Below are 72,089 nucleotides of genomic sequence, written 5' to 3'. Positions count from 1 at the left end.
AGACTAGAGGCCCAGGGTTGGGGAGGTCTGGTGGGGGGGGGTGGAGGTATCCTTGTGGAGACATGGGTTGGGGGGCAAGGAGGTATGGGATGTAAAACTGTTCAGAGTGTGTACCAGGAAGAGGATAAAATCTGGAGAGAAGAAAAATTAAATAAAATAAAAAGATTTCTAATAAAAATAGACTGAAATAATTTATCTAGAATGAAAATAATGATACTGTCTTATCCTTGAAAATATACATTTTTGTGATGCTTCAACGATACTGAGAGAGTATTGTTATATAATATATAAGTCATAGTAGATTAATATTCAGAGTGAATAGCTTTAAATTATTTAGTATAATTAGGTTTAAGAAAGATCTGTATGACAAGAACGTTAAGTCTTTGAAGAAAGAAACCAAAGAAGATCTCAGAAAATGGAAAGATCTCTCATGCTCATGAGATTGGTAGGATTAACATAGTAAAAATAGCCATCTTGCTGAAAGCAATCCCCATCAAAATTCCAACTCAATTCCTTGTAGAATTCGAATGAGAAATTTGCAAATTTGTTTGGAATAACCCAAATGCAGGATAGCAAAAACTATTCTCAACAATACAAGAAATTCTGGGGGAACCATTATTCCTGACCTCAAGCTATATCATAGAGCAATTTTGGAAAAACAAAACAAAACAAAACAAAACAAAACAAAACAAAAAACTGCATGGTTTTGGTACAGAGACAGGCAGGTAGATCAATGGAATAAAATGGAAGACCCAGAAATGAACATATCTATGGCCACTTGATCTTTGAAAAAGGAGCTAAAACCATCCAGTGGATAAAAGACAGCATTTTCAACAAAGGGTGCTTTTTCAACTGGTGATCAGCATGTAGAAGAATGCACATTAATCCATTCTTATCTTCTGTAAAAAGTTGAAGTCCAAGTGGATAAAGGACCTCTACATAAAACCAGATACACTGAATCTAATACAAGAATAAGTGAGGAAGAACCTTGAACACATGAACACAGGGGAAATTTTCCTAAATAGAACACCAATGGCTTATGCTCTAAGATCAACAATTGACAAATGGGACCTCATAAAATTGCAAAACCTCTGTAAAGCAAAGGGGATTTTCAATAGGACTAAACAGCAACCAACTTATTGGGAAAAGATCTTCACCAATTCTTCATATGATAGAGGGCTAATATCCAATGCATACAAAGAACTCAAGAAATTATACTACAAAGAAACAAGTAACCCTATTAAAACTGAGGTACAGAGCTAAACAAAGAATTCTCAACTAAGGAATAATGACTGGGCAAGAAGCACATAAAAAAATGTTCAACATCCTTAGTCATCAGGAAAATGCACATCAAAACAACCCTGAGATTTCACCTCACACCAGTAAAAATGCCTAAAATCAAAAACTCAGATGATAGCAGATGCTGGTGAAGATGTGAAGAAAGAACACTCTCCTATTTCTGATGGATTGTAAGCTAATGCAATCACTCTGGAAATCAATCTGGCAGTTTTTCAGAAAATTGGACATAGTACTGCCTATATGCCCAGCTATACCACTCCTGGGCATATACCAAAAACCTAGTCCAACATAAAACAAGAACACATGCTCCACTATGTTCATAGCAGCCTTATTTATAATAGCCTGAAGCTGGGAAGAACACATATTCCTCAACAGAGGAATGGATATAGAAAATGTAGTACATTTACACAATGGAGTACTACTCAGTTATTAAAAACAATATCTTCATGAAATTCTTAGGCAAATGGATGGAACTAGAAAATACTAGACTGAGTGAGATAACCTACACACAAAAAAACGCACATGCTATGTATCACTGACATGTCGATATTAGGCTAAAAGCTCGGAATACCCATGACACAACACACAGACCATATGAAGCTCAAGAAGAAGGAAGACCAAAGTGTGGATTCTTCAGTCCTTCTTAGAAGGGGGAACAAAATACTCACAGGAGATAGAGGGTGAAAGGGACTTAGGAGAAGGACAGAAAGGGGAGTGGAAAGGGGGCAGGATCAGGTATGGGAAGAGACTGAGATGACATACAGAGGGTCAGGAATTTGAACAGAGGTGTGTAGCAACAGGAATGGGAACTGGGGTAGCGACCAGAAAGTCCCAGATGCCAGGAAAGTAAGTGGCTCTTGGGATCCAATGTGGATGAAATTAGTTGAAATGCCCAAGAAAGGGAAGGGAGAATCTTTAGAAGCCATATCCAGAAGTTATGGTACATCCATAGTTCCAAAATGGGACCACACACTCATCTCCAAACTTTTATCCTAGAATGGTTCCCATCTAATGGAAATATGGAAATACGGGGACAAAGTGTGGAGCAGATACCTAAAGAAAGGCCATCCAAAGAGTGCCCCACCTGGGGATCCATCCCATATACAGTAACCAAACCCAGACACTATTGTAGATGCCAAGAAGTAATTGCTGACAGAAGCCTGATATAGCTTCTCCTTAGAGGCTCTGCCAGAGCCTGACAAATACAGATGCTCATGCCTGCAGCTAACCATTAGACTGGGCATGGGGATGCCAATGGAGGAGTTTTGGAAACTACTGAAGGAGCTGAAGGGCTTTTCAACCTTGCAGGCTGAACAACAGTATCAACCAACCACACCCCCAAGAGTTCCCAGGGACTAAACCACCAACCAAGGAGTACACATTAAGGGACCTATGGCTTCATTTGCATATGTAGCAGTGTTTGGCCTTATCTGGTATCTATGGGAGAAAAGGCCTTAGGTCCTGTGAAGGCTCAGATGCCCCAGTGTAGGGAAATTCCAGGGTAGTGAGGAAGGAGTGGGTAGGTGGTAGAGGAGCAACCTCATAGAAGCAGGGGGAGGGGAGATGGGATAGGTGGTTTGCATAGGGGATACTGGGTAAGGAAATAACATTTGAAATGTAAATAAATAAAATATCCAATAACAAATAAAAAGTAAAAATAAAATGGTAAAAATAATTAGATTTATTACTCCTAGGTATTTAACTATTTAGAAGTTTCACTCCAGTACAGTAACATGTGTTCCTTGGAAATCACCTAGCAAGAAGAACTTTAATTAATTTATTTTTCAGGTAATATATATATATATATATATATATATATATATATACACACACACACACACACTTTCAAGTAATTGGTTTGAGTATGTGGAAAACGAATAGTTAAGTTCATTAGTATATTTAGTGTTGTGTTTTAGGAATTTAGAGAAGAGGGTTTTTTGTTTTGGTTTGTTTTTGGTTTGTTTTTTTTTTAAATGCCAAAAAATGTTTGCTATGGAAATAAAAATGTAGTTTCCTAAAAATGTTTGACACACATCTAAACCATTAGAGCAATACTATGTTTATAACACTGCTTGATAAGATTTTAGTATCTAAATTATAAAAATGTGTGCTTCACAATTCTAATTAGTGCAAACAATTTATTGCGCTTTCTATGAGTTACAACATTTAATCAATAGAAGGTACATAACCCATTTCGAACCCACTCCTAGCATTTTTTTTCATTTTTCTGAGTCTTTATATGTTTTTATCCTCACAAACTATTTCACTATAAAATATTTTCAGCTTTTACTTATATTCAGATGATAGTGTAGGGCTAAATCAGAATTTGACACTGTGAAAATCATGTTGTTTGTTAGGTATTCTTAGTAACTATCCTATTGTAACACTGTATACTTTCTTTCTGCATGCATGAAGTATGTAGTCCTTAATGTATTTTTTAACAAGTTGAGATACATAGTGTGATTAGAAATCACTGATATTTTGTGGAAACAATTGCTATAATATACTTCAAAACACACAAAAATGTAGTTCTGTATGAGACAGAAAGAGTTCCTAGTCAGGTATGTTGTAATACTCATAGGTGGATGACAAGTTTATTTTTAAACATTTGGATTTGTCACTGTTTCTTCTTCTTCTCTTCTTCTTCTTCTTCTTCTTCTTCTTCTTCTTCTTCTTCTTCTTCTTCTTCTTCTTCTTCTTCTTCTTCTTCTTCTTCTCCTTTCTCTCTCTCTCTCTCTCTCTCTCTCTCTCTCTCTCTCTCTCTCTCTCTCTCTTGTTTTGTCTTTCTGCGGGTGAAGATTGGATATATGCTACATATATATCCCGTATGCCATGGCACAAATAAACAATTACATTCAAAACAGTAAGAAAAGTAGAAGAAGGCTTGGAAATATAAGAATAAAAAGGCTGCAAACTCTGCCAGACAAGTCTTGTAGATGTAAAGTTGAATTAATAGAGTGGTATTTATTAAGGCTTTGATTAACCCTACCTACTTTTTTTTTTTTTTAAGTTGGGAGCCCACAGCATCTTCTCTTAAGGCTGCCCTTATTCAAGTTCATCAGTAAAAACATCAAGTTATCAGCATCTCCATCTCTACAAATCTCCACTATAGGTTAGAATTTACTCTGATGAATATATGAATCTCTATTTCAGATGCTAATTCCAGGGAATATAACATCATCATACACTGCTAGATATACGTGCTCATCTTTAATTTGTTTAGATGCCTCTGTGCCCCCAAAACTATTAAATTCAGCATGATTTCCAAACAAGTAATCACTGAACAACACTAAGTTCTATCACCAGATCATGTAATAACCAGGCTCTTTTGGGACACTACTAGAGTGGCTTCTGAGCGTCCAGATGACTGATCCTGAGAAAATGAATCTTGTAGAAACAACAAGAGATGTCTGAACAAAGCGTGTCTCAGTGCTCTATAACCAAGGGAAAATCTACTAAACTCCCCTATCTATACTGGTAAGCCTATAAAGTCAAACCAATGTCTGACATGCCCTCAACACATCATTTCTATTTCATAGGAACAAACTTTTTCAGCTTCAAACTCAATTTTTTCAATGGTACCACCATCTTCTCCATATGCTACTTTATAGCACTAAATCATACTTTTCTCCTGACAAACTGTACAATTTTAAGTCTTTCTGTCATGATACTGATACCCAACTTTCATTGTGAAACTAAGTCAATGTGCTCTTGTTTGTTCTCCTGACAAACTGTACAATTTTAAGTCTTTCTGTCATGATACTGATACTCAACTTTCTGTGAAACTAAGTCAATGTGCTCTTGCTTGTGCTTTATTGAGGTGCCTGTTCCAGGGAAATATTTGATTATGCATATGGAGTACATGCGTCTCTGTATTTAGTCATGTTTGCTGAGAGATGCGATACCTATACCACTTATCTGTTTTCTTTCATTAGTTTCCATCTTCTCATGTGTATTTCAATTGCTTCCTAACCATTGATACTATTTTTTGTTCCTTTTCCTGATTACAATGGTTACAGAATTAACTCAAGCAAGAAAGCACAGCAAGATTAAAGTATAAGTAACTCACGGTTAGTGAGTGGATATAAATGTTGACTATACCCAGTAAGTCACATGAGGGTACAAAGAAATAAAATATATAAAAGATCATAAGAAATTAAATCAATAAGCATCTTTTAATGCCATGCTATTACAAAAAAAGGACATGTGCATTGTAGTAAATGATGCATTTTGATAATTTTAATTATACTCATTTTTGATTGTTTGTATGTGAAAATATGAAATACCTTATAAATTAGCCGGCCATCATTGTAACAAGAAACATCAATCTTCTCTTTATCATTTCTCCAATTTTTAGATATGTGCTGCTGAAGTAAATGCTGTTATACCTAGTTTTCTAACTTAAAAAACACCAGATTTGACCTGAACAAATTATTAATACAAAAATGTAACAGAAGTATTTCACTTGGTTATGGCTTTGCTTGCTTATCATACAGACAAAGACATAAGGAGAACATGAGGGAAATCCATTTGCAGTATTGTTTGTTTCAATTTAAATAATAGTAATGTTAATGTTTTCAAGTACTTAAGGCATCTTTTACTAAATATGTGTATAATGTTTTAATAGTTGCTTTAATTTTTGCCAATTCATGTTTACTGTATAACTCAAAACATATTGTGTTGATATATCATTGAAGTAACTCTAGATTTAAAGAGAAAATCTAAAGAATTATGTCACTTATTTAGTGGCTTATATTTCCATATATATTTATATTCAGAATCTGGTGTTTTATTTAACTTATATCTATAAGAATTTTATTATTTTGTCATATGGGTAATGCACCATAAGCATGTAATTAAACTGAGTTGTTACAAGCACAAATAAAATTAAATTTTATTTGACTGGGAGAGCTGAGACATTTCTATATTTTATTGAATTTAATCACTAAATAAGATATTATTATCACTATGCTAAATATTATAAAATAAATATATAGTTATTAAATGAGTTTTCTGTACTCAAAGGGTGTTTCTAATATGAATAGTGTATACTGGAAGTAAAATTACAAACATAAGGATTATGGAACCAAATCACTGATCTGTGCCTAATGTCTTTCCTTATTTCTCTGATCTTTTAATTCTCTGCTAACATATTTCTCTTTCAAGGCACTAAAACTTTTTGTAAGAAGGACAAATATAGGAATATCAAGCACAATTTCTCAAGTGGAATGTTTGTTATTAATCAGTTTATTTATTTACATTTCAATTGATATTTCCTTCCTAGTTTACCCTCCACAGAAGATGGTCTTACCTGACATCAATGTGGTAGGGGAAAGCCCGTGGTGAAGTAGAAAATTTTAAGCTATTATAATGTTGGGAGCTGACTCTTAGCAGAAAGCAGCTATCATCTTTGCAACCATCTTGAGCAATATACTCTGACAAGAGACTTTTAAGAAGGGAATGTATTACTATACTGATATAAGACAAATTAGGTTTAAAATCAAAATTAATCAGAATATAATATATCAATGAATATTGAGAATGGGATCAATACATAACAATTATTTGTAATCAAAGCATTTATAACATAAATATGAATTGAGTATTTCACCTCAATTCTAAAAAGTACACACTTTCTCAGCAGCACATTGAATAATTTAATCAATATTTTACAGCAAAAAGCAAGATATAAGAAATTATTTATAATGTTCAAAACAATGACATAAATCTAGAAATGAAGAGCATGGTAAAGTACAGGACATATACAAATTCATGAAAGCAAACAATATATATTAACTGATGAATGAGTCTTTGGGGAAATCACAAGTGAATCTAAAACAGATCCAGAAGCAAATGAAATAATAATACAAGAGCTAGAGCCTGAAAAGAAATACATTAATAAAAAAACAAAATCTAAGAAATAAGATTGAGTTCTTTGAAACAGTGAATAAGAGTGACAAAATTAGCTAAACTTAAAAAATGAAGAAGAGAGCAAAAAACCCATTTAATAAAGTCACTGGAGGATGTTATTATGCACTCACATCAGTCTAAACAGGAGAGGTTGACATGGTCAAGCAGCTCCAGTCTCAATGTTATGTAAAAGTTGTTTTCTGTCATCTCAAGTTAGTTAATAAAGAGCTTATTCAGCCTATGATATGCTGTTTCCTAGCATTAATTTATTGATTAATAAAATGTTTAGGTCTTTGTGTCTTTAATAAGAACAGTTATGGTTACCATTAATAAGTTACAGTTTACAAAAATAGACAGGAAATTAAGATAATACAACAGACATCATTATACTATGATATCATGTTATATTGTGAAACTAAAGTTGAACAAAGAACATAAGATAGCTGAAAAATAATACTAGTATTGACCAATAATAAAAAAACTAACCTTACAACCTAACATGCCACAAATACAATTGTCATAAATTGTTTATAAAACAGTTATAGTTAAAGAATATATTCAGTAAGCATTTAACTACATAAACATAAAATATGTTATAAATCTCTATATTATTAATAAAGAAAGAAAATAAACTTGCTTCCAATCCTATTACAAAGAGTAAAATTCTTAGAAATATGTTTCATTAAAGAGGAGCAAAATTTATATATTGAAATTTCTAAATCATTGATGAAAATGTTTGAAACAAAGGTAAGTCTCAATTCTCAATTTGGCGAATATTGAAAAAATGATTCTTTGTTTTCCAGAATACTTGTTGATATTGTTACCAAATTTTCCATTGCATCTTTCATAGAAATAGGATGATGAAAAATAAAATTGATATAAAGAAAATATGAGGTAAAATAATCACTATTATCAGTTGGAAATTAAAAAGTCGTTCAGCATGGACTGTATATGATGAAGTCAAAAATTGAAGCCTTTAAAAAGACAACAATTATATATGTTATCACTTTTGAACACAGGTTCATAAACATATAAATAAACTTTAAAAGTATTTTTGAAAGATTCATTCATTGTGACTAGGAATAAGATAACTTACATTTATAAGAGACATGAAAAAGACAAAAAGACAACTGTTATTAAGTACATGTATCAGGGATTAATATACAATATTACATTTTTTTTCATTTATAATTGCTCATAGTCAATGACAATACTATTATTGCAGTAAAAAATGAGGTACAGGTTAGTTAAATATATTGCTCATTATCTTTAAATAGTACATTTAATGATGGAGTTTGAATATCTGTACATGTCTTTTTGTTTCTTTTCAGACAGGGACTCATTTGACCAAAGCTAGATGGGATTTGCTGTGAGGTCAAGGTTGTCTTTGAACTCATGTGTCTTCTGCCTCCACTTGTCAAGTTCTAGGATTAGAGAAATTTGCAACAATGGCAGGTTTATGAGTTTCTGCAATGCTGCATAAGAAACACAGGACATCAGCAAATATCTTGTTAACTTATTTAAATCAGTTCAACAATCTAAGTTAAAAATAAGGAATTCATTCATCCACTTAAAAGTAATTTATTTAGGTATGATTAACCCACCACCTACCATCCTGGGTCAAAATGATACTTTCCAATTGATAGTATTTCTTTCAGCAACATATGCTTTTTTTCCCCTACAAAAGCACATTCTTTGTCACATTAGAAATTTGTATATTTTGTTCAAAGAAATAAAACAAGCATTTCTAAAAATGCTTAATGATTAATGAGCATGAAAAATAAAGAGGTCATTGAGACAAGGGTACTCTTGCTTTAATTTATTGTCTGAGTCTCCAAATGAATAACATCCAACTATTTTCTTTTGTAATTGGCACAAATTTTATTTGTATCTCCACTTTAATAAGTGTACTAATGATATAAGAAAGTAAACAAAGCTAATTTTAAATTAATACCAAGTTCAATTAAATAATTAAGCCTGACCAAATATCCCTGTGCAGAGATAATTTTACAATCGTTATTTGTCTATAACACACTCACAAAGTTAATTGTCTCTACCACATTGACCTGTGTGCTGATATTGGTTCAGAAAAATATCATAGGTATTTAAATGGGAGAGACCATAAAAAGAGGGAGAGAAAAGCATTAATAAAAATATTATGGGTATTCCTGGGGAAGGAATTGTGAAATTAGGATTGAGGAGTGGATGCTGAGTATAGGAAAGAATACAGAATAAGATAAATACCTCTAAAATCCTTTTGAAGAAGTTTATGGAAACCTACTTAATAGTGTATAATCAGTGTGTGTGTGTGTGTGTGTGTGTGTGTGTGTGTGTGTGTTCCCTATTGTTAGTTATTCTTCCTCTCAGTTAAAGGGCAACAAAATGAAAATCCCAGTGCCAAGACAAAGGATCTAGTTTTATTTATAGCTTCTAAGTATTTAGTACCTGGATAGTTAAATGGTTAGTTGGAAGACTTTGGTAAAGATATCCTATCAAGTTAAGAGAGTGTTACAATTGACTCTCATTCATTTTCTGGTTAGGAATGAGAGAGAGAAAGAGAGAGAGAGAGAGAGAGAGAGAGAGAGAGAGAGAGAGAGAGAGAGAGAGAGAAATTAAAATTAAATTAGGTCCCACAATTTAACTTCAATTGGCACACAACACACCACTAATCATCTAATTACCTTATAATCATTCCTAACTGCAAATCATGTCTACCACCAAAGGATCCCACCACTCCTACTTAAAGACTGCTTTTGCTAATGCATATTCCACGATGGGTAATTTTTGTTAGAACAACCTATGACTGGCTCAGTCTTGTTTATGAAATAAAAAAGAGGGAGAAGCAGAAAGCTTTTGTGGCTATTTAGAAAGAATCCGACTTTGGCCAAGAACAAGGAAATGAGCTGCTTGGCAGGAATATGACATTGGGCAAGGACAAGAAAGTGTACTTCAGACAGGAATCTGAAGTTAGGCTATAACAAAGAAGTAATTTCAGGCATGAATCTAAATCCTAGGCTAGAACAAAGAAGTAGGCTTCAGACATAAAAATGACTTTGGGCTAGGACAGGGAAGTAAGCTCTGATATTTTGGTCATCCTGATAAGCACTTAGAAACAGCAATCAAGGGAGTGTTCAGGGAACTTTGTTTATTGCCTTGCTTGTTCTTTGACTAGTTGTGTTTATTGTCTTGCTTTTTCCTTGTTTATTTACATCTTTTGTATTGCTAGACCCTCAACCTAGAACTAACCTTAATACTTGCATATGATTAAAGTATAAAAGCAAAAAGGAGGAGAGGAATGTGTTAAGGGGTTGGGGGTGGGGGAGAAAATGGGGAAAAGGGATGACATTTGAAATGTAAATAAGTAAAATATCAAATAAAAAAGACTCAACACAACACAATGAATGATAAAGACCCACATGACATAGGGAGTGAACATCTTCTTTTCCCCTGTACTTTCTCTTTCTCCTCTGCCATTTCTAAGCATCTTTCTTTGTTCTCATGTCTTGGTTGGCTTTCATTTGGAAGTTGTTATATTTATTAATTTTTCTATCTCTAATAATTTGAAGTTCTAGTTATCTGTGCAGTGAGGGAAATAGAGTATATTTCATTAGTGGACTGGGAACGGGAGAGATCAGGTAACATAGAGCAAGTTAAAAATAAGAGTACTGGGAGAGTCAATGAGTTGGACAACATTTCATGGCTGCTGGAGAAATCCAATGTATTGGAAACTACCTAGAATATACAATGACAACCATAGTGAAGCCTTCTAGGAGTAGAGGATACCGAGCCTAAACTAGTTGTCAATCTAACCAGGCAAGGCTTCTAATGGTGGGACTGGGACATCAATTCAACTCCAAAACCTATGACCTAGAATTTGTCCTGCTTGCAATATGTGATGTGGTAATTGAGGGCACAGACTTGTTGGAGTATCAAAGCAATGATTTGTCCAACTTAAGGCCCATGAAACAGAACCCATTTTTGACATTGTCTAGATGGCTGGGAACCAGAGAGTTAGGATAGAACCAAATACTGAAAGGTATGGATGAAAGACATGAAAAAATTTTATAACCCCTAGCAGACTAAGGGGAGCCAACTAGCTAAGCCAGCTGGCACCAGGGCCCCATGTTCCAGGGACTGGCTCACCACAGAACAGATGGTTGTGCAAGATTAGAGTCTTGAGAAAAACTTGTGCAAGCTGCTTCCCCTCTGATCAGTCCTTGAATCCTGTCAAGCAAAGGAAACAAAGGGCTGCTTCCTCCTTCCTGACTTCCTCAAAATTCCTCTGGTTTGTGGTTTTTCCCTTTAAATAACCTGCATTTTTCTTGCTGGGTGTCAAACGCCTCTACCCCTGCATGGGTTATGAGTCTCGGCCCCAGCATTCTGGTCCCAAAATAAACCTCATGCTGCTTGCATCAATGTTGGGGGCCGACTTTTAGCAGAAAGCGGCTATCAGCTTTGCAGCCATCTTGAGCCATATACCCTGACATGAGATTTGGATTACAATAGCCTACAACAGCTGAGCACACTCCGATAATCTTGGTTTAGATACCTTGAGATTGAAGGTGTGTGAGATTAAAGGTGTGTGAGATTAAAGGTGTGTGAGATTAAAGGTGTGTGATTTAAGAGTATGACTTAGAAGTATAGAGATCAGAGTTAGAGATAAAACCTATGGGCATGATTAAAGGTGTAACTTAGAGGCGTGGCTTAGAAGTAAGACATATAAAAGGCAGAGGCAGACAGTAGAGATTCAGACTATAGAGGGAGAATCAGACAGGAGACACTTAGAGGAAGAGAGACTGAAAAATAAACAGGATTGAATCACACCCTGTCTGGTCTCCATTCTTTGAGTCTGCCCTCACCCTCGCTCTTGCTGAACCCTGACCCGCAGACCGGAGCAGCAGCTTGGCCCAGGATACAGTGGCCGCCCAAACGTGGGTCAGCCCGGGCCTCAACATTTTGCCTGGGCTGCAACATTTATTTTGGCCACCCCAATGTAGGGCTAGTGTGGACCCCAACATTATTTTGGCGCCCGAACAGGGACTCGAGCTTGGGACCCAACATTATTTTGGCACCCAACATGGGGCTAGTGTGGACCCCAACACTATTTTGGCGCCCGAACAGGGACCTTGATTGGTCTCTAGTGAGTTATTGGGTGGCCACAATATCCCGAGACTTGAGTGAGGGTCTCCCTCTTCGGGGGTCTTTCAATACAACTGCCAAAACAAACAAATACACACGAACACACACAAATACCAACAGTAATGAAATGATCCTAATGATACTCTGTTATAGTCATTTATCAGTGCCTAGTTCAAAGATCCTCAGAGAGAAATCAGCCAATAATGGGGGCAAATACATAGACCCACAGGAAAACATTAGGTGTAGCTCAGGAGAACCATGAATAAGAAGGGGGGGGAAGCATTTTAAGAGCCAGAGGTGTCAAGGACACCAAAAGAAGATGGCCTATTAAATTGACTAAGCAGTGCTCATAGGGACTCACAGAAACTGAAAGCACAATCAGGGAATCTGCACAGATCTGAGTTAGGCCCTCTGCATATATGTTATGGTTGTATAGCTTGGTGTTCTCATGGTACTTCTAAGAGTGGTAGTGGTGCTTGGCTTTGACTTTGTTGCTTTCTTTTCACACCTTTCTCTTCCTGCATTTTTTCATCCATCCTAGAATCGAGGGTGTGTGCCTAGTCTTTTTATGACTTGTTTTGTCATTGCTCATCAATATCTCTGGAAAGCCCACTATTTTCTGAAGAAAAAGAGAGGAGTGGAACTAGGGGTACATGAAGGTGGAAAAAAGGGGGATGAGAGGTTTGGAGGGAGGGAAAACTGTGGGTAGGATACAATATATAAGAGAAGAATAAATACAAACATAAAACATAAAAAAGGGGGATGAGAGGTTTGGAGGGAGGGAAAACTGTGGGTAGGATACAATATATAAGAGAAGAATAAATAAAAACATATGCCTTTATCTGTTTAATGTGTATAATTTTGGTCTATCTCCCTTTAGAGTATTAAATTTGAAAAGTCTGGGACATTTGAATTTAATTCCACATTGTATCCCTGTGTGTTCTTGCCACAAAGTTTCTGTTAAATGAATAACCAACTATAACCAGGATTTACTGAATTGTTAAAGTTTTCCATATAATCCAGGTGCTTAGATTTCTCACAAGTGTATTAAAGGTATACTTTTACTGAGGTGGTAGGGTAAGACAACTTCTCACTTTTTAAAAAGGGTAATAATTGGTTAACCAGCAGTTAAATGCAGTGTTGAGAATCATTCAAAAGCTCAGGTTTCCATTTGTGATTGTTTGAATTGGTATGGCCACCATAGGTTCCTATGTTTGAATGGTTGGCCCATAAAAAAATGACACTGTTAGAAGTTGTGGCCTTGCCATAGATGTGACCTTGCTGAAAAGTACGGTATTGTGGTGATGAGCTTTGAGTTCTACTGTGCTAAAGCTACATGCATTGTTGCATACAGTCTCCATCTACTTCCTGTGAAACAAATTGTAGAACTCTCAGCTCTTTCTCCAGCACCATGACTGCTTGTACTCTGCCATATGTTCTTTCATGACAACACTGAATTAAACCTCTGAAACTGTAAGCCAATCCTAATTAAATGTTTTCCTCTATGAGAATTGCCATGAATGGTGTCTCTTCACAGCAACAGAACCCAAACTAAGACAGTACCTCACCGCATACATCTCCATTATCATAAAGAAGAACATTACTATTTGCTCCAATAGTAAACAAACTGTCCTATGAGAACACTGGAGTTATAGATGCACATTATCTAAAACAGAAAAGACAGACGGATTTTATGAATATCTCAGACACAGAGTATTTTTTTACAAAATATGTGAAAAAACAAAGTATCTATGAAACCACAAGTGATATATTATTATCTTTTTCATGAATTTCTATCCTATGTGACTGATGCAATGAAGTGAAATGTTTGTTGGTTTTTTATTAATCATTTTATTCATTTACAATTCAAATGATGGCCCCTTCCAGGTTGGCCTTCCAAAACCCCCCATCCCATTTACCCTCTCCCCCTTCACCTTTGCCTCTATTAAGGTGTTCCTCCACCCACTCACCCATTTCTGCCTCACCACTCTAGCATTCCCCTACGATGGGGCATCAAGCCTCCATAATACCAAGGGCCTCCCCTCCCATTGATCTCAATAAGGCCATCCTCTGCTACCTAAATATCTGGAGTCATGGATCCCTTCATGTGTACTTTTTGGTTGGTGGTTTAGTTCCTGGGAGCTCTGGTTGGTCCTGTTACTTGATATTTTTCTTCCTATGGGGTTACAATCCCCTTCAGCTTCTTCAGTCCTTTTCCTTTTGGGGCAGTGGGCTGTGAGAAGCAGCTGGGTGATTGGTCAATCATGAGCTTGCAATCCTGGAACCTTACTGGACAGAAGGAGTTCAGCTCTGCTCCCATGTCCTGGTTCTTTTCATTTAGCTTCAGCCCTCCAACAACCACTCCCAACAGAGAGGACTATGGCCAACAGTCAGGAGGAACAGGCCTCAGGCCCTAGAGAGATTTTCATACTAATGAGGTACAAGAAGGCCAGAAGGTGGAGCCAATAAAGCATTCTTCCCAGGCCCTCCCCCCTCTCTCCCTCCATATTTAACTCAGGTCTGCCCTGGGTTGGAGGGGGGAGGGGGGATGCATCCAGATCCATCTACCATCCGCTATGACATTAAAGCCAGTAAAAGCCCATGGACTTTCTTTTGTCCTTGGGACCACCCTGTGAGAAGCCATGGAGAGACCTTTAGTGAGCCACAGCAGCCATGTCTAACTTCCAGCCTGGAGGAACCCAGAGCGTTCCCAGCCAACTACCCATAGCCTGGTGTGAGAAACCCTGCTTCTCCAGCCACACTTACCTATAGCTGGGGCAACCAACGTGGGACTTGATCACCCATGCAACCAAGAAAGTACAGTAACCTCTCTCCCACAGGGTACTGCCAGGGCCTCTTTCTTCACTCCTCTTCCTCATTTGTCTCTGCTGTGGGCTAGCCAGTCTCACTCCCACATGCCCCCGTTTGGGTCCTTCCTCAACCTCTCTGCAGTCTGAGAGCCTGAGGGCTTGAGACCATTTGGTCCCTGGCTGCCTCTGGGCACAGGGATCCCCAATCCAAGAACTCTGCACCTCCACAGAACCAGACTGAGACTTCCCCATGCCAGGCGTGACCCCACCACGCTTGCCTGGTGCCCTGAGTGTAGTGAACTCAGTCAAGACTCCCATGCTCCAGTCTCTCTGGAGCAGTGAGAATCACAAGAGCTCTCCAAGATTCAAGAAGCCATGCCCACACCCACATGCTAGCAAATCATTCCCCATGGAGTCAACCAAACTAGACGCTCACCCCGTGGGGCCCCACCAGAACTATCCCTCTTGACCCTCTCAGCTGCAGGCTGTTCCATCCTACACGCCCCCAGTCTCAACTCTTCTGCTGCTTTCAGTGATGCCTGGGAGCCCAGGAGTCTGAGACCAATCAATCCCTACAAGCCTTCTTGCCCGGGGGTCTCCATCCAAGAACTCTGAACCCCAGGGAACTTCAGACTGAGTGAAAAATTCCCCATTGGATGGGGAGCTGACTGAGCTGTGGCAGACTCGAGAACCCACAACACAATAGAGACTCACGTCTATGTGTACCCACATGTGAGCTTACATCGTTCCCTACAGGTGGTAGGGGACTCAGGCAGAGCCAGCTACAAGAGTGCCCCCCACTAGTGCCCACAAAAAAAGCCTTTCCACGAAACTCCAGGACAGTGAGTAATCCCCAGCCTAGTTCACAAAACTAGGCAGGCTGCTTTCTGTCTCCCCGTCTCTTTCTCTCCAGGTGTTCCTTTTTCTCCAGGTGTTCCTTGCTAGCGTCTCTCTAACTCGTAGCTATCACTAGCTCCTGCCTAGTTCAAAAGACTAGGTCTCTCTCTTTCTCTCTCCATGTGTTCCTGGCCAACTTTTCTGCTTTAACTTCTCTCTTTCTTTCTCTCTTTCTCTCCCTCTCCTCCATGTACTCTCCATCTCAATGGCAAGATGGAGGACTCCCTAGCCTCCACTTTTACCATTCCCCCCAGCTCCTCAGAGAGGGCTCCTTCACAGCTAACAGCTGTCTTTCAAGCCACAGCACCTGCTGTGACCCTCTTTCTAAGACTCTTTCCCTTAGCCCCTTTTGTTTTGAGCTCTCAGGAACACAGATTTCAGTCTTTGCACACTGCCTGCTAACATAGGTTTCTTTCTCTTTCTCTCTCCCCACGAATTCTTAACTCAACAAGATGGCTGCAACTCCCTAATCTCCACTCTCTGCCCACCCCCCCAGGGGTCAGTCACTGATAACTTCTCAAGATCACTGGCTCCAAACTTTAGTCCCCAGCACCCTGCCAGGCAGCTTTTTCCCCTGCTCCCCATCTATTTGGCTTACCCAGCTTGTCTGAGGCAACAGGGTCGAAACCCTGCTTGCTACCCAGTCCTGTGATCCTTAGACAGTTTCTTTTACATGGCTAGAAACTCCAGGTTGAGCCTGAAAAACTGATTTCTGCCTGTCAGTTTCTCCCAAGAGCTGCTGGCTCAAATCCAGCTTTCACATGACTCTCCCATAGACACAGCCTTTCACTCCTTCTGACTCTTGGTTCTCCTATCAAGCCTCTATGTCTCTTCTTCTAAGGTTTCTTCAAAGTTAGCCTTTTTCTCCTCTTCTTCATTTAAGATTTCTACAAAAAAAAAACAAAAAACAAAAAACAAAACAAAACAAACAAACAAACAAATAAACACCAAAGGGGAATACAGGATCTCTCTGCCAGAGCACCCAGATGCCACATGGCAGGACAAGACCTTCTCCCACTGCTTCTTAACCCACCATTAGTGCTTCTTCTCTCCAAAAGGAAGGCCCACAAGAATGTTCCTGTTTTTCAACCAAAAATTTTAAATGTTTCCTTTTCTCCCTAACAGGAACACCTAAAGTAACAATGTTCGTGCTTCTCAACTCTTCTGCTGCTTTCAGTGATGCCTGGGAGCCCAGGAGTCTGAGACCAGTCAATCCCTACAAGCCTTCTTGCCTGGGGGTCTCCATCCAAGAGTTCTGAACCCCAGGGAACTTCAGACTGAGTGAGAAATTCCCCATTGGATGGGGAGCTGACTGAGCTGTGGCAGACTTCTCAACCAAAAATTTTCTTGTTTTTGTTTGTTTGTTTGTTTGTTTGTTTAAATGTCTACTTTTCTCTATAACACTCATGATATATGTCCAACTTTTTTTTTTAATTTTTAAGATTTCTTTAAGGTTCCAAAGTCATCTAATCTACTTCTACAAGTTAAATCAACATATTGATCAACATTTTCAGCTCTTAATTAACAACTAGTTCCCTTTTACAGACAAACTGTTGCTGCCTACCCCAGATACATAAATAACATAATATTTTTCTTCCTCAGCCATCCAAAGCAGACTCAAAGGTGCCTTCTAGGACAAAATTTCCTCAAACACCTTTGCTTTTCTATGATCTCAATGACAGACCATGACATGCTTGCTCCCAAATAGCCTAATGCTTGCTATACACCCTTTGCAGATATCCCCCTGCTGGGGTGCTGCTTTCCTGTTGTGATTATTCTATAGGTGCTCCCACAAGTCCAGCAGAGACAACTCCATCTCCTGGAACCTGCCTAGGATGCCAATTTGCCTTCTTCCAGTCACTTCGTCTGACTGAAGACCCCAGAGATGTACGCTGAGATCCAGACACACATCCTGAGATCCAGAAATACACGCTGAAGACTCCAGAAACACACTTGTAAAACCCAGAGACACATGCTGAGTCCTACAGAAAACAGATCCAGACCTTCCAGCTACAGATGAACTCTATTGCCAAAGTCAAATAGCTAAAAGTTACCGGTTAGTAAGAAAAACATAATGTCTATCTAGATTAGTCAGATTTTATTACCCTCAACCTGTACCACCTGTGTTTAATTGTTTCAATAATCTCTTGCCTTCCTAACCCCCACCCTAGTTGGCTATGAGTATCTGCATCTGTATAGGTCAGGTGCTAGTAGAACCTCTCAGGGAACAGCCATACCAGGCTCCTGTCAGCAAGCACTTCTTGGCATCAGCAATGGTGTCTGGGTTTGGTGCTTGCAGGTAGGTAGTCTCTGGATGGCCTTTCCTTCAGTCTATGTTCCACTTTTCTGTCCTTGTCTTTCCTTTGGCCAGGAACATTTCTGGGTTAACAATTTTGAGATGGATAGGTGGGCCCATCCCTCCACTGGGGGCCATGCCTGTCTACTGGAGGTGGTCTCTACAGGACCTCTCTTTTGTTGTGTATTTTGGCTAAAGTCATCCCCGTTGGGTCCTGGGAACCTCTTGCTTCCTTGGTGTCTGGGACTTTCTAGGGGCTACCCCCCAGTTCCCTACCTGTTATATTCTTGCTTTTTAATTACTTTCTTAACAGAATTTACAGAGATGAATATTTTCTTCTATATTTTACTTGACTCTTAGCATAAACCTTTATATTATAGTACCACATATATACATATATAATTAATTATATGTATATACATATATATGATTCATGTAGTGCAATTATATACAATATAAAAGTTTTAAAGTGAAATAAAGTTAGTATTAATGGTGTAAGAATATATTTATTGTATTAAATTTAGAACTAAATAGTTTATTGTATAAGAAAAAATTATTTTTATTAAAAAATTACTTCACCAGCATTGAGTTCCAAACCTACGTTAGCTAAAACTAAAAGGGTATATTCTACCATCCATATTCTCTTGTCTTAGAAATTAGCGTGAGGATAAGCAATGCCAAAGTTATGGCATTAGGAAATAAATTTTGTGCAAAATAATCTCCATGATTCCTTTTTCAGAATAACATTAAATTATATATATTACATTATATATATACATATATATAGTATATATATATATATATTACATTTAATATATATATCATTTAATCATAGTGACTTTACTTATAAATTCATTTATCAGAAAAATAATTTTTGAAATTATCTATGGGTATTTATAAATAACCCCTTCTAAAGTTCTTAAATTAATAGCAAGGATAGTCACAAAATTATTCTTATCTGCAAGCAGATCCAAGTCTTCATGTTTTGATTTATTAGATTGACACTGTTTATGCATAATATAATTTTCAAGTCAAAAAAAGAACAGTTCATAACAGCAAAGAATAAAGTGAAAAATAGTGAACTTAGTATCAACGTACTTTAAAAAATATATTTATTTTTATTTATATGTCAGAATACTTGATTGCCACAATGTGCAAGTGGAGGTCAGAAGATAACTTACAAAAGTAAAGATATTCTCCCAATAAGAGTCCTGGGGATGAGGTCAGGTCCCTAGTCTGTATGGTAAATTCTTTTGACTATGAGCCAATTTACCAACTTTCAGTAACAATTATTTTTTCCAATAAGAATGAAGTGATTTATTTATTTATTTTAATTTTTACATTTCAACTATATTTTCTCCTCCTTGTTGCTCAGCTCCTCATGAATCCTCCTCCATCTACTTCCCCCCTCCTTTTATAAATAGGCAGGCCTCCCGTGGATATCAACCAGGTAGAGCATGTCAAGTTGCACTAAGACTAGCCACACCCTCTTCAGTTAACAGAGGCTACTTAAGAATACTGTGAAGAGAGGGCAGAGAGTTGGATTATTTTAGTCAGTGAGTTCAGTTTACTGAATTCAGAGACAGTTTTTCAAAGCACATCAATAAAGTGAAAAGTAGAGAAAAGTCAGTTTTTATCAGTCATCTTGACAAGGAGTTTTGTGTCAGAATAGCTTAGTTTAACTAACCAGCTAGAATTCAGAAAAATCTAGCAAGTGTAAGCTTTTTCAATAGTATGCTTACTAGATGACAATTACATCTGGAGAATAAACGTTACAGTTATATACATTAACATATAAAGAGTAAAGCAGTGGGAAAAGATTTTCCAGGAAAATGGACCAAATAAACCAGCTTGTGCAGCCATTCTAGGATTTTACAAAATAGGCTTCTAAGCAAAATTAGTCAAATGAGTCAAAAATTGATATCTCAATTTTGAGTATCTGTTCCACAATTTAAAGTGCAATCATATTTGTAAAATAAATATTACTAAAGGATAAATGATACATCAAACCCCACACAATAATGGAAGTCTTTAACACTTCATTCTACCTACCTGACAGAATATCAAGAAAAAAAAAAAAAACTAAACAAGAATAAAGAAATTAACAGAAATTGTGAATCACATAGACCCTATAGACATCTAAAGAATATTTCATTCAAACGAAGAATATATCTTCTCAGCATCTCATAGATCCTTCTCCAAAATTGATTATATGTTTAGTCACAAAGATACAACTGATACAAGGAAGGTGAAATAAGGCTTTGTATGTTATCAGAGCACCATTGATTAAAAACTGGAACTAAACAACCGAAACAACAGTAAACTTACACACTCAGAGAAACTGAACAACTCTCTACTCAACCATCTCTGAGTCAGGTAAGAAATAAAGGAAGAAATTAGATTTTCTAGAATTCAAATGAAGGTACAGCTTACCCAAATTCTTGGGACATAATAGGAATATCCATAGCACAAGTGTCTTCATAAAGAAATTTGAATGTTCTCATACCAGCAATTCAAAAGTACACCTAGGAAATCTTGGGAAAAAACAGTAAAAAGACTGAACAAAACTAAGAGCTGGTTCTAAGAGAATAGAAACCAGGTAGACAATTTATTAACCAAACTAATCAAAAGACAGAAATACACTATCCAAATAAACAAAATCAGAAATATAAAGGAATACATATCGGCAGACACTGAGGCAATTCAAGAAATCATTAAGCCTTACCTCAAAAGCCTATATCTATACGATAGGAAAAGCTTAACAAAATGGATGGGTTTCTACACAGATAACACTTACCAAAGATAAATCAAGACCAGTTAACCTATTTAAACAGCCCTATAACCCATAAGGAAATGGAAGCAGTTATTAAAAAATCTCCCAACCAAAAAAAGCTTATAGCCAAATGGTTTTCATGCAGAATTCTAACAGATTTTTCAAAGAAGAGCTAATAACAAGACTCCTCATATTATTCCACAAAACAGAAACAGAATGAAAGCTGCCAAACTTATTTTACGCAGCCACAGTCATCCTGATACCTATGCCTCATAAGATTCAACAAAATATAGAATTTCAGACCTATTTCTTTTATGAACTTTGATGCTAAAGTACTTGATAAAATACTTGCAAACAGGATCTAGGACCACATAAAGACATCAAGATCAAATTTGCTTCATTCATGAGACTGAAGAATAATTTAATACACAGAAATCAACCACCATAATCCACCATATAAACAGACTGAAGAAAAAAAATCACATGATCATCTCATTAGATTCTTAAAAGGTCTTTGAAAAATTTAACAGCCCTTCATGTTAAAAGTATACAAGAGATCAGGGATATAAGGCACATATTTAAACATAAAGCAATATACAAAAAGCCAATATTCGACATCAAGCAAAATGGAAAGAAAATTAGAGAAAAGGTTGCTTACTCTCTCTCTATCTATTCAATGTAGTACTTGACTTTCTAGCCAGAGCAATAAGACAACTAAAAGAGATAAAGTGGGTATAAACTGATAACAAAGAAATCAAATTGCTGATGTTCTTGGATGATATGCTAGTATACATAAGCAACCCTCAAAATTCTACCAGAAAACTCTTAAAACTGATAAATATCTTCAGCAAAGTGGCTATATACAAAATTAACTTTAAAAATAACCCAACAGTCGTCCTTTACACAAATGATAAATGTGGGGCCGTGAAGAGATAGATGGCTTGGTTTCCCAGGTAGAGCATTGGGTTTGAGATAGCTGGAGACCCAACAGGACATGTCCTGTGAGGGATGACATATCTTCCCAAGCTCCTGGATTTCAGACTCCTCCATGCAATCCACATTTCTCATTAACCTGCACCATCAGTTATGTAGGACACAGGTAGAAGGCATGACTAACAGGCCTTTGCCTCAAGATTTCCATATTCATGAGTTATCTAAAGGCTGGGGGCATAGCTCAATTAAGTTCCTTCTTTTACCCCTCCCTATTTAAGCCAGCTCCCCCTGGCTTTTATGCTGAGGGTTGGGGGGGGCATGCACCATCCAGACCCATCCACATTCTCCATGAACAATAAAGCTTTGAACTCTGCGTCTTCTGGGGCCTGCCACCAGGTTTCCAGCCTTTGGAACCTTGGACCGTCTCTCATATCTTTTGGGACCCACCAACTTATGGCCAGCATGGAGGACTTTTTAACCCAGCTGCCACCGAGTTTGTTCCCACAGCTGGAGCAACCAACATGGAACTTGAACACACATGCAACCACAGGAGCTGCCAGAGCCTGATACAGGTGAACATTTCCCACAAGGCATAGGTGCCAGAGCTGTCTGTCTCTAGGCGTATAAGCTCCCAGCTGCGCTTCTGGATCCTCAGCTCTATTTTGCTGTGCCTCCCCTACCCAATGGTGTCTGGGGGCTACAAATAGAGACATCAACCTCAGGGTCCACCTGCAAACTCTGCTGAACAAGACTGAGTGAAAATTTTGACCTGCTGGGCAGGACATCATAGCGCCTGAAGGCCCCCATACTCGGGAGACCCTTCCTCCTCAAGTCTCTGGAAATCATGACCACCCAAAAATTACAAGAAACCATACCTGGATGCAATTAGCAGAGGTTTATTAGGGAAAAAGTTGGCTAGCCAAGGTCAAAAGTGCTTGTTCATGCAGGAACAGAATTTTGACAAAAGGCCAGCAAGCTGAGGGTTTTTTTTTTTTTTTTTTTTAAATAGCATAGGGTAGGGAAAGGGAGGAATTTTTGTGAGGTTACACATGATTGGTTGTGTTTTTGTGCGGTTACAAATGATTGGTTGCTTTACAAATTTTGAACACCAGCAGGCTGTAACACTGGAAAGACCAAGGTGGGGGGTAACCAAGAACAGTGGAATATTTCAGAGGAACTGTATATAATTCAGAGGAACCTGTATATAATTCGTAAAATGGTCTTTATAATTTTTCACTTTATATCAACCCATTTCCTCTAATGAAAGTTTTTTTAATCATAAAAATTTAGACCTCAGTATCATCATAATTATCATTTTTTGACCTAAAGCTCTATATTGATGGCACAACACAAAAAGCTGAACAGCACTTATCCTGCCTCTAACAAAAGTTACTTAAAATGTAAGGACCTATGGTTCATAAGTGGTCCAGCAAGGGAGGATAATAGGGTTGTCAACCAAGGGAACTTATTGAACCAACTCTCGAATCAACTTTGCTGCACCTCTCTATCTTTTTGTCTCTGGTCTAACCTTAACATTTTTCTCTTAGAGCAGCACACAGACCTCCTTCTTTAAGAAGCAGCAAGTCTAGTCCTCTTAGCAGCACCTGTCTCCACACCTGTGGCCACTCCTAGTCTCAATGTAACAGCTAGAGTCAAGGAAACAGGCTTCCTGCTGAAGTATCTAAGGTGTATCTCAAACTCATGTTCAAGAGGACCTGTAGGGTGGTAGTAAACCCAGGGAACTAGCTGGACAAGTATATAATAATCTTTGGCCTCATCTAAGACAGAAGTAGATATATAAAGGGTTAATCTTGAACTGCAAGCTCACCATTTATCAATTTTAGGCACTAAGTATCTGTTAGCAAGGGTCCTCGGGCTCTACTCTATTGGCTAGGGGTCTCTTTTTTAAAACACACTTTTACAGTTGTCCTCTGACTTTTAACATATTTTGTGGCACATAGTTGTTTACATACATATGAAATCACATATATAATAAAGAGAAATTGCAAAAGGAACAAATCTATATAACTCTAGATTCACATTTCAATTTCAATCTTGGAATCACAAGCTGTCATTTAACTTTGGGTGTACACACCTTAAGCCCTACCCTCTAAGGTGGCATTACCCCTGTGACTTTAGGGTGGGATGTCTCAGGAGTCAAGGCCTGCTGTTATTTGGCCTTGTAGAATAGCAGAAGACCTTGAGCTAAACAGCAGCAGGTTGTTCAGGCATCTGGATGTTCTTCAGTTGGCATCAGACACAGGTGGTGTTGGTGAACTTCAAGGAGGTCGGATGGTCACCAGCGCCAGGAACAGTCTCTTAGTAGCCTGAAAAATCATTTCTCACACAGAAGGGATATTCTGGGTGTGGAACAAGGACAAGGGACACTCTAGCCAGCGCCAGTTCCTGAGGGCAATTTAGTTTTAGGGTTCTGTATATTCTCTCTACATGTCCTGAGCTTTGGAGACAGTATAAACAGTGGAGCCTCTAATTAGTCTCTAATATCTCTGACAATTTCTGACTTACCTTAAAAACAAAAGTAATGTTGGGGTCCACACTAGCCCCACATTGGGGCGGCCAAAAAATGTCACAGCCCAGGCAAAATGTTGAGGCCCCGGGCCGACCCACGTTTGGGCGGCCACTGTATCCTGGCCCAAGCTGCCGCTCCGGTCTGTGGGTCGGGGTTCAGGAAGAGAGTGGGTGAGAGCAGACTCGAAGAATGGAGACCGGACAGGGTGTGATTCAATCCCGTTTATTCTTCAGTCTCTCTTCCTCTAAGTGTCTCCTTCTCTGTCTCCTCTGTCTGCTGTGTCTGATTCTGTCTGGAGCCAAGTGTCTTTTACCTAATATCTGATGTGTCTGATTCTCTGATCTCAGTCTGATTCTGATCTGTTCTGTCTCTGCCTTTTATATGTCTCACTTCTAAGCCATGCCTCTAAGTTACACCTTTAATCATGCCCTTAGGTCTTGTCTCTAACTCTGATCTCTATACTTCTAAGTCATACTCTTAAGTCACACACCTTTAATCTCACGCACCTTTAATCTCAAGGTATCTAAACCAAGATTATCGGAGTGTGCTCAGCTGTTGTAGGCTATTGTAATCCAAGTCTCATGTCAGGGTATATGGCTCAAGATGGCTGCAAAGCTGATAGCTGCTTTCTGCTAAAAGTCGGCCCCCAACACAAAAGTAAAACTGCTATCTAATCTAATTACCTAGGACGCTTGAAACCTTGGGAAGGTCCCTATTTTAGGCTGTTTTCTCCTAGGTATTTTCTTATTTACTCTTAAGTCTCATAAGCGTTTGGTTGCTGGCATATCTTACACTGTCTTATCATTTCTCTGGCCCAAAACCTGAGGTCCATTATATGCTTTAAATCTCTTGGCTGCTTGGTTGCACTCATATCTTAAGAGTCCATCTGTGCATTTAGTCTGGTAAGTCTTTTGTTTTCTGGGGAGTATAGTTCTCCCTTCTTGTGTGCACCATTGCCTCTTTTCCTCTAGATAGTACCTGGCAGGATGGCTAGCAATCTGAGTTCTTTCTCTTACTCTGTGTTTTAAGTGAAGCCATCTCTTAGGCCCCAAGCCGGGAAGGGCTCCTATATCAAGCCACTTGATCTGTCCAGTTATTGCCTCAAGCCACTGAGTCTCCTCCCTTCTGGTGTCCTGGGCAATGAATATTTACAGCTGCTGGCTTCATCAGGGTTTTCTCTCTTGGTATATAGCCCTATGGACATGGGCTGTTGCAAAAGCATACCTGTTCGTTGGCCCCAGGTTCCAAGGTTGCTCTCTTCACTGATGATCCCAGGGGTGGGGAGTCAGCCCAGATGACATTTGTGTCCACCACAGTAGCACTGGCTTGTCTCTGACCAGCATGGAGAAAACTGCTCCCGTCTGTAAAGCAGGTTACCTCAGCTCCCGGCTGGAGTCAGTAGGATAAGCCTTTCCTCTACCTGTGAGTTCTTGTCAGTTAGTTGCAGCCCGTCAAGTAGGAAGTATATCTGGACCCCCATCCTGGGGAGTAAGTCTCAACCAGACAGAGGGTAGGAACAGTCTAGGATGATGATAAATGAAAGGGATATCCAGCCCATCTCTTAGTCCACCATTTTCGGGTAGTCCATAAATACATTTTGGCCCATTGGCCTGGAGGAGAACCCTGTGTCTATCAAGAGTTGGGTGGCTCCAAGCCGCCCTATCTATCTCAATAGCTGTCTTCACACAGAGCTAATATCTTTGCTATTTTGGGTGTTTTTCAAGGCCTGGGATTTCCTGGCCCTGGCTTCTATTTGTTGGGGCCCTCTTGGACCCCAAAGCTGGCTCCTTTACTTGCAATGTGCACACTGGTCTTTTTCAAGGAGTTTATCTCCCTTTGATTGGCGTCACTCTTCTCTGCTTTCTGTAAATTCTTTTCCTGTTACCTTTCTTTTTCTTCACCTCTCTCTAGTCTCAGCAACTTACACTAGACCTTTTATCTTACAGTAAACCTTTTATCTTCTCCACTCCTTTTCTCTAGACTTACACTAAACCTTCTAATGACTTACCTTGTGGTCTCTCTAGCCTCCCTGTTTAACCTCATGTACCTTGGTCAAAATTAGTGGGGTCTCATGTTCTTACACAAGATCTATCAACAGGATCTGGCGTAGGACTTTGGGTGTCCCTTACCTTCTGTAACCCGCTGTTGACCATGGCCTGATCAATTGATGGGGTCCTCATGTCTGAGGGAACACTTTTTTCCGGTGTCCTCTCTTGTTCTTCACTCCTGAAGACCAGAACCTACAAGGGTCTTGCGGAAGAAAGGCTTTTATGGGGGGTGAAGGGTATTCTTCTACTAGATTTATCTAGGTGATTATATTGGGCACTAGATTTAGGTGTCTGAGGGATCCTGGCCTATCTATTGCTATGATTACTAACTTACTTTTTACTATAAATTTGTATCTGTACCAAAATGGAGGCCTATTCTTTTGGCTCTCTGACACAGGACAGCCTGTAACTTCTTGTAGTAGGCAACCTGCCTGACCTCTCTGACCTGTCTGCAGACAGGTTTGTTGGTTCAGCATTTCTAAGCTGGAGTCACATCATGTGACTTGTCTCAGCACTACTTATTTACTTTTCCTTTTTTTTAAAAAAAAAAAATCTCAGTGCTATTCACTCATTACTTTTTAATAAAAAATGTAATTACAACTCTCGGGTGAATAATCTTGGTTGTGTTTTTGCAGGGTTACATATGATTGGTTGCTTTACAAATTTTGAACACCAGCAGGCTGTAACACTGGAAAGACCAAGGGGGTGGGGGATTAACCAAGAACATTTCAGAGGAACTGTATATAATTCAGAGGAACCTATATATAATTCATAAAATGGTCTTTATAAATTTTCACTCTACAGCGCCCATCTGGTGGAATGCATGGAAACTGCTTAGCTACACCTCTTTAGCACTTCTGATTCTCCCCAGTGCCTAGAAAGAACAGAAGATGTGAAGACTCACAAATCAACACAACAGAGAACCCCACACCAGCATGCACCCAAGGCACTCGGGCCATCATCATTTTCCCCAGTAGTGGTGGACAAGGCATGCAGAGCCGACTCCAAAAGTGCCCCCTGCTGGCACCTGCAAAAACTGTGAGTAACATCTTTGTCCATCTCTGTCTCTGTCTCTGTCTCTCTGTCTCTCTCTCTTATTTTCCTATTTATTTTCTCTCTTATTTATCTTTTCTCTGATTCTTAGATACAGTCTAACTCCTGCCTAGTTCAAAAAGACTAGGTCTCTCTCACCATGTGTTCTCCAGCAGAAGGGCAAGATGGCAGCGGCTCCCTAGCTCCCCCATTCTTCCCATCACCCCAGCTCCACAGAGGGCTGCTTCACAGCTAACAGCTGTCCTTCAGGCCACAGCACCTGCTGTAACCATCATTCTAAGACTCTTTCCTTTGGTTGAGGTACTCCTTCTCACATCTGAGACTGTGTCTCTCTCTCTCTCTCTGTCTCTCTCTCTCGCTCTCTCTCTCTCTCTCTCTTACTCTCTCTGCCAATGTGTCTTCTATGACTTAGTCTTTTACACAAAATCTCACTGCTTCTGACACTTCTATCAAACACCTATGCTTCTTGCTTTAAGCTTTTCTCCAAGGTTGGCCTTTCCTCTTCTTCTCTACATTTAAAATTTACTGGCTAAGAATAAAAGAATGGGGAACACAGGGGGCCTCTCTGCTGAAACACCCAGCCACCAAGTGGCAGAACAGCAACCTCATGGCCGAGCATGCTCACTGCCCCTCACTGCTCCTAAACCAGCCATTATTGCTTCTTCTCCACAACAGGAAGACCTGCAACAATGTGCCTGTTTTTTTAACCAAAAATTTAAACGTTTCCTTTTCTCCCTAACAGGAAATTCTAAAACAACAATGTTCATAGTTTTCAACCAAAAATGTTTTGCTTTTTGTTTTAATGCTTCCTTTTCTCTCTAACACTGGTGATATATGTCCAACATTGGTTTTTTTCAACTTTTAAGATTTCTTCCAGGTTCAAAAGCCATCTAATTTACTTCCACAGATTAAATCAACATGCTGATCACCATTTCTCAAGTCTTAATTAACAACTAATTTCTTTTCACAGACAAATTGTTGCTGACTAAAATTTCCTCAAACACCTTTGCCTTTCCAGGATCTTAACGACAGACCATGACATGCTTGTTCTTAAGCAATTTAATGCTCAATATCCAGCCTTTGCAGACATCTCCCCACTGGGGATGCTGCTTCCCTGTGATTATACCCACAGATCCAACAGTGTCTATGCCATCTTCTGGAACCTGCCTGAGACACCAAGCTACATCCTCCCAGTCACATCATCTGATGCAAAATGCAGAGACATGCTGAGATCCAGGGACAGCACCACCTCCTGGAACCTGCCAAGCTGTCTTCACCTTGTCTGAATGAAGACCCAGAGACACATGTCCAGAGATGCTTGCTAAGACGCAGAAACACATGCTGAGACAAAAGACAGATTCACACCTTCCAGTTGCAGATGAACTCTTTTGCCAAAGTCACATAGCTGAAGTTACATGTTAGTAAGGAAAATATAATGTCTATTTAGATTAATCAGATGTCATTACCCTCAAACTGTATAACATTTACTTAATTGATTCAATGATTCCCTGCCTTCCAAACCCCACCCTCAATTCCCTTTTACCCCATGGCTTAATTATGCTGCACCCTCCAGCCTGCATAGTGTTTTCTTTTGACTTCCTCATTTAAAATTTTCACTACAGATGACACAGAGATGTTTCCTCCTTTTATGAAAGAAAGGAGGGTGGGATGTGGGGCTGTGAAGAGATGGTTTGGTCTCCCCAGGAGAGCAGTGGGTTTGAGATAGCTGGAGACCCAACAGGACATGGTCTATGAGACATATATTTCCCCATGCCCGTGGATTCCAGACTCCTGTATGCGGTCCACATCTCTCATTATCCTGCACCATCAGTCATGTAGGATACAGGTAGAGGGTATGACTAACAGGCCTCCACCTCAAGATTTCCATATTCATGAGTTATCTGAAGGTGGGGTGTAGCCCAATTAAGTTCCTCCTCTTTCTCCTTCCCTATTGAAGCCAGTTCCCCCTGGCTTTTACAGAGGGCATGCATCATCCGGACCTATCCACATTCACCATGAGTAATAAAACTTTGAACTCTTGGACTCCACGTGACTTCTGGGGCCTGCTGCCAGGTTTCCAGCCTTTGGAACTGGACTTTCTCATGTCTTTTGGGACTCGCCTTTGTGCGGATGGGCGTTGACCAGCATTGAAAATTTCCTGACCCAGCTGCAGGTCCACTGCAGCAACTGTATGTATGTGGGACCCTGCAATGTGGAAAGCCTGACTAGGACTCTGCCTCTGGCTGCTTCACAGTTTGATCCCACAGATAAACAGACAGAAAAGAAATTAAAGAAACACTAGACTTTACAATAGCCACAAATAGTATAAAATATCTTGGTGTAACCCTAGCCAAGCAAGTGAAAGACCTATATGAAAAGAACTTCAAGTCTCTAAAGAAAAAAAATTGAAGAAGGTATTAGAAGATGGAAAGATCTTTTATGCTAATGGATCTGTAATATTGATATAAAGAAAACTGCTCTCTTACCAAAAGCAATTTACAGAGTCAATATAATTCCCATCAAAATTCCAACAAATTTCTTTACAGACAAAATAATTTTAACTTCATGTGGAAAAACAACAACAAATACAAAAAATCCCAGAATAATAAAAACAATCCTAAACAATAAAAGAACTTACAGACGTATCACCATCCCTGACTTCAAGCTATACTAAAGAGCAATAGTAATAAAAACTGCATGATATTGGTAAGAGAACAGGCATGTGTATCAATGAAATTGAATCAAAGATACTGAAATAAACTCATGAACGTATGAACACTTGATTTTGATAAGGAATGAAAAACCATTGGATGGAAAAAAGGAAAGCATCTTAAACAAATGGCCCTATTCTAACTGGATGTATACAGGTAGAAGCATGCAAATAGATCCATATCTATCACCCTAAACAAAACTCAAATCCAAGTGGATCACAGACCTCAATGTAAAACTAGATATATTAAATATAAAGGAACACAAAGTAGGGACGATTCTTGAACCTCTTGTTACAGGAGACAACCTCCTGACAAGAACACCAATGGCTCAAGCTCTAAGATCAACAGTGGATAAAAGGGAATTCATGAAGCTGCAAAGCTTCTGTAAGACAAAGGATATTGTCAATGGAACAAAAAAGTAACCTATAGAATGTGAAAGGATGTTCACTATCCCTACATCTGACAGAAGGTTAATACCCAAAATTTATAAAGAACTCAATAAGTTAGACACCAACAACTCCTCACTAGAGAAATAAAAAATGACAAAGAAGCAGTTAAAGATATTCAAAGTCCTTGGTCTTCAGGGAAATACAAATCAAAACAACTCTGAGACTCTATTTTATACCTGTCAGAATGGCTAAGATAACAAAATAAATAAATAAATAAACTCAAGGAATTGCACATTCTGGTAAGGAAGTGAAGCATAGAGAACACTCCTCCATTGTTGGTCTGAGTGCAAATGTGTACATGAATTCAATTTGGTGGTTTCTCAGAAAACTGGGACTAGTTCTACCTCAAGACACAAATATACCCCTCCTGGGCACACATCCAAATGATGCCCTACTATATCACAGGGACACTTACTCAACTGTGTTCATAGCAGCTTGTAAAAAGAAACTAGATGTCTTTCAACTGAAGAATGAATAAAGAAATGTGAAATATCTACGCAGTGAAATACTAATTAGCTATTAAAAACAAAGACATTATGAATTTTTCAGGTAAATGGATAGAACTTGAGAATATCATCCTGAGTGAAGTGACACAGACTCAAAAGGACATTCATGGTATATAATCATTGTTAAGAGGATATGAGTCATAAAATATATGATACCCATGGCACACTCTACAGACCCATAGAAGCTAAACAAAAAAAAGGTCCAAGCCATGATGTTCAAATCTCAAATAGAAGAGAGAATAATATAGTTCTAGGAGGCTATGGAGTAAAGAACTGACTGGGAGTAGGGAGAGCAAGGAGAATGAATGGGGTTCAGGAAATGTGTGGAGGAACTGGAAAGATGACCAGATGACCAGGAGAATCAATGGAAATCTATAACTAGTAGGGTGTCAGGGATACAGGAACATCTCAAGGATGTTCCAGAGACCTGGGATAGGCTACACATCCAATAATTAATGGGGTGACCTCATCTGAGAGTCACAACACTGGGGATATGAAACCAGAAGAGGTTACCGCCTATGACCAGGAGGGATCCCAGTGGAAGAATAAGGACACCAACTCACCTACGTAATTTTTGATTTTCTCCTGTCTTTGAGAAATGAAGTGATTGGAGATGGAGCAGAGACTGAGGGACTAGAAAGAAATAACTAGCCCAAGTAGAGACCCATCCCATGGGCAAACACCAATCCCTGACATTATCAATGATGCTCTGGTATACTTTACAGGAAAACAAGAGAATCAACTAACCTGGACCCTTGAGGCTCCCAGAGACTAAAGCACCAGCCAAAGGAAATATACAGGCTGGACATAGCCCCCTTGTTCCTGCAGAAATGAAGTGCAGATCTTTATGATGGACACAAACAACTGGAATAAATTCTATCCTAAAAGCTGTTGTCTGACTGTGTCATGTTATATCTGAGCTGCCTTGTCTGGCCTCAGTGGTAAAAGATGTGCCTATCCTTGCAGAGACTTGATATGCCAAGGGGTGCTATACCCCTTGGGCGCAGGGCTCCACTGTATGGGAGGAAGGACTGTGGAAGGGGTTGAAAAGGAGCAGTGGTAGTATGTAAAGAGAATAAATAAATAAATCAAAAACAACAAAAACCAAAAACTAAACCCAACAAGACAACCAACAAGGTATGATCATAAAGAAAATAGAAAAAGAATATTAAAATATATTTAAATTTAAAAATGTTTTAATAATAAAATATGACTAAAATTGATAATAAAGAATGAAGTTCTCTTTGATAAGTAGGAGTAATATAATGTGGGAAAGTTCTGCTTGAACTGGCATAAATTATCAAGAATTTCTCAATGCCATCAGTAGGACCACTTTCTTGTTTTTTTGAAGTAATAAATATTTAATGAGCATCATCTTTGCACTCAACTCTAAGATGTAACAGCAAGCAGTGTGCTATTTCTGTTCACCTGAGTAAAATGGTTACAGTTCTATCTGTGGTAATTCCTAATGATTGTAGTATAATTACTACCATTCCCATTCTATGTTGGGTAGAAAGTAAGATTTCATATCTATGAACAATGTTTATTTAGGGCTTCAGTAAGTTTGATAAACACTAAAATAAATGTATCACTCACTGCTTTGTCTCTTGTTATTTCCTTGGTAAAGAAAGTAATACAATGATTACAACATATAGATATACAGAATACTGAGGAATAATGTGTATTACAACAGATTGCTTTCAGTTTTCAGTTTATTTAATATTTATAGGATTTTTATTTTCTATTAACATTATAATTAGTTCTGATTCAAAAAATAAGGAAGAAATGCTATTGTACAACAGAAAATTTTATAGATAAGCTATATACAAATTCTGGATGTTAAGAAAAACTGATTTACATAGTTCATCCTAATTTCTTTTGTGCTGGAAGGTAAAACTAATATTCTTTGTAAGTTTATCCAAAAACATCAATAAACATTTGCCATGCTTTTCATTTTTTTTTTTACTTTTAGTTAACTCTAGATTGCATGAACTACATCAATCTATTTTTTCCTTATGAATAAATTCATTCCCTATTTTATTGTGCTTCACAGGTTATAGAATAATTCATTTCTAAAGAAAGTTTAGTATCCATAAAAGGAACACAAATGTAGACTTTAATGCTTTCTGATCACTCAAACCACATGGTTAAACAGGAAAATAATCCTAAATAGAGATGGACTGATATTGTATTAGAAGATATTGCCACTGCTAAGTTTAATAAAATGTGATTGACATGCTTAGATTTATCATGGGAAAAATCACATTTTTATAACCATCCAAAATGACATGGAACAAAATTTGATACCAGTGGGTCCAATGAGATACACCGTGTTTTGTGCTCTGTGGCAGGCCTTTAACAACTCCACAGTGTAATAGACAGTATTTTTTTTCAGAGACCTGAATGTCCTTCTTGCTTGTGGTTTCTCATCTTTTTTTCCTGTAATTAAGCAAGTCTTCCACTTGTTTTTGAATTTTGCTTTCTGCTTGGTATTTGAAATATCAATCCATTTACAAGGAAGAAATGTGCTATTTTCTTAACAGCTTGAAAACTCACAATTTGATTTTCATGAGATGGAGAAGATTTGAATTTCCTAAAACCTGAAAATATTGAGTATGAGTTTTTGATGAATAGTAAAGTTTTCAGTCCATTGTATTTGTTTTCCTAAATGTGCGTTGTCTGTCTTTATTCCCCCAAACAAACAGGAATTTGAAAGAAACAACTGAAATGTGTGGGGAGCCAACAGAAGGCGGCTATCATCCTTGCAGCCATCTTGAGCCATATACCCTGACAAGAGACTTGATTACAATAGCCTACAACAGCTGAGCACACTCTGATAACATCTTGTTTTAGATACCCAGGATCTTCTCTTGGGTGTGTGAAACTTAAAGGTTTGTGACTTAAGGGTGTGACTTAGAGATCAGATTTAGAGACAAGCCCTAAGGGCATGACTTAAAGGTGTGACTTAAAGGCGTGGCTTAGAAGTAAGATATATAAAAGGTGAGAAGAAATTATTATTAGGTATTAGGCACTTGGCACTTGGAGGAAGAACTTGGAATTAGACATTAGGCACTTAGCACTTGGAAGAAGTAACCTGGAACTTGGAGGCACTAAGGACAAGGAACTAGGGACTAGGAACTCAAGACTTGTGACTTGAGAGAAGAGAGACTGAAGAATAAAGGAGATTGAATCACACTCTGTCTGGTCTCCATTCTTCACGTCTGTCCTCACACTCTCTCTCTCTTGCTGAACCCCAATTCCTGGCCTGAAGCAGCTTGGGGCAATGCGGGCTCTAACAATTTAGCCCCCAAGGCTTTTGGCAGTGCTGGTTCTAACATTGACAGATCAGTCCGCAACATTTTTGGCCCCCAACGTAGAAACAGAAATGTCCTAACCACACACATATTACATTTCTCACTGATAAAACAGGGAGAAAACATATCCTCCTTTAATACTTGAAATATGAAGATATATTCTCACGTTTGCAGCGGGTGAAACTTCTCCGCCATTCAAGTACAGGGGTTGTAGCCCCTTAAGGACTGCCTGGGCAGTGGTAGGGGAGGAGCGCAGAGAACGAACATCCCAGGGTAATGTAAGCAGAGCCGATGAATGCCTTATGTGGATTGGCAGAACCGAATCTGGGGTTTCGGGATATTGAAGACAATGATAACAGTGGCAAATTCCTCCGGAGATACTTTATCCTGGATACCCAGGCCAGCTGCCTCCTCTGATACATGGACAATCCCCAGAACCTGGCAGTTGGGGCAGGAGCTGTGGGATCTTTGCAGCTGACTTACATCTCGAAGGTGAGCATAGCTACTCCAAAGCAGAAACCAAAAACTCCATTCTGCTTCATCATCAACGCACTGTCTCAGAGATATTTTCTTCAAGCCAATGACCAGAAAGATCTGAAGGACTGGGTAGAAGCCCTGAACCAAGCCAGCAAGATCACTGTACCCAAGGCTGGGACAGTACCCTTGGCCACAGAAGTTCTCAAAAGCCTAACAGCTCCTCCCACCCTAGAAAAGATGCCTCAGGTGGCCTACAAGACTGAGATCATCCAGGCAGTGGTGGTACAAACACCCATCAGCCAGAATGGTGGGGATGGGCAGGAAGGGAGCGAGCCAGGGATTCACACCTTCCTGCGAAGGTCTCAGAGCTACATCCCCAGGTCAGGCTGCCTTCCTACCACCGGGCTTCCCCTCATTAAGAGTGGCTACTGTGTGAAGCAAGGGAACGTGCGGAAGAGTTGGAAACGGCTCTTCTTTGCCCTCGATGACTTTACCATCTTCTACTTCAAGTGTGAGCAGGACAGAGAGCCTCTGCGCACCATACCACTCAAGGATGTTCTCAAGTCTCACGAGTGTCTGGTCAAGTCTGGTGATCTCTTAATGAGGGACAACCTGTTTGAAATCATCACCACCTCCAGGACATTCTACGTGCAGGCGGATAGCCCTGACGACATGAACAACTGGATTGAGGGGATTGGAGCAGCTGTCCAGGCCCTGAAGTGCCACCCTAGGGAAACGTCCTTTGCAAGATCCATTTTTTTGACTCGACCTGGAAGTTCCAGCCTTACAAGCGGGCCTATCTTCTTGTCAAGGAGGCAACCACCAGCGGAAGAAAAGCAAGCTCTCTGTAAGGCCCCCTCCATGGCCTCCTCCTGGCAACCCTGGACACCTGTCCCCCAGGCTGAGGAAAAGCTGTTGTCAGCAGAGAATGCTTCACAGGACTCTTTATTCATGCCTAACCCTGGGGAGAGTACAACAACAGGGCTGCTGGCAAGTTCTCCAGTCAGGCACAGGTCGGAGCCCCAGCACCCCAAGGAGAAGCCATTTGTATTCAACCTTGATGACGAAAACATACGAACCTCTGATGTGTGATATACGGTGCCAGTTGTGTGCAGGAGAGACGGGGGCTGGGACTCATTTCCTCTGCCATGGTAGAGGACAGAGGCTGATGGCACTCACAGTGGAGGAGCTTATCTAGCTGGCTTTGTTTTTGCTATTATTGACAGTTTATTTAATTGGGGGAAAGTCATTAGGTTAGACCCATGGGCGTACTTCATTGCCTCTTGAATGCCCCCTTCTCCAGGTTTCCTAGTGAAGGGTTTGTTTTCATATTTCCTGTCTAGAGGAGGCTAGAGTCCAGTTTCACCCATAAGATTTTCCCTCTTGTATTTCTTTCATATTCTTGGTTTTGCTTCCAGTCTGTGTACAAGATCTCAGGCTAAGAACGGCTTTCATCTTCCCCTGTTTATTGGCTGAAGTCTGGGGATCAGTCAGACAGTTAACAGCCAGACTGAAAGGCATCCAGTGAGACTCGGGTTGCACAGTTCAACTGGGATCCATCTGAGGGCTGTCGATAGAATCTGGGGAGTGAAAGGTGAATTCTGGGATATCTACCCTGGGCAGTTCTTTCAGGACACCTCCCAGGGGAGCAGACAGGACCTCTTGTGAGTCATGAGGGCTAATTAAACTGCTATAGTCACTTGTGGGAATCATGCTGTCCTCTTGATGCTTCATGACCCCAAATGCCATAGACCTGAGTGACAGAGCCACCAGTCTATTTTTTTGTGTGTGTCAGGCCTCTAGGATGGGGTTTTCAGTGGTAAATGTTATGATTGCAGAGACCAGAGACCAGAACAGATGCTTCCCTTGAAACTGAGGGGTGTGTGTGTGTGTGTGTGTGTATGAGAGAGAGAGAGAGAGAGAGAGAGAGAGAGAGAGAGAGAGAGAGAGCACTCATGTTAGAACCATCTCTATCTCAGAGGCTTAGATTAATATAAAGCAGCGACTGAGAAGTGATGGATAGTGGTTTATTGCAGTAAGCATCTTTGATCCATGTTTTCCAGTCAAGAGAATGGCTCTTTGACACAGTGAATCTGGAATGCCTGTCTTACAGTTCTTTTAGACTTTTGTCTAACACTAGGTGCTTGTATATTGTGCAGCCCGCTGACCCACTTGCTCTGTTTTACTGTGTTGCCTGTTAAGTGGAGCCATGCACCCATCCAGCATCTGATAAGAGCCTATGTACTCCCTAGTGAGGAGACTCGAACAGGATTTTTTTTTCCCAATACTTATATTTTCATGGAACAGAAACTGGGAATAAAGAAATTGAATCAGGGGATGAATTGTTGGCTAGGAATTTTCTATGTTCTAGAAGAGTTTAGAAAATTAGATTTCCACTTAAAATTTAGGGTGTGGGTTTTTTCCCCCTGGGCAAGATACTATTTCCAGTGCCTTTGGGGGCATTTCTATCAGCCTTCAATGAACTGTGCTACCAGAAAATTATGGCCATTTCCTACAGGGAGAGAGGACATGGCTCACTCCTATCTGTGTAACTTTTATCTGCTAGGTAAATTAATCCTTTTTTTGTTTGTTTGTTTGTTTTTTTTTGTTTTTTTGTTTTTTTGTTTTTTTTTTTTTTGTTGTTTTTTTTTTGTTTTGTTTTGTTTTGTTTTTCGAGACAGGGTTTCTCTGTATAGCCCTGGCTGTCTGGCTGTCCTGGAACTCACTCTGTAGACCAGGCTGGTCTCGAACTCAGAAATCTGCCTGCCTCTGCCTCCCAAATGTTGGGATTAAAGGCGTGCGCCACCACCGCCCACCCGGCATTAATCCTAGTTTTAATTAGAAATTTGTAGCTCTAAGAAGAGAGTAGGAGGCATTTTTATTTAAGCTAGTTAGCACTCTGTGTCCATAGTTAATGCAAAAGCAAAAACAGGCATAAAGCTCTGCAGGGTGAGAGGAAGCGTGTTCCAGTGTGACTGTGACCCTGAATCTGGTGCCACACTGAAGACTCCTGGGCTCTGTGTGTGGGAGTTGTCTCCCACTTTAAGTCTGGCCTTGTGATCCTGATATATATAAACAAAGCCACTGGGCTTCTTTCTCTTTCTGTTCATGATCTTTTTTGTCTTCCACCCCTAAAAAAACCACTTTTGCATATTTTGATTTTCAGGGTTCGGGATTATTTATTTATGAGTGGGTAAGGTTACAACCTACTTCAAAAGTCAGTGCTCTTTGTCTCTGGTTTCAGCTTAAAATCTCCCCTTAGAAAATTCTTTGGCTGTTCAACAGAATTGCTCAATGTGAGATGAGGAACTAAGGAAATAAATCAGAAACTCCTGAAGGGTCTTGAACATGCCCTGGCTCATGGAAATGATGTCATCTTTTGGCATTTAGATTGCAAAATCTGTCTGTCCCTCTTCTAGAAACTGTTTGCTTGGTTATTACTGCTGTATCAACAGGTTGTTACAGAAAGTCGATAGGTTTCAGTACATATTTTGAGATAGATTTCAGTACATATTTTGAGATCATGTTAGATTAAACACAATGTAGTTTATATAATGTCAACAAAGGGAAAGTGACCCTAGCCAGCCAACACATGAGACTTCCAAGTTAGAACATTGTTAATTTAATATTGGTGCCCAGGAAATATAATTATCTTTGTGAAGCCTCAAAACATTTAAATTCTCAATCTTATTTCAGGATTCCCCTTCTGTCTGTATTTCTGGCCAGTTATACAAATCCCCTGCCCTCATACACCTTTTAAATTTGTTTTTGATAGTCTTGCTATGTAGTCCAGGATGGCTTTGAACTGGTAATCCTCCTGCCTCAGCCTCCCGAGTGCTTGGATTATAAGCATGTGCCACCATATCCAGCCCATGACAGTATTTTAATGTGAGCCAAAGATGGTGCATAACCCTTTAGTTTTCAATGTATCCCATAGACCTCTGTCAGAGGATAAGGTGTAATGCTGTGTGGGTCTGTGGTTAAGCATAGAATGTGGATACATCCAAAGGGATTTCTGGGTTATAAAAGGTACTGCCTTTTCTTTGTGGAATAAAAACAGTCTCTGGAGTTGGGTCCTTCTATAAGGTTTTGTAGGCACTGCTCTCTGTAGCCGAAGTTTGCCCTATCCATTACCATTAAAAGGTTTGATGGACTTGCTTACCCAGGGTCAAGTGATAATCAACAAAGATAGCATGTGTTTTTCATTCTGTAAACCATGCTGAGGATATGGGAGGCAGGGTGACAGTTCTACTTCCAAGTAGAGTGCTAGTCTTCCATGGAAGATTTAAGGTCCATCGTCTTAGTTTACTGGAAACAAACTGGTTTGGTTTGGTTTCTCCTTTTCTACCCATGATCTCCTCAGGACTAAAACGACCAATCTGTGTAAGCAGCTGACCAGTAATTGAATGGTGGCCATGATGCTTGTTTTCGTTGTCAACCAAATAGCCATCTGGTAGCAAGCGGCAGCATTTTTTGAAATTAGGCTTTCCCATGTCACCTGTTTTAACTTTATTTTTTCTACCTCTAAAATCTGTTTTCCAAAATCCCCCGCCTTCTCTCTGTGTGTTATTGCCTGCCAGAGTCAATTATAGTTACTTATACCAGGTAGGTGTTGAATCAAGTGAATATTTGGCAAAAACACACAGTGTGACCACTGGGCCCTCTATTTATGAAGGTGTGGCATGCCCCATTTGAGCCGGTGTTTGAGCTATGAAACACCTCCTGCAAGCACTGAGCTCAGTGCATGGAAACTCCAGCTTACGTTGTATGAGCTCCTAATTGGTATGTAGCAAAACGTCATTTTCTAAAACTGTTTGGTTGCTTGTTTTGTAATAAAAACATATGAAATCGTAAAAAAAAAAATGAACTAAAATATTATATTGTAATTTTATTGTATTAATTTTTATTAATACAAATTATCATAATTATATCAGTAATTAACATAACTATTTTATTATAATTAATCATATTATTAATTAATAATTAATATAATAATTAAATATAATTATAAGGTAATTTATTGTATTGATATTAATTAATATTAATATTGTATTACTATTATTTGAATAACAAAAGATACTAGCTTTCTTAACTTTACAAACATTATAGTACTTTCTGGTAATCAAAACAAAAGAAGTAGTTTTTCATTTGGAAATAGTTCCAAGAATAAAATTTGTACACTGATTGATTTGTTAATATTTGGAAGAGAAGTGGTTCACAGGGTAACCACAGTATTTTGTAATCAGACTTTTGGGTAAAAATTAATTACATATGCCTTATATTAAATTATTATTCGTATTGTGGTGATGTTTTTGCTTCATTTTGTTTTTGTTCTGCTTTTTATTTTGTTTTGTTAAAAATATTTTTGATTGACAACAGATCTAAGTGGATAATCCAAGTGGATAATCCTATAAAGTAGTCAACAAACACATGTCCTATATCATCAAATCATTAAATATAATTTATCTGTGAAGGCAGGCCACTTGAAATCTACTAGTATTGATTTAAGATTTAAGTAGAAAGAGAGAGTAGTTAAGTGATGGTTCAAGTTTATTAAAAGAGTAGTTAAGTGATGGTTCAAGTTATCTAAAATGACAAAAAGCTAACTAGAGTAGAAGATATTAATTGTATCATAGCCTGAGTTGCATAGTAAATTAACTGTCTCAAAAAATTACAAAAACTTAAATAATACAAACCCTGAGTGACAATTCTGAAAATTGAATGAATCCATTAAATCTTGTGACAAACTTAGACATGTAAAAATATGTAGATATTTCCTAAAAGCTTGAGGAGTAACCATGGGTCCCATTTATTATCAGTAAGAAAATTATTTTGTAAGTCTCAAGAAAAACAAAACATTTTTCACCTTTGTGATTTTGCTTTTAAAAGGCATAGTATGGCCCACCAGAAACCCAAACTCTTCCTGGTTTGCACCTGTGCCCAAAGTGGAGTCTAGCCCCTAAGGTTTTCTGGCACATCTAGGATCACAGGATGACAAGATGACAGGATCACAGGAGGGACAGGCTCAAGTCAGAAAGGCTAGTTAGCACCACAGATAACCAGATGGCAAGAAGCAAGACCAAGAACCTATGTAACAGAAACCAATACTTCTTGAAAACATCAGAACCTAGTTCTCCCACCACTGCAATCTCTGGAAAGCCCAACACACCAGAGAAGCAAGATTCTAATTTAAAACACCAAATGCACAGAACAAAGAAAGATATTGAATGCAGTAAGGAAAAATAGTCAAGTAACATATAAAGGCAGACCAAACAGAATTACACCAGACTTTTCAACAGAGACTCCAAAAGCCAGAAGATATTGCAGAGATCTCATACAGACCCTAAGAGACCACAAATGCCAGCCCAGGCTATAATACCCAGCAAAATTTTCAATTGCCTTAGATGGCAAAACTAAGATATTTCAAGACAAATCTAAATTTAGACAATATCTTTCTACTAATCCAGTCCTACAGAGGATAATAGAAAAAAAAGTCTGACACAAGGAAGGCAACTACACCCAAGAAAAAGCAAGAAAATACTATTTTCACAACAAACACAAAAGAAAAGAAACACAGAAACATAAATCCAACTCTAACAACAGAGATAACAGGAAGCAACAATCATTGGTTCCTAATATCTCTCAATATCAATGACCTCAATTCCCCAATAAAAAAAGACTTAGGCTAACACACTGCATATATTAACAGGACCCAGCATTTAGCTGCATACAAGAAACAAATCTCAGTGACAAAGGCAGGTACTACCTCAAAATAAAAGGGTAGAAAACAAATTTCCAAGCAAATGATCCCAAGAAACAAGTGGGAGTAGCATTCTTTTTGTTTGTTTGTTTAGTTTTGTTTTTTGTTTTTGTTTTTTGTTTCTGTTTTTTATTGGATATTTTATTTATTTACATTTCAGATATCATTCCCTTTCCCCATTTCCTTGCCCTAGCACCCCTTATCCTAGCTCCCCTCCTCCTTTTTATTTGTATACCATTTTAATTACGTACATGCATTAATGTCTGTTCCAGCTTGAGGGTCTAGGAATACAATAGATACAAATAATCAAGGAACAAGCAAGACAATAAACACAAATAGTCAAAGAAAAAGCAAGGCATTAAAGCTAATTGATTGAACATTCCCATAATCATTGTTTCTAAGGTCTTATCAGGATGACCAAAATATCTGAGCCTACTTCCCTGTCCTAGCCCAAAGGCATTTTCATGTCTGAAGCCTACTTCCTTGTTCTAACCTGAAATTTAGATTCCTGTTTGTAATTTCTTCTTCTAGCCTAATATTTAGATCCCTGCCTGAAATTACTCCTTTGTTCTAGCCTAAGATTTAGATTACTACATGAAATTACTTCTTTGTTCTAGCCTAATGTCAGTTTCCGGCCTGAAGCCTACTTCCTTGTCTTTGGCCAATGTCATATTCCTGCCAAACAGCCCATTTCATTGTTCTTGGCCCGTGTCAGATTCTTTCCAATCAGTTCCAAAGGCTCTCCTCCTTGACCTAAGACAGGCTCAGTCTTTTTAGTAAAGGGAGTAGCATTCTAATATTGACCAAAACTGACTTTCAATCAAAAGTTATCAAAAAAAAAAATTAGAAAGGACACTACCTACTCATCAAAGAAAAATCCACCCAGATGAACTCTCAATCTTGAACATCTATAACTCAAATGCAAGGCCACTCCACATTTGCAAAAGAAATGTTATTGAAGCTCAAAGCACACATTGAACCTCACACAATAATAGTAGGAGACTTCAATACCCTACTCTCACCAATGAACAGATCATGGAAACAGAAACTAAACAGGGACACAGTGAAACTAACAGAAGTTATGAATGAAATGGATTTAAATGATATCTACAGAACATTTCACCCTAAAACAAAAGAATATACCTTCTATACCTTCTTCTCAGCACCTTAGAGTACCTTCTCAAATATTGACCATATAATCAAAAAAAAAAAAAAAAAAAAACCCTCAACAGTTATAAGAATATGGAATTAATCACATATTTTCTGTCAGACCACCACAGACTGAGGCTGGTCTTCAATAACAGCAAAAACATCAGAAAGTTCACATACAGATAGAAGCTGAACAACTATCTACTCAATGGTAACTTGATCAGGGAAAAAGTAAAGATATTAAAGACTTTTTAAAATTTAAAGAAAATGAAGGCACAATATACCTAAACTTATGGACACAGTGAAAGCAGTAAAAAGAGGAAAATTTATAGCTCTGAGTGACTCCATGAAGAAATTGAAGAGGTCATATACTAGCAGCTTAACAGCACATCTGAAAATTCTAGAAGAAAAAGAAGCAAATACATCCAAGAGGAGTAGAGCAGGGAATAATCACTCAGGGTGAAATCAGCCAAGTAGAAACACAGACAACTATACAAAGAACCAACAAAACGAGAAGCTGATATTTTGAGAAAATCAACAAGATAGATAAACAGTCAAACTAACTAAAGGGCACAGAGTCATCATTCAAATTAGCAAAATCAGGAATGAAAAGGGAGATATAGCACCAGAAACTGAGAAAATCCCCAAAATAATCAGATCTTACTACAAAAGCCTATACTCAACAAAGATGGAAAACATGGATAAAATAGATGGTTTTCTATACAGATATAAAATACCAAAGTTAAATGAAGAGCAGGAAAACCATTTAAACAGTCCCATAACCCTCCAAGGAATTAGAAGCAATCATTAGAGATCTCCCAACCCCCTCCCCCCTCCAAAAAAAAAAAAAAAAGAAATCTCAGGACCAGACGGTTTTAGTGCAGAATTTTATCAGACCTTCAAAAAAGCCCTAACTCTAATACTTCTCAAACTGTTCCACAAAATAGAAACTGAAGGAATACTACTCAGTTTTTTCTATGAAGCCATAATACACTGATATCTAAACCACAGAAAGACCCAACAATGAAATAAAATGTCAGATCAAGTTCCCTTGTGAATTTCAATGTAAAAATACTCAATAAAATTCTCAAAAACTGAATCCAAGAACTCATCAAAACAATCATCCAGCATGATCAAGTAGACTTCATCCCAGAAATGCCTAGAAGAATTAATATATGGATATCCATCCAGGTAATCTACTGTATAAACAAACTAAAAGGAAAAAGAAAAACACACGATCCATCTCATAAAATTTTGAAAAATTCTTTTTAAAAATACAACACCACTTCCTGTTAAAAGTCTTGGAAAAAACAGGCATTCAAGGCCCATTCTGAAACATAATAAAAGCAATATACAGCAATCCAATAGCCAATATCAAACTCAAAGAAAGAAACTCAAAGCAATCCCATTTAAATCAGGGATAAGACAAGGCTGCTCACTCTCTCCCTATCTATTGAATATAGTACTCGAAGTTCTACCCAAAGCATGTAGACAACAAAAGGAGATCAAAGGGATACATATTTGGAAGGAGGAAGGCAAGATATTACTATTTGCAGAAGATATGATAGTAAAACTAAGCAACCCCCAAATTTCTACCAGAAAGATTCTACACCTGAAAACTTTAGCAACGTGGCTGTATATAAAATTAATTCTAACAAATCATTAGTCTTCCTCTACTCAAAGGCTAAATGGGCTTAGAAAGAAATTAGGCAAATAACACCCTACAGAATAGTCACAAATAATATAAAATACCTTGGTATGACTCCAACCAAGCAAGTGAAAAATCTGTATGACCAGAACTTCAAGTTCCTGAAGAAAAATATCAAAGATTTCAGAAAATGGAAAGATCTCCCATGTTCATGGATTGGCAAGATTAATACAGTAAAATTTGTCATTTTAACAAAAGCAATCTACAGATTCAATGCAACCCTATCAAAATTTGATTTCAATTCATTATAGAGTTAGAAAGAGTAATTCTCATATTCATTTGGAATAACAACAACAACAACAAAAAAACCCAGGATAGCACAAACTATTCTCAACAATAAAAGAACACTCAGAGGAATCATCGTACCTCACCTGAAACTATACTATAGAGCAATTGTTATAAACACTGCATGGTATTGGTACAGAGACGAGCAAGTCAAAGACCTAAAAATGAACCCATGCATCTGTAGTCATTGGAACTGACAATGAAGCCAAAAACATCCAGTGGCAAAAAAGACAGTATTTTCTATAAATAGTGCTGGTTTAATAGTGCAGTCAGCATGTAGAAGGATGCACATTGATCTATTCTTATCTTCTTGTACAAAGCTCTACTCCAAATAGATCAAGAACTTGCACCTAAAACCAGATATGATGAATATAATAGAAGAGAAAGTGGAAAGGAACCTCAAACACATTGGCACAGGGGAAATTTTCCTGAACAGAAAAACAATGGCTTATGCACTAAGATCAAGAATTGACAAATGGGACCTCATAAAATTGCAAAGCTTCTGTAAGGCAAAAGACACTGTCAATAGAACAAAACGTCATCCCACAGATTGTGGAAAGATCTTTACCAATCCTACATCCATCAGAGGGCTAACATCCAAAATATACAAAGTATTCAAGAAGTTAGACCCTAGAGAGCCAAATAACCCTATTAAAATTGAGGTACAGAGCTAAACTCAGTATTCTCAACTGAGGAATCTTGAATGGCTGAGAAGCACTTAAATGTTCAACCTCCTTAGTCATCAGGAAAATGCAAATCAAAATGACCCTGAGATTCCACCTCACATCAGTCATAATGGCTAAGATCAAAAATGCAGATGACAACAGGTGTTTGTGAGGATGTGAGCAAGTGGAACACTCCTGCATTGCTGGTGGAACTGTAAGCTGGTAAAATCACTTTAAAAATCAGTCCAGCGGTTCCTCAGAAAATTGGACATAGTATTACCTGATGACCCAGCTATAACACTCCTGGGCATATATCCAAAAGATGTTTTAACATATAACAAGGGTACATTCTACCATGTTCATAACAGCCTTACTTATAATAGCCAGAAGCTGGAAACAATACAGATGTCCCTCAAAAGAGACATGGATACAAAAACTGTGGTACATTTACACAATGGCATACTACTCAGCTATTAAAAAAAAAACAATGAGTTTATGAAATTCACAGGCAAGTGGATGGAACTAGAAAATATCATCCTGAGTGAGTTAACCCAGAAACAAAAGAACATACATGGTTTGTATTCACTGATAAGTGTATATTATCCCAAAAGCTCACAATGCCCATAATAAAACTCACAGACCATATGGAGCTTAGGAGGAAGAAAGACCAGGGTGTAGATGCATCAGCATTGAGGCAGGGAAAGGATGGTCTCAGGAAGTGGAGGGAGGAGGATCTAGGAAAGAAAAGGTTTGGAAAGGAAATAACTGTGGGCAGTTTCAGTTATTGGATGGCATAGGAGAGCGGTTCAGAGGGTCTGTAAATTGAATAAAAATATGTAGCACTGGGGGATAAAAAACTGGGCATAGCCACTAGAGGAGCTCTGATGCGAGGGAAGCGAGAGGATTCTGAGACCCAACTGGGATGACTTTAGCTAAAATGGGCAGTGAATGGGAGATAGAACCAGTAGAGACAACTGAAAGTTGATTGGCATGGCCCCCAGTCCAGGGATGTTACCACCCACCAATCTCAAAATTTTTAACCCAGAAATGTTCCTGTCCAAAGGAAAGACAGGAAGAAAAAATAGAGCAGAGATTGAAGAAAGCTTCATTTGGGGACCACCCTGTGGGGAGCCGACAAAAGGCGGCTACCATCCTTGCAGCCATCTTGAGCCATAAACCCTGACAAGAGACTTGTTTTCAACAGCATACAACAGCTGAGCACACTCTGATAATATCTTGTTTTATATACCCAGGATTTCCCTTAGGTGTGTGAGACTTAAAGGCATGACTTAAGAAGTGAGACTTATAAAAAGAGAGAGGCAGGCAGAAGACGGGATTGAAAAACTTGGAACTTGGAGGCACTAGGGACTAGGAACTTGAGACTTGGGAGCTGGACTAGAAACAAGGGACTTGGAAAGAGAGAACAAGAGAGATGAGAATAAACGGGACTGAATCACACTCTGTCTGGTCTCCATTCTTTGAGTCTGCCCTCACTCTCTCTCTTACTGAACCCTGACCCGCGAACTGGTACAAATGAGACAATTTAGCCCCCAAAGCATGGGGCAGTGAGGGCTCTAACAATTTTGGCCCCCAAGCTTTTGGCAGTGTGGGTTCCAACAATTTTGGCAGAGTGGTCCCCGACACCACCCCACCTTGGGATCCATTCTGGCTGTAGACATCAAACACCAAAATGTTACTGTTGACAAGAGGTTCTTGCTGACATGAACTTGGTGTGGCTCTTCCTAGGGAAGTTCTGCCAGCAACTGGTCAATGAAGATGTTGGTGCTTGGAGTCAACCATCAGACTGAGCCTGGGGACTCTGGTGGGAGTGCTGGCCTAAGGACTGGAGAAGCAGTGGGGGATTGTAACCCAATAGGAAGAACAATGTGGGCTGGTGAGACCACCCAGTTCCCCAGGGAGTAGACCACCAACCAAGGAGTATACAGGAGGTATACATGGCTTCAGATATATATATAGCAGAGGATGCCCTTGTTTGACATGATTGGGAGGGGAGGCTTTTGGTCCTGTGGAGGTTTTATGCACCAGTGGAGGAGGATGGTGGAGAGGTGTGGTGGGAGAGGGTGGGTTGGTCGTTGAGCACCCTTATAGAGGCAAAGCAGGGGCAGGGAGGATATGGGATGAGAGAGGGTTTGCGGAGGGGTAACCTGGAAGGGTGATATCATTTGAGATGTAAGTGAATTGAATGATTAATAAAAATAAAGAGCAAAATCCAATAAAAATAAACAAATAAAACTGATAATTGTGAATAAATCTGATAATGAAATATAATTGAAAAATGCAAATCACAAAAACAAAAGCTGTATCATTACTTTTCCACTATTTTCCTAATTCTTTCCAGCATGCACATAATCTAACATGATGTTCATTAATAGATTTTTGCTGTTAATAGTACTAGACTATCACAAGCAAAAAATTAAACTGAATATTTTGCTGTAACAAACAAATAGAAAAATAACACAGTAAATTTAGTTACACTAATGGGAGAAGAGTGGTGGATGACATAAAATATGTAGAATGCTCTTTGTAGGATGGCCACACTATTAATCTTACCCATGCATGAACATGAGCAGTTTTTTTTTTTTATCTTCTGTTTTCTTCAATTTCTTTCTTCAATACTTTGCAAATTTTTATATACAAGTCTTTCTCTTGCTTTTTCAGGCTATTGCAAGATATTGTGATTCCTTTAAAAGATTTTTTTGAAAGATATAAGGTTTTTTTCCCCAAATTTCTTTCTCATATATTTGAAATTTGCATGTAGGGAAGCTATTGTTTGTGTGTGTGTGTGTATGTGTGTGTGTGTGTGTGTCTGTGTGTGTATGTTTGTATGTGTAAAATTTCTTAGGCTTTGCTTACTTTAAGTGGAATAGTACCTGTTGAGACTGAACATTTTAGTCCCATGGTCATTATAAATTTCATATTAAAATATTTTTCTTTTATCTTTTAATGATTTATTTATTATACATATCACTTTTTCACATTCCTCCCAAGTCCTTCTCCACATGCAATGTACTCCTTTCCTAAACATTGAACATTAAATCTGCAATGTTTATTGTATTTTCATAATCTTTACAATTAAGTAATGATCCATATTATTGTGTATTAATTATTATGAAATTTTGTGACTTTAATTTTTTTCTTTTAAAAGTTGTTCAACCTTTAAATGATATCACGTTTCAAATAAAGAATAGAACTGTATTATTTCCTTTTTAATATGGAAATAAGCTAATTGTTCAAAAATGTGCTTCATTTTTTATATTTTTATCAAAAATAAAAAGTACCACTGTTGGCCTTCATGCAGTCATGTGACAACTGAACCTTGTCAAAGTAGAATATGAAGCAGGGGTCTTGTTTTGTTTGCTGTTTCATAAGATAAATGTTTAGATCTATGTAAACCACAAATCACTCAAATTTATTCTTTACATGGCAGCATACACCAGTGATAAGAGTTGTGTTAATTAGGCTAATCTTGTGTATGAGTAGTTTCTTAGTTTGTGCCTTGCTTTAAATATTCTCAGCTGCATACAGCTATTTAAATGTAGATTTGGATTGTTCTAAATAAGCAAAACTGAAATTCTTATTCTATGTCTCATTAGCTGTTTTTCAACACCAACTGACTGTTCTGAGCACCAATATTAAATATTTCTATCATTTCCCAATATTTTACCCAACAGCATGGATAATTTTTTTATAATCCCCCTTCATTAATGTTTTCTGGATTAGATTTTTTATAAACTCGATGAAATATCTTCCATAATAATATGAACTTACCCGCTTTGGGTAACTTTGTGTAATACCATTAGCAGAAATGAGCTTTAAAGATGATGGAAATTATATTTCTGTTTTACTTTCTTAAAGATGATTAGACATTAATCTACTTAGTGTTATCATCCAGAAGCAGAGACAAAACCAATGAAAAGCACTATTTCAGATTCTGGAAAATATTATACTCTAAAGGTTAAAATGAACAATAGTATAAATAATATTATAATTAATGGAAGGATTAGTAATGATCACAAATGTAATAACAAGAAAAATTAAGAATTAAAGTGCAAATTAGTTCCCCAAGTGATTTGCATATGTTACCATATTCTCAAAATTCCTGTAAGTCTAGGATATCTGTTACTTCAATTTCAAAGGTAGAAAAATATCACAAGTAATTTAATCAGTACAATTCACAAGTTGTAAGAGATGTGCCAAGGCTTTTATTTATTTGTATTTTGAGGTCTTCAGAATTAACATTGGTCTTATACTTAAGAAACAGGTGGGTAATATTCCATGCAAGTTACAACTGACAAAATTGTATTATGAGGGAAAAAAGTGCAGCACATAGGCCCATAAGCTAAATTTGATCATGAAAGAAACTTAGAACAAATTACAAACTGCATTTGATTTGAAATTTTTACTTTCCACCTTCATGAATTTATTGAGGGGGTAAACATGCATTAGGAAGTTAAATCTGCATATCTTGATCACTAACTGACATTCTTACATGTTTACCTTAAAATTCCTAAGAACTACTTTATGATATTTCCAACTGTTTTCTGCCTTAAATAAACTAAGGTAAATAGGTACTTAGTTCATTGTAATCAGCTACAGTCTGTAGACAGTGGCACAAGTCTAGCTAGAGAGCAATGCTTCACAAGTTTTATATTTTCTTTTCATTTAGAACACTGTTCAACTACTGTAATTGCTGCAAAATTGTGGGGTGCTGAGTATTCTATTCTATGAGTCTAGTGATCACTATTCATTTTTATTTTTTGACATCAAGATAAACCATAGTTGAATAACAAATTAATTTTATCATCAACCAAAACAATTCATTGTTGAGACTCAGCTAGCATCCATACCCAGGAAAAAAACAAGTTCTACATAGAACTCATTCATTTGTGCATGCCATTTTACACAACATGTTTATAAAACAACAGAACTAATCAATATGTTTATATTTTAATAGGTAAGAAATGCTTAGAAGTTTTAGTTGTCTTCAACTGTATTATACAGAGAAACCTGAATAAATATGATTATAAACTTGGCAGCTTAGTATCATTTAGTGCTTTAGACTTAATTTTTTCTGGTTAAAATTAAAGCATTGAGATCATAAATCTTCTAGTTCTTGGATGAATAGGTGACAGATAGATGGATGGATGGGTGGAAGGATGGTTAGATGGCTATATAGGCAGAAGAAGAGAAAGACAGCAAAATATTCTTACTCAAACTTCTTTATTTCTCTATTCAAATCCAAAAAAATTAGCCCTGCCACCCATCCTGAACTTTGTTTATTGACATAGTGAAGAACCATGGAAGAAGAGTAGAATTCTGAGTGAGTATTATTTTGCTGGTGAATGGTTTAAAAATAATTGTTTCCTTATCTGTAGTGTAGGGTTATTGATGCCATACTTGAAATTTTTGATTTTAATCAGGAAAATATGAAGTCATATCAAATAATGTGAAAGAGCTCTAAATATGAAACAGGTTTTGATTATCGGACTCATTCATAAATAGTATTTTTAACAGGCAGAATGGAAACAATGTCATAATTGAGTCACTTTTGAGAAAAGCATTCAGCAGAATGGAAACCCTCCCTCAAGGAGGGGGTGGGAAGGTGCTGAGACTCAGGAGGTAAACCAAATATTGCAGGTCTCAGAACAGAAGCAGATTAGTCTAGAAGAGGCTGTATACTCTGGACAGGAGTAACAAATACAATGAAAAGATGGTGGAAGGTAAGGTGAATTGCCAAACTGCCCAGAGGAGAGATTCTCCAGCTGTAGACCTGCCTTTAAACTGTGTTAAGAGCCCCAGGGTTACAACTTTTACAAGTCTCCACCCATGTTAAGTGTAATCTTTTTTAAAATTAATTTTTATTGGATATTTTATTTATATTTCAGATGTTATTCCCTTTCCCCACTTCTGTCCCACCCAGAAACCCCCTATCCCATCCCCCTCATCCTGTTCCAACAAGCATGTATCCCCAACAACCCACTCACTCTTACTTCTCTGCTCTCGAATTCCCCAACACTGGGACATCCAGCCTTCATGGGATCAAGGACCTCCTCTGCCACATATGCCTAACAAGGCCATCCTCCCCTACATATAAAGCTGGAGCCACAGGTCTCTCCCTATGTGCTCCCAAGCTGGGAGTTTAGACCCTGGGACTTCTGGAGCTGTGAAACCCTTCATCTCCTTCAGTCTTCTCTTTGACTCCTCCATTGGGAACCCCTGATCAGTTCAATGGTTAGCTGTAAACATCAGCCTCTGTATATGTCAGGCTCTGTCAGGGCCTCTAAAGAGACAGCTATATCAGGCTCCGTTCAGCATGCAATTCTTGGCATCTACTTCAGTGTCTTCCTTTGGTGACTGCACATGGGATGGATACCCAGGTGGAACAGTCTCTAGACAACTCCTCTTTCAGTTTTTGTCCCACAATTTGTCTCCATATTTGCTCTCATTAATATTTTGTTACTCCTTCTTTTTTTATATTATTTTATTTTTTTAATTTTATTTTTTATTTTTTTATTAGATCTTTCATTTACACTTCAGATACCATCCCATTTCCCCATTTCCCCCCCCCCTTAGAAAACCCCTATCCCATGCCCCCTTTTCCTTTTTGCATTTATACATTTTTTTAAGAAATGTTAATCATAGGCTTTATAAGTTTGGTATTGTTCAATCAGAGGTGTAACCCACTACCTAACCTAGATATATCAACTATCTTTGACTGGTGGAGATACATGAACATCTGCTTCCCTGTCTCCCCCCTCTATCTCTCTTTCATCACCTAGCTTCTCCTCTCCTTCTTCTTCTCCTCTTCTTACTCCTTTTCTTCCTCTCAGTACTCCTCCCACCTTAGCTCCTCCTACACATCACCCTTCCTGTTAAAAGGAAACTTTTCTCTCAAAATACAATTAGAGCATAATTATGCCTATTTGTACCAGTGAGGTACAAGATAGTCCTAATACCCAGTCCATCCTTTTGTTGACTAACCAGCACCTCTGTCATCTATCCTAACTAAAACACTTAGTTCTGAACCTGGCTTTTTCCTTGGCTTTAGGATGAATGTCAGCTGATGACCATACACTCAGATCTTTTCTCTCAAAGTAAATAGCTATAAGTTTTCAACCCCATCAGAAATCCAGAATGACTGAGTTGACTATAATTGTGGGAAGCACAAAGCATAGCTTCTAAAACTTAGCCAATTTATAGAGACCTCTGAACACCTGGACATTTGCTCTACTTCAAAACATTGGAGCATCTGTTCTTCTGCCTTCTGGCCCAGGATCATCTGACAGACCTTAGTGCTGCAGAATTATTAAGGGCTGATTACTCTGTCTAGGCAGATATAATCAGTCGACTATTCTGCAAGTGTGTCCTTTTCTGGACAGTAATTTGTCTGTAGAAGGAAAGTGGCAATTCTTGCCTAGTGGCTGTCTCACCACAACTGGAGTAACTCCAAGGATGCTCAATTTCTTCTTAGAGTTTAACATAGGAAGCTGTCCGGAGCAGACAGGTCTCTAATGAAAATGAACATTAATACTGAAATGTTTGTCATGTCAATTCTAAGGATTTCTGATGTTTTGAAAACCAGCTATCCATGTAAGGTGATCTGGACTGTTGCCTGTTAACTCCACTCAGCTATTTCTAAATAAAACATAGAGAACACCCTTATAATAAACTCCAAGTCATGAATTTGCTATAGTCCCTTAACTCACAGGCTGACCATCTCAAATCAGTTAAAAAAGTTAAAGAAGGACTGGGTCTAAGCTTTGTATTCCTAAGTGTGTTATACTGGTACAGTGCCTATGAGAGTAACAATATTCATCTCACTCTTATATCACTAAAAAGCTCATGCCAATGAAAACCTTAAAATTTGTAAACAAAGTAAATTGGTGCCATTTAAGAATTTATATCTTCATCTTGATATTAATTATACAGATTTCTATTAATAGGTTATGGCTATGCAATAAACCCTAGCTAATCCTCTCTATTCCGACAAAACCACTACTTTTCCCTAGGGAGACAGCCCAACATTTACCACCTTAGTCCCCATGCCCAGGGAATAGGGGCGCTGACTCATCATTAGCTTCTTCAAGCTGATTATGGGCGTTGAGATATTAGAAGAGGAGTGGGGGGGAGAGCAAGTTGACAATCCTCTGATGCTGTGTCTTCGCTGCCTCCAGATGGAATTCACGGACCTCAGAGGTTTGAGCAGGTCTGCCCAGCTTGCTTGTTGAGTAGATACACCAAGGTTGATCATTCTGCAATATACAATTCTCAAAACAAATTTTAGTATCAAGATAGTTTTTTTTTTTTTAAAGAGGGCTGACATTTTATTAAGAATGTTGGTTCTAACCGCTTTTCTATTTTTCCCCTCTTTTATTGGATATAATATTTACATTTCAAATTTTATCCCCTTACCATATTTCCCCACCACCCAGGAACCCCTTATCCCATCCTCCCTCCTCCTGCCTCTATGAAGGTGTTTACCCACCTACCCCCAGCCTCCCTCCCCACCCTCAGATTCCCCCCCCTCAGTGCTCAGCCTTCAGGGTACCAATGATCTTGTCTCCCACCTATGCCCAACAGGGCCATCCTCCCCTACATATACAGCTGGAGTCATGTGTCTCTCCCTATGTGCTCCTGGGCTGGTGGTTTAGACCCTGGGGAGCTCTGGCTGGTTGGTATTCTTGCTCTCCTCACAGGGCCACCAGCCCTTATGGTTCACGGTTCCTTCAATTTACTCTCTAACTCCTCCATTGGGAACTTTGATCAGATTAATGGATAGCTGTGGGTATCTGTCTCTGGGTATGTCCAACTCTGAGAGACCTCTAAGGAGACAGCCTTATCAGGCTGCTGTCAGCTTTCCCATCCTGACATCCCTATCAGCGTCTATTTTTGGTGACTGCCTATGGAATGAATACCCAGACACAATGGTCTCCCTACAACCCCCCCTTCAGATTCTGACCCACACTTTGTAAAAATATGGAACGCTTCACGAATTTGCGTGTCATCCTTGCGCAGGGGCCATGCTAATCTTCTCTGTATCGTTCCAATTTTAGTATATGTGCTGCCGAAGCGAGCACTTGTTACTCCTTCTTAAAAAAGGACCAAAGCACCCACACTTTGGTCTTTCTTCTTCATGAGCTTCATGTAGTCTGTGTGTTGTATCTTGGGTATTGCAAGCTTTTGGGCTAATATCCACTTACCAGTGAGTGCATACCATGTGTGCTCTTTTGTGATTGGGTTACCTCACTCAGGATCATATTTTCTAGTTCCATCCATTTGCCTAAGAATTTCATGAAGTCATTGTTTTCAATAGCTAAGCAATATTCCATTGAGTAAATGTACCACATTTTCTCCATCCATTCCTCTGTTGAAGGATATCTGGGTTCTTTCCAGCTTCTGGCTATTATAAATAAGGCTGTTATGAACATAGTGGAGCATGTTTCCTTGTTGTATATTGGAGCATCTTCTGGGTATATGCCCAGGAGTGGTATAGCTGGGTCCTCAGGTAATGCTATGTTCAATTTTCTGAGGAACTGCCAGACTGATTTCCAGAGTGGTTGTACCAGCTTGCAATCCTACCAACAATGGAGGAGTGTTCCTCTTTCTCCACTTTCTCGCCAGCATCTGCTATTACCTGAGTTTTGATATTAGCCATAGTGACTGGTGTGGGATGGACTCTCAGGGTTGTTTTGATTTGCATTTCCCTGATGACTATGGATGTTGAACATTTCTTTAGGAGTTTCTTGGCCATTTGAGTTTCCTCCATTGAAAATTCATTGTTTAGCTCTGTTCCCCATTTTAAAGTAGGGTTATACAGTTGTCTGGAGTCTAGTTCTTTAGATCTTTGTATATATTGGATGTTTTCCCAATATGTTGGTTGGCATTTTGTCTTATTATCAGTGTCCTTTGTGTTACAGAAGCTTTGCAATTTTATGAAGTTCCATTTGTTAGTTCTTGATCTTAAAGCATAAGCTATTGGTGTTCTGTTCAGGAACTTTTCCCTTATGCCCAAGTATTTGAGGCTCTTTCTTACCTTCTCTTATATTTCAGTGTACCTGCTTTTATGTGAAGGTCCTTTATCCACATGGCCTTGAGCTTTGTTCAAGGAGATAAGAATGCATCAATTTGCATTCTACATGCTGACCTCCAGTTGAACCAGCACCATTTGTTGAATATGCTGTCCTTTATCCACTGGACAGTTTTAGCATCTGTGTTAAAAATCAAATGACCATATGTATGAGGTTTCATTTCTGGGTTTTCAATTCTATTCCATTGATCATCCTGCCTGTCTCTGTACCAATTCCATGCAGATTTTGTTACTATTGCCCTGTAGTACAGCTTTAGGTCAGGAATGGTCATTTCCCCAGAAGTTGTTTTATTGTTGAGAATAGTTTTTTACACTATCTGGGGTATATTTTAATTTCAAATAAATTTGCAAATTGTTCTTTCTATCTTGGTGAAGAATTGAGTTGGCATATTTGATGGGGATTGCATTGAATCTGTAGACAGCCTTTGGCAAGATGGCCATTTTTACTATATTAATTCTGCCAGTCCATGAGCATGAGAGATCTTTCCATTTTCTGAGATCTTCTTCAATTTCTTTCTTCAGAGACTTCAAGTTCTTGTCATGCAGGTTTTTTACTTGCTTGCTTAGATTCAGACCAAGATATTTTATATTATTTGTGACTATTGTGAAGGGTGTCATTTCCATAATTTCTTTCTCAGCCTGTTTTATCCTTTGAGTAGAAGAAGGTTACTGATTTCTTTGAGTTGATTTGCCAATTTGCTGAATTTGTTTATCAGGGTTAAGAGTTCTCTGGTTGAAGTTTTGGGATCACTTAAGTATACTATCATATCATCTGCAAATAGTAATAATTTGACTTTTTTCTTTCTTATTTGTATCCCTTTGACTTCCTTTGGTTTTCTAATTGCTCTGGCTAGGACATCCAGTACTACATTGAATAGGTAGGGAGACAGTGGGCAGCCTGATCTAGTCCCCGATTTGAGTGGGATTGCTTCAAGTTTCTCTCCACTTAGTTTGATGTTGACTACTGACTTGCTGTATATTGCTTTTTCTACGTTTAAGTATGGGCCTTGAATTCCTGATCTTTCTAGGACTTTTACTATGAAGGGATGTAGAATTTTGTCAAATGCTTTCTCAGCATCTAGTGAGATGATCATGTGTGTTTTTTCATTGAGTTTGTTTATATAGTGGATTACATTGATGAATTTCCATATATTGAACTATCCCTGAATTCCTGGGATAAAGCCTACTTGATCATGATCGTTGATTGTTTTGATGTGTTCTTGAATTTGGTTTGTTAGAATTTTATTGAGTATTTTTACACCTATATTCACAAGGGAGATTGATCTGAAATTCTCTTTGTTGGGTCTTTGTGTGGTTTAGGTATGAACGTAATTGTGGCTTCAAAGAATGAACTGGTTAGTATTCCTTCTGTTTCTATTTTGTGGAATAGTTTAAAGAGAATTGGTATTATATCTTTTTGGAAGGTCTGACAGAATTCTGCACTAAAACAAGGCATGGGATTTTTTTGGTTGGTGTAATTTAATGACTGCTGCTATTTCTTTAGGGGTTATTGGATTGTTTAGGTGGTTTATCTGATCTTGATTTATCTTTAGTACCTGATATCTATCTAGAAAATGTCTATTTCATCCAGATTTTCCAGTTTTATTGAGTACAGGCTTTTATAGTAGGATACAATGAATTTTTTTGAATTTCCTCAGTTTCTGTTGTTATGTCTCCTGTTTCAGTTCTGATTTTATTAATTTGCATACTGTCTCTGGTATGTCTCTGTGTCCTCTGGTTAGTCTAGCTAAGGGTTTATTTATCTTTTTGATTTTCTCGAAGAGCCAGTTCTTGGTTTTGTTGATACTTTGTATAGTTCCTTTTGTTTCTATGTGGTTGATTTCAGGAGTGAGTTTGATTATTTCCTGCCTTCTACTCCTTTTGAGTGTATTTGCTTTTGTTCTAGAGTTTTCAGGTGTGGAGCTAAGTTGCTAGTGTATGCTCTCTCTAGCTTCTTTTTGAAAGCACTTAGAGCTATGAGTTTTCCTCTTAGCACTGTTTTCATTGTGTCCCATAAGTTTTGGTATGACAAGCCTTCGTTTTCATTAAATTCTAAAAAGTGTTTAATTTCTTTCTTAACTTCTTCCTTGACCAAGTTATCACTGAGTAGAGCATTGTTCAGTTTATACATGTAAGTTGGCTTTCTATTGGTTTTGTTATTATTGAACACCAGCCTTAGTCTTTAGTCCACAGTGATTTGCTAGGAAGCAAGGGATTATTTCAATCTTTCTATATTTGTTGAGGCCTGTTTTGTGACCAATTATATGGTCTATTTTGGAGAAGGTACCTAAGGTGCTAAGAAAAAGATATATTCTTTTGTTTTAGGTCGAAATGTTCTATAGCTATCTGTTAAATCCATTTGTTTCACAACTTCTATTAGTTTTACTGTGTCTCTGTTTAGTTTTTGTTTCCATGATCTGTCCATTTCTGAGAGTGGCAAGTTGAAGTCCCCCACTATTATAGTGTGAGGTTTAATTTGTGCTTTGAGTTTCAGTAAGGTTTTTTTTTCAAATGGAATGTGGGTTTCCTTGCATTTGGAAGATATATATTCAGAACTGAGAGTACACCTTGGTACATTTTTCCTTTGATGAGTATGAAATGTCATTCCTTATCTTTTTTGATAACTTTTGTTTGAAAGTCAATTTTATTCAATATTAGAATAAAATCCAACTTGTTTCTTGGGACTATTTGCTTGGAAAATTGTTTCCCAGCCTTTAATCTAAGGTAGTGTCTATCTTTGTCACTAAGGTTGTTTCTTTTATGCAGCAAAATCCTGGGTCCTATTTAATCATCCAGTCTGTTAGTCTACATCTTTTTATTGGGGGATTGAATCCATTAATATTGAGATACAAGGAAAAATGATTGTTGCTTCCTGCCATTTTTGTTATTAGAAGTGGAATTATGTTTGTGTGGCTATCTTCTTTTGGGTTTGTTGGAAGAAGATTACTTTCTTGCCTTTTCTACCTTTTCTACCTTTTCTACCTTTTCTACCTTTTCTACCTTTTCTACCTTTTCTACCTTTTCTACCTTTTCTACCTTTTCTACCTTTTCTACCTTTTCTACCTTTTCTACCTTTTCTACCTTTTCTACCTTTTCTACCTTTTCTACCTTTTCTACCTTTTCTACCTTTTCTACCCTAGGTGTAGTTTCACTTTTTGTGATGGAGTTTTCTATCTATTATCCTTTGTAGGGCTGGATTTGTGGAAAAGATATTGTGTAAATTTGGTTTTGTCATAAAATATCTTGGTTTCTCCATCTACTGTAATTGAGAGTTTGTCGAGTATAGTAGCCTGGGCTGGCATTTATGTTCTCTGAATGTCTTTGTGACATCTGTCCAGGATCTTCTGGCTTTTATATTCTTTGTTGAGAAGTCTAGTGTAATTCTTATAGGATTGCCTTTATATGTTACTTGACCTTTTTCTCTTACTGCTTTTAATATTTTTTTTTTTTGTTTTGTGATATTTTTTTGTTTTGATATTGTGTGATGGCCGGAATGTCATTTCTGGTCTAGTGTATTTTGAGTTCTTTAGGCTTCTTGTATGTTTGTGGGCATCTCTTTCTTTAGGTTAGGGAAGTTTTGTTCTATAATTTTGTTAAAGATATTTTCTTGAGAATCTCCACTCTCATGTATACCTATTTTTCTTAGGTTTGATCTTCTCATTGTGTCCTGGATTTCCTGGATGTTTTGGGTTAGGAGCTTTTTGCATTTTGCATTTTCTTTGACAGTTTAGTCAATGTTTTCCATGGTACCTTCAGCACATGAGATTCTCTCTTCTTTCTCTTGTATTCTGTTGGTGATGTTCGCGTGTATGACTCCTGATCTCTTTCCTTGGTTTTCTATCTCCAGGGTAGTCTTTCTTTGAGATTTCTTTATTGTTTCTACTTCCAATTTTAGATCCTGAATGATTTTGTTTAATTTCTTCACCTGTTGGTTGTGTTTTCTTGAAATTCTTTATGGTGATTTTTGTGTTTCCTTTGTTCTCCTGTATTTCTTTAAGGGAGTTATTTTGTCCTACTTTAAGTCCTCTATCATCATCATGAAAAGTGATTTTAAATCTGAATCCTGCTTTTCCAATGTGATGGGGTTTCCATGACTTACTATGGTAGGAAAACTGGGTTCTGATGATGCCAAGTAACTTTGGTTTCTGTTGCTTATGTTCTTGTGCTTTCTTTCACCATCTGGTTATCTTTAGTGCTACCTCTACTCACTGTCTCTGACTGGAGCTTGTCTCTCCTGTTATCTTGCTTGTGTCAGAACTCCCAAGAGCTCAGCTGTCTCTGTGTTCCTGTGATCCCAAGTTCTTGTGTGGAAGAGCTCCTGGGACTCATGCTGCCTCTGGGATCCTGAAGTCCTATGATCCTGCCTGTGTTAGAGCTCCTGGGAGTCCAGTTTCCTCTACTGTTCTGAGTGAAGTTGATTCTCTGCTGCTCTGAGTACAGTTGTTCCTCTAAGATGGGTCAGGATATGGTGTCTTCATGGGAGCAGACAAACTAGGAGTCTCGTTAAGTGGGATCTCCAGTGATGGAGTAGTTTTGAGTCATTTCTTCTACTTTGTAAGTCAAACCTCATCCACAATCCTGTTAGTAACTCCAGTGAAAAGTCATTGGTTCATCAAGTAAGACATTTTAGTCATTATTTGATATTTCCTCGGCTCCCTTTTTGTGTGGGCAGCATCCATCTAAAAAAATCTGTCACAAAAATTGGTATATACATACTGTACAGTGTATTTCAAATTTTATGAAAAGTAATTTCTACCTTCCTCATCACTTTTTAAAAACTGAGTGACATTTGAAGCTTTCGAAGGTATGATAGAATGAAGACAAGATTTCTTTTTTTTTCCTTTTTTTTATTAGATATTTTATTTACACTTCAGATAGCATCCCCTATCCCCATTCCCCCCCACCCCCCCTTAGGAAACCCCTATCCCATGCCCCCTTCTCCTTTTTGCATTTATACATTTTTTTAAAATAATGTTAATCATAGGCTTTATAAGTTTGGAATTGTTCAATCAGAGGTGTAACCCACTGACCAACCTAGATATAACAACTATCTTTGACTGGTGGAGATACATGAATATCTGCCTCCCTGTCTCCCCCCTCTTTCTCTCTTTCATCACCTAGCTTCTCCTCTCCTTCTTCTTCTCCGCTTCTTACTCCTTTTCTTCCTCTCAGTACTCCTCCTACCTTAGCTCCTCCTACACATCACCCTTCCTGTTAAAATGAAACTTTTCTCTCAAAATACAATTAGAGCATAATTATGCCAATTTGTACCAGTGAAGTACAGGATAGTCCTAATACCCAGTCCATCCTTTGTTGACAAATCAGCTCCTCTGTCATCTATTCTAACTAAAACATTTAGTTATGAACCTGGCTTTAGGATGAATGTCAGCTGACGACCATCCACTCAAATCTTTTCTCTTAAGGTCAATAGCTATATGTTTTCAACCCCATCAGAAATCCAGAATGACTGAGTTAACTATAATTGTGGGAAGCACAAATCATAGTTTCTAAAACTTAGCCAATTTATAGAGACCTCTGAACACCTGGACATTTGCTCTACTTCAAAACGTTGGAGCATCTGTTCTTCTGCCTTCTGGCCCAGGATCATCTGACAGACCTTAGTGCTACAGAATTATTAAGGGCTGGAATAAAATCGACTCTTGAAATAGGAATTAACTAAATCAAGTGTAGTTCTACTTTACTTTTACCATGATATAGACAGCAATTTGGGCCTGAGATCTTCAAACAACACCATTCAATTGCTTCATCTATAGACAGGAGGATTCTTGGATATATCTGCTCAATAACACATTTTATTACCCACCTACATCTAAAGACTAAACTCAGAGCTAGGATAGAATAGTAGAAATGATTGGTGCAGTCAATTTTTCAGTACTGCGACAAATACCTGGAAGAAATCTACTAATGTAAATAAAATATTCATTTCTTTTCTTTTTTAAATCAATAATTATTTGGTTGAAAGGCCACTGCTCTGAAAGCAAGGCAGTTAATCCAGTGATGAAAACAATGTCCTGAACTTACCAAACACCATGGTAGGTAAGAAACAGAAAGAAATGATGAGGCTTGCAGTTTTAATACCTGCTCTAAGGACTTTTATTCCCCCTAAATATGATTTTATTTTATTTTATTTTATTTTATTTTATTTTTTGAGACAGGGTTTCTCTGTGTAGACCTGGCTGTCCTGGAACTCACTCTGTAGACCAGGCTGGCCTTGAACTCAGAAATCTGCCTGCCTCTGCCTCCCAATTGCTGGGATTAAAGGCTTGTGCCACCACTGTCCAGCTTTATTTTATTTTTTAAACTTTGATTTTTTTCTCAAATATTACATCCTCACTGTAGTCTCCTCCAACTTTTCTCTCCCCTAAATTCATCACCCTTCTGCCTCCCTTCTGAAAAGAGCAGTCCTCCCAGAAATATCAACCAAACAAGGCATAAAAAGCTACAATGAGACAAGACATATATTCTCATATCAACTCTGGAGTAAACAATGCAATAGGGGGAATAGTATCCCACAAGCAGGTAAAAGAGTCAGAGATAGCCTCTGCTTATACTGTTAGGAATCTCCCAAGAATACCAAGCTACTCAGGTATAGCATATATGTGGAAGACATAGATCAGAAATCTAGGGAAAAAAATTTAAGGACGCCAAAGTCTATCAACTAATATCACCTTGTAAATGTTCCTCAACACCCAAGGGATAACACTGCCTGTGGACTTTACCCTGATATAGATGTCCCTTGGGGATTTTAAAGTTATTAATAAAACAACAAAAGAAAATGTTTGATTTCATTTGTTACAATGACAGTGTTGCAAAGCAAGGATGTTTACCAAATGTTTCAGGACTCCATTCCCTGCACTGATGTGGCCCATTCCAATTTTTCATGAGCCTTACTATGCAACATTATTCATCAGTTTTTGAGTGTAGACCCCCTATGGCTTGATTTAAGTCACAGAATGAAGCAGCTGTGATATGTATTACAAATCTAACATTTAAGATCTAAGTGTACTTAAAAGTTCCACCTTCAGTATCTTTCTCTGTGAATAAGAGTATATATATGTTATACAAAAATCATATATATATACATATATACATGTAAATTATATATAATACACATAAATTATATGTAACACAAGATACTCGTGACTGCTTCACAGAGCACTGCAATCTAAAGGTTTGTACTAACTGATAAAAATAATACTCACAGATTAGAATGTTTCAGTAATTCATATTTTAGTGACAAGTTTAAACACACCAGGAATAGATGACAGTTAAATGGTATATGTAGGATTGAACAGTGCCTTAGCTCTTTAGAATATGCACTCTTCGTTTTCTTCTCTTTCTCTTCCTCTTCCTCTTCTTCTTCCTCCTTCTCATCTTCTGACTGTTTTGTTTGTTTTTTTAATTCCCTTAATTTCTTTACTTATTCATTTGACATTGTAGCCTCTTTTCTCACTGCCTCCCAGTTTCACATTCCCCATTTATCATTCTCCTTCTCTTCTGATAAGAGAAGCCCCACTTCACCCCCAATGACTACCAACCTACCCTGTTACATCAACTTGCTACAGGACATGGTGCATAGTCTTTCCAATGAAGCCAAACAAGGTAACCTAGCTAGGGATCCAAAAAGAGGCAACAGAATCAGAGTCAAATATGCTACACCTGGTAGGAGACCCACATAGACACCATGCTGTATATCTGCTACATATGTGTAAGGGGACTAGGTCCAGCCCATGCAGGACATGCACTCTTCTTATAGAGAACCTAAGATCAATTCCTAGAACCCATGTTAGGAGCTCCACAATCTCCTGTAACTCCTGCTTCAGAAAATACAACACTTCTGAACTGAATGAGTACATGTAAAAACATTACACATACCTAATTTAAAATAACTATTTTGAAATGTAAATGGACCCAATGATATCATCAAATCATTTTACAGGAAAATTTAAATATATTTGTAATATTTGATAGTTGCTATAATAACTTTTTATGTTTCTACTTACGATTACCAAACAAGAAACAAATATAAAAAATTTAACAAAGTTATTAAAGATTTTAATAGTATAATTATAAATCATACTTGTATACACAAAAACATGCATAGGCACATTGTATCAATGTCTGCATGCTTGATTTTAAATGTTAACAATTCAATATATTTAGATTATTAAACATTCATAATATAATTTGCATAAATGAAATATTATTAATTGTATCTTGCCTATTACATTAAAATTATATCTTGCCAATTCTTCTTTCCCCATGATATCAATATTTCAATTGACTCATATTAAGGATCTTGGTATTTACAGTCACATGTTGTTCAATATTTCTTGGGCTTTACTATTGCTTTTTCTTCTATTCATTTTTGTATTCTAGAATATACCTACCAATGTACAGGTGTTATGATTCAGCCTTAAGCCCTTTTTTGTCTTTTTCATTTATAAAGGTTTCCCTGCCAGTGTTACTGGCATATAGACATACTCTTCCAAAATATTCATTAGATAATGATTCCTAAATTTCCCTAAGTCTCTTGCTCAGTTGTATGATTTTGTAAGTGTTTTGGGTTTATAGGCAATAAATAGTTGCTCCCAAATTTAGATACCATGAAAATACTATTTATATCCTGCAGATCTTTCAATGTTTTCAATCTCAAACAAAAACTTTCTGTGTTTGTTTTGTTTCCCTGTTGTACGAGAGGCTGAACCCAAATCCTTGTCTAAGTCACCTAATGAGCTATAATCATACTGCCAGCACTCAGATTTTCTTTTTGATCAATTTCTTATTTCTTATTATCCACCTTTCCACCATCTAGCTTTCTATCCAGTCACCCATATATCATTTTCATATATTAACATTTAACAGACCTCAACTTTGTGTTCTCTATCTTTATGTCTATATGTCTAAAGAGTTCCCATTTGGAGATTATTATTCCTCTTAAGTTTGTAAGAAATAATTTTATTATGAGGTGTGATCAGGTCTGAAAATTTCAGTGTCTTTTGAGGATATTATTGCTGAACTAGAAGACTCGCCACAGTAAGTATTCTCCATTTACATAAACATATCAGTGAAATATATGAGCCCACTTTCACAACAATTATATAATTGTATATTTAACACATATTTGTAATCTGAATTAATTATGTGACTTATAATTTAAAACTTTCAAGTAAATAAAGCAAAACAACCGTGATGTAAAGAAGTTTTTAATTGTAATTACTGAATATTAAATCATTTAGTGGTGTTGGTGGATATTTTTTTCTATTTCATCAGTTATCTCTGTATTCTCCTTTCTCAAAAGCAGTGATGTAAGAATACATTGTCTGAGATAGTTCTATTATCATTATAATATTTACCATATATATATATCTGCTACAAATTTTAAGTCTATTAATTTGGATCAAAGTGGAGTTGAAATTGAAGACCATTTTATTTCCAGGAATTTCTCGGTTATTACCACAGCAGCTGTAACAAAAAAAGTAGCACATTTTGATTCACTGATGATAATCACTTCAGATCAGTTATGTTGGGACAGCTGAGACAACTTTATTATTTCCTTAAGGGGCAAGTTGTGCTCTTTGAAATCTGAGCTTTAAATATTTAACTGTAGAAATAATGTCAACCCTTACATTTTTGTTAGCATTCAGAGCAAAAAAAAAAAAAAAAAAAAAAAATCAATAGCTACTAACAGGGTGATATGTCACTTGAGAAAGGTTATCTTTGCTTTGAAAGTGTGCCAAAGTATAAACTAACAGTGTTATCATCCTTAGACCAAACAGACATCAAGTTCAAGATACATTGTAAGCTGTAACTTATTAACCCTTAGATAGAGTTTTTCAAAGCAGTATGCTAAAATGTGGAATGATTTGCATATGATCTGTTTGTCTCTTTGTAAACACACATTTCATACTCTCTGTCTCTTAATAAACACACACACACACACACACCCATGTGCGCACACACACAAACACATACTTCCCTTCTTTTTATCTATGTTTTTAGTGTTAAGTATTCTCTTACCTTAGCTTCTCCCATTACAATAATTATTTACTATACATACATATTTCAGCAAACCAAAATCAGAGTGGCCTTCTTTACTGATTTCCCAAACTCCTCATTCACTAAATTACTAACAATTTTGCTTTTATCTCATGACACTTGGTATGTTTCAGCTTTCCTGTGTTCTCGGAAATGACACCAGCAGTGTCTGGTCATGTCTTTTCACAGTGACTTTTACAATAGATTTTCAGTTGCATTTGCTGAGCCATGCATTCCCTCTCATAACAGCCACCATTATATTGATCTTATTTACATTGACACTTTGCTAGTGACTTCTTGTTTCATTGAGTATATCATAATTTTCAAATGAATCCTTGTTAAATAAAAAAAGAGAATGTGTGTCCAAGGCCTTGTCCTTACATTTAGTGGCATCATGTTGCACATCACAGGGCAGGTTATATAGTGTCTTATATATTACAGAGAGACAAAACATGGTACTGAAAGAGTACCTGAAATGCTTTAAAGCAATTACCCAATGAAATTTGATTTTACATGAATATACAGACAATACATGAAATCTGTTACTCATCTTGAAATTTCAGATAATATTCAAGGGAAATGACAGGTTGTTTGTTAATAATAAAATTTTCTCAGCATCAGAATATTAATAAACACTTGAATACCATTGTTGCCTTGAAACTTCAAATTTACATCTGCTATATAGTGGAAAAATATATCATTTGATGCAGAGAATGTCACTACTAGATTTGAAAGTTGTTAATAAACCTAAGACCTCAGCAAAGTGGCAGAGTTCCTAATCATGTAGAGTATGATGAAAACAGATGCTCCCTTGCACACAATAGATGGTGGAAACTGTCACAATTCATCACAGCTGAAATCATCTGAGTGACAAGGCTTGGCTCTCTCTGTGCCTGACACAGGCTGCCAAATGGGATTCAGGATGGTTCTCTAAAGGTTGTTTTCTGGGTGATTGAAATCCAAAAGTTCTAATTCCAAGCTCCCAATACTACTACTGAGTTCTCATCACACTGAAATTGTTTAGTGTTGCAAAAACAAAAGCAAAGTTTAGCAGAAAGAGCTAAATTTGCTAATAAAAGCACTGAAAATTTAGAGAAGTGAGAGAGGCTGTCTAAAACAAAATTGTACAATATGATGAGCTTATTTCATTGCGATCTTCAAGGAAGCTTAAATCATTTTAATATGATCAGAGTTATCAACATTCCGTGTTTTTCAATACTTATTTCTCCAAGAAAAGCAATCCTCTACCTTCATTGACAGATTCTACTTAGCTACAAAATGGTGAACAAAGTCACATAAATCTCTAGATACTTTTAGTTATTATCTAAATTATCATTTTATTTTATATTTATAGTAACTTATAGTATCTCATCATGTTTGAGTTTTTTATTAATCATTTTATTTGTTTACATTTCAAGTAATATCACCCTTACCCATATGCCTACACAATCCCCCATTCCATCACCACTCTCCCCCTCCCCTTTGCCTCTATGAGGGTGCTCCTTCACCCACTCCCGCCTCACATCTCTAGCATCCCCCTAAACAGGACCAAGGGCTTCCTCTCTCATTGATGTCAGATAAGATCATCCTCTGCTACATATGTATCTGGAGCCATAGATCTCTCCATGTCTACATTTTGGTCGATGGTTTAGTCCCTCAGAGCTCTAGGTTATTCCTATGGGATTACAATCCCCTTCAGCTCCTTCAGTCCTTGCCCTAGCTCTTCCATTGAGGTCCACATAATCACATTTTCTGAATCCATTCATCAATGGAGGGACATCTAGGTTGTTTCCATCTTCTGAATATGATAAATAAGGCTGCTAGAAACATAGTGGAACATGTGTCATTGTTATATGTTGGAATATCTTTGGGTATATGCCTAGGAGTGATATAGCTGGGTCTTCAGGTAGAACTATTTTAATTTTTCTGAGGATCTGCCATGCAGATTTCCAAAATGGTTTAACCAGCTTGCCATCCTACCAGCAATGGAGGAGTGTTTCTTAAGCTAACCACACAATAAACTCACTAGCAATTATGCTCTATCCATGCTGGCATAAAATAATTTTTCCCATAGTGTGTCTCAAAATTATTAATGATTTACTCAAGAAACTACTAGATAACTGAAATTTCCTATAGTAAAATAAAAGCTTGTGAAATCTTATATTTCTTCTGATAAAAATTATTCAAGGACACTAAGAATCAAATATTGAAAGCATTTTACCAAAGGAAATAATTACTCAGAAGGCATTTCATAGAAAACAAATACATCCTTTTGTAGAATGTGAGCTAGGGTGATCAAAATATATTAAGAAAGTCATATTTTAGAAAAAGCAAGATGAAGAAGAGCCTGATGTTTAAACTAAGGAGACTTTTTAATTTTATAGATGATTTTCATTTATAAGAGGATTTATAATAAATTATTTGAATAATAAATTCACTTTTTAAAGTATTTCTCGCATTCACCCCCTCCTGTATCTTCACAGAGAGGATTTTTTTTAAATGATGCCTAAAAGTATATTTCTTAAACAATCATAGTTCTAAGAAGAGATTAGAGCTGAAGATAGGAATGACAAAAATATAAGAGATTACTCAGAAAATGTTTCATACAGTTGGGAGTAGAGCCAACTAGAAGTTTATCTTGTAGTTCTGTCAAGTACATCAGGGGATATAATGATGAGCTCAGAACTCTTAAAACCATACTACTCTGCATCAGAGAAAAATAACATATCATAGTGTATTGTTTGCCATCTACTGACCATAATCACAATAAGATATAGAGTTTTACTTACTAAGTCTGTTTCAATATCACCAAACATTGCCACCACTGGTATTTTAAAAATTCCAAGTGATTGGGTAAATTTTAAGTTAAATATGTAAGGAAGAAATATCTGTGCAGCGATTAAGAGGTGGTTTAGTGGCTAAGAACAATTTCTGCTCTTGCACAGGACCCAGGTTTGTGTTTAGCACAAACACAATGGCTCACTCCAATTCCAGATTATCTGACTTTCTCTTCTTTTATAGTTTTTGCAGGCTATGAGCACACATGAAAGAAAGACATTAAAGAAAGAAGCACACCTGTAAAATTAAATAAAACCCAAGAAAGCATATCTGTTCATTTTGTGATCCAACAGTTAGGAAGAACAGATTATAAGACCCTGGATCACATGCTCTCTTCATTTTATTTCCTTCATCTATAAAATGAGGAAATTACTATTATTTTTTATCATAGTGTGGTAGTAAAAGTAAATGAATGGAAAATGTAGTGCCCTTATAAAAATGCTCAACACAGAGTACTAGCTGTTATTCTATTCTAGCCATTAATAAAAACATTCCACATTCTACAGAATAATTTATGTCTTTTTCTTTTAGTCTCATCTAGCTAGAAAACCAAACTTTTCAATAAAACTAAAATAAAATATTTTAACTTAATTAATGTAAAATATTTTGAATGAGAACAATTAAATATTTATTAGCTCCAGTGCCTTCTTGAGGTGGTATCTTTCTTCTTTAGCTTAAAGTCTCAAAAGAAACAAAAATTTTAGTGTAATTTTTCAAACCCAATACATAAGAGTTACTATTTGTCATAATGCTTCATTCATTTAGTCTTTACATTCATTTGTACTAACAAATGTGTTAGCACCAAATGTGTCCAAAATAGATGAGCTGTACACATTTTACCAACATTTAAGATAGAATCTTGCATGCTTTGTTCAACAATAATGGATTAATACAGGCTGTAAATCAAGAAAATGCCTTTCTTATACATGCTCAAAAGCACAAGCTTAAGAGTGTCTCAGGTAAAAAGTTTCTTGATTGCCAACCTTCCATTTCTCATACAGCACCTACCAAATTATTTTTACCTTTACTTCAAATCCTGGTTTTTCTTTACTGATAACATTGGATTTTTTCTTAGATGTGCTTTGATTTAATCACTTCATATTGTATCTACCTCCTAAATGGTGGATATAATATATAAATGTTTTCATTTCTTAAAATATTAAATATTACATTTATACTTGTTCTTTATCTTTTTCTAATCATTTCCTATTTTTCTTAAATAATGTCTCATCCTGCCTATATTTCATTAAGTCCTTTGTCTATCACTTTTTAAAAAAATCAAAACTCAAAAGATATAATATGTCCTATATCTTCCTTACATTTCCATAATTTATTTCTTTCATCCTACTTAACTTCCCTGTCCTATGGAACACAAATAAACATCCTCTGTCCTTCACCTGTTTGCATCACATTTCAGACAGTTCTGCCTTCTACAAAAGCAAAAATTAGCACTTGCTTCTCAGTGTTGTGAAGATTTAAAAAGTTAAATTCAATGACTAGGTGGCAAAATCTTTTATATGCAACTCACAGACAAATATTTCTATATTTCCTTACATGTTAATACTGATACCACATAACCAATAAACTGCAATGGTTCCTGTGAAGTTTTACTAGTCAATGACAAGTACATCGAAAAAAATGGAAGAAATGAACGATGCACAAATGTGAGCAGTTGCTCAGAAAATAATATTGAATCTATGACGGTTAGGGTTACCTTAAAGAGATTTTGGATGTTAGAGACTCATGCCTGTCTATCAAAGTTTTATAACTCTCTGAGTGTTTTGGGGAGATGTGATTGTTTATTGGAAGTAGCTACACAGGTCTACTTTACAAGGGATTAGGAGTCATAGTACATGTTGAAGATCCCCACCTACATCATTGTAATCCCATGTGATGTTTTTGTCTTTGCCATTGAGAATGTTATTTCAGGTCAGATATTACTAAGAGGCAATATATTTGTGTCTCAGAATGTAGTCACTCTCTCTCTCTCTCTCTCTCTCTCTCTCTCTCTCTCTCTCGCTCTCTCTCTCACTCTCTGTGTGTGTATGTGTGTGTGCATGTGTTTAATGTCTGAATCTTACAAAAAGAAACAATATGTTTTCCTAACCCTCTCTTTTCATTGCTTTCACTGAGCTACCTTATAGCAAGTATTCTATTCCATGATACTAAACATCATCTGGTAGACACTCTTAATCAGCTTCTGTGTAAATAAGAACTAAATTTGTATCTCCTTTTATACCAAATCTTTGAGATGTTTTCATGGTTCTGAGTCAGTCACAATAAAACATCTCTGAACTCTGTGCAAAAATATTCACATATTTCAAATTTGAGTACTAAGAAGTACAGTCTCTCTTGATGGTAATCTCAGCATTTTTGACAATATCTTTTTGAATAACCTAATTTAGAATAAAACGCTATTTTTGGCAAATATTCACAAAGGTGTGCACCAAACATAGTACATATAGTTTTAGAAATTTGATCAGTTAAATAAAAGAACCTAGTTTCTCTTGTTTCTTTCCTGGGAAAGACATTTTTTTTTTGTATGAACAAGTGTAGTATTTAATACATAACCTGAACTTCCTTTTAAAAGAACAATGTGCTGATGCTAACACATATGTGAAACCTTTTCATATTTAAAATATCTCTATAAACAATGTGGAAAAAATAAGTTACCTAAACACAAACTGATAAATGATTTCTTAAAAGTTGATTGACTACCAAAATTAAAGTTTAAAATCAAATATGAAAAGTTAATACTATGTCAAAGCTTATATAATTACAGTTTTTCAGGACTTATTTTTGAGTAAAGATAGTAAAAGGTATATGAGATAAAAACCATAAAATAGAAAAGAATAGTTTGTTTCTAAATGTATAGTCAAAGTTGATTATCCATCTTCTAATGGAATACCACCTATTTAAGAATATACAAGCAGCACAAATTAGAGTGGTAATATTTTAAAACAGGCGATAAATAAATTGAGGAAATAGAGAATTGAATCTGAAACTGATGGGAGTGAGAGGAGCTTATTATAAAAGCACATTGTCAAAATATTTTCAAAAACCTTAAAAAGGTTTATAAGCTTGAAGGAAGCAAACCTCTGGCACTATTAATGATACGCTACTATGTTTGGAGACAGGAATTTAGCATAACTGTCTTCAGAGAGGTTTTATCTAACAGTTCATGGAAACAGATGCAGAGACACAGAGTCAAACACCAGGCAGTGCTCAAAAGTCTGGTAGAAGAATAAAGGATAAAATTGAGCAACATGGAGGGGTCAAGGACAACATCAGAGTACCTACAGAGTCAACTAAACTGGACTCATGGAGGCTCTCAGAGACTGAACCACTAACTAAAGAACATGGATGAGCTAT

At 37.5% G+C, this 72,089-nt stretch overlaps 1 non-coding gene and 1 pseudogene across 1 annotated transcript; one reads left to right on the top strand and one right to left on the bottom strand.

The window, feature by feature from the left end:
- The first annotated feature begins 35,001 nt into the window (after positions 1-35,001).
- On the top strand, positions 35,002-36,237 carry LOC117704477 (pleckstrin homology domain-containing family A member 2 pseudogene; annotated as a pseudogene).
- Positions 36,238-54,703: 18,466 nt separating this feature from the next.
- On the bottom strand, positions 54,704-54,810 carry LOC117704868 (U6 spliceosomal RNA). The gene has a single exon (XR_004606376.1). It is a non-coding gene; the product is annotated as a U6 spliceosomal RNA (small nuclear RNA).
- Between the last annotated feature and the right edge of the window lie 17,279 nt (positions 54,811-72,089).

This window comes from Arvicanthis niloticus, chromosome 2, assembly GCF_011762505.2.
Source record: "Arvicanthis niloticus isolate mArvNil1 chromosome 2, mArvNil1.pat.X, whole genome shotgun sequence".
Taxonomy (NCBI): Eukaryota; Metazoa; Chordata; class Mammalia; order Rodentia; family Muridae; genus Arvicanthis; species Arvicanthis niloticus.
This window is presented reverse-complemented; position numbering and strand designations above follow the sequence as displayed.